The following is a 72,089-nucleotide window of genomic DNA, read 5'->3' as shown; positions in this document are numbered from 1 at the left end:
AGCTGCGGCGCGAGGCTAGCGTGGCTAGCGCTGGAGGTGTTGAGCAGCAGGTCCTCACAGTAAGTTGTGGTGACAGGTGTCACTGGCGCGCACACCCGCCGCTCTGACGACTGTCCCTCTCGCTTACGATCCCACGCACGGCACTTTTCACAAGTCATGGAAACACACACACACACACACAGAAACGCTAATGTACCTGGAGGCTCTGAACTCCTGCTCTGGCGTCCCACACACGCCTGCTGCCAACTCTAGTTACGTGACGAGAACGGCCACGGTTACAACAGTAAATTAGCATGAGCCACTACAACCAGTTTTACATTTCCTAAAGAAATCATGAGTACATTTGCTACTATTATGTAGGTGGTTGCCAGGGTGTTGCTATGCAGTTGCTAGGATGTTCTGAGTGTTTTTAACATGTTGCTATGTGGTTGCCAGGTGGTAACTAAGCAGCTCTGTTGCTATGCTGTGTTGCTGAGTTGATAAAATGTTCAGAGTGGTTTTAAGTGCATTGCTACACTGTTGGTAAGGTGTTCTGAGTGTTTTTAGCATGTTGCCATGTGGTTGCCAGGTTGTTGCTAAGCAGCTTTGTTGCTATGCTTTTCCGAGAGTTTTTAACATTTTACTTTACTAATTGTGTTGCTATGTTGTTAAGGCGTTTTGAGAGTTTTTAGCATTTTACTGTGTGGTTGCTAGGGTGTTCTGGGTTGTTGCTAAGCAGTTTTATTGCTAAGCAGTCACTAAGATGTTCAGAATGTTTTTAGTACATTATTATGCTGTTGCTAAGGTTTTCTGGGTTGGTTGCCAGGTTGTTGCTAAGCTGTTGATAAGATGTTTAGAGTGGTTTTAAGTGTGTTGCTAAGCTGTTGCTAAGGTGTTCTGACAGTGCGGATGCTGGGATGTACTAAGGTGTTCAGAGTGTTTTTAACATGTTGCTATGTGGCTGCTAGTGTGTTCTGGGTGGTTGTCAGGCCGTTGCTAAGCAGTTACTAAGATGTTCAGTGTTGTTTTTGTTGCACTACTATGCTGTTGGTAAGGTGTTGTGAATGTTCTTAACGTGGATATGTGGTGGCTAGGGTGTTCTGAGTGTTTTAGCCTGTTGCTGTGTGGTTGCTACAGTGTTCTGAATGGTTGCCAGGTTGTTGCTGAGCAGGTTTGTTGCCAAGCAGTTGCTATGATGTTCGGAATGATTTTATATGTGTTGCTATGCTGTTGCTAAGCTGTTCCTTGTGTTTTTAGTTTGTTGCTATATGGTGACTAAAACGTTCTGAGATTTTCTAGCATGTTTGGTTTCTAGGATGTTCTGGTTGGTTGCCAGATTGTTGTTTTAGCATACAGCTATGTGGTTGCCAGGTTGTTGCTAGGATATTTAGAGATATTTTAGTGTCTTTCTGTGCAATTGCTAGGGTGTTCTAGGTAATTTAATATATATATATATATATATATATATATATATATATACATATATACATACATATTAAATATACTTTTTAAATATAGTAGTAGCAGTATTAGTAGTAGCTAATGTAGTGACTATTTTTAAGAAGGGTTGTTTGACTAGTTGAACTGCTTTAAATCATGAGTAGATTGACAGTTTCAAAGTAACTTCTTTAACACTGACATTCCCTCAGAAGGCAGCTGTCTATGTCGGCAGCACACAGCTCATTTCTCTCTCTCTGAACTTGACCTCAGCTCTATTCAGTCATTTTGCTGGGGTGTGTATCACAGGCTGGGTGTGAAGAGGGTGTGTGTGTGTGTGTGTGTGTGTATGTGTGTGTAAAGACTCACAGTGGGAGTCCAGGTTTGGCTCCGTCCATGCGGAGCAGCCATTAGATCATGATAATTAGCTAGTGCATCTCAGCAGGCCCTCGGTAGGAGATCAAATGCTTCTCAGGACCCTCAAACACACACACACACACACACACACAGAGCTAATGAACACAACCACCCAATTCTCCTCCTTACCCCATTCACACCCTCCAACAGCCGCTGTAAACGCTCCGTCCTCACTCCACCTTTTCACACGGCTGTCCGCAGCGTTATTGGAGCACCGGTGGCGCAAGGACACAAAAGCACAGTGTTTATTTAACATTCCTTTATGACTGGACTGAAAAAACACCCGCTTCTCTGTTATTCCTCCAATTTAATTCTCCTTCCGTTCTCCTCAGGTCGCAGTGCCTTTGAAAAAGGAACAAATTAAATATTATTCAAAAAGTAATATTCACATTTATTCATTTAATCATCACATTTGTAGAAAATCGTCACATATTAGGAAAACTGTAAATTATAATGTTACTACTTATAAATCACACAAATCTTAAGCAGCAAATCAGCATATTAGATTGATTTCTGAAAGATCATGTGACACTGAAGACTGGAGTAATGATGCTGAAAATTCAGCTTTGATCGCAGGAATAAATTACATTTTATAATATAGTCACATAGAAAACAGTTATTTTTCATTGAAATAATATTTCGCATTTTTACTGTTTTTACAGAATTTTTAATCAAATAAATACAGCCTTGGTGAGTATAAAAAACATCTTACAGACCCTTAAGTTTGTAACAGCAGTGTATTTGAAAACTGTTAAAATACAAAAGTTTCTACTTATAAAACATATACATCTCATAAATTACAAATGTTTGTTGATGCTTATAATCAGTGTGCAACAGAAAAATGTTTTATGAAGTAACTTAACTAGCTACACCAAATAGCGTAACATACCATTTGCATTTTTCTGGTACCTCATTTTGATTAATTTTAATTTATATTTTAATTTATATACTTCATTCACTTCTTTTACAGTGTGGTATATGTGAAACATCAGTCTCTGTTATCATTAACAACAGCATCAATTATAAGATCAAGAACAAAGCTTTCTCTTTATTCCTAATCACAGAAGTAACTGCTACAAACATTTTGTGTGTTTTGTGTATAAATGTGCATAAATAAATAAAAGTTAATGGCATGGCCTGGTTCATATTATTTTAGCGTGCTGCGCATAATCTTGCGTCTTGAGAAGAACCAGATTCACTGCTCTCTTGTGTAACGTGAGAAAATCAGACACAATGCATAAGGTTAATTTGTTTTAATGTATTCATGTTCTGCGTGTTGACGAGGCTGTGGTAGCACTATGCTTTAATTAAGACACTTTGTGTCCCACTAATTAGTGTCAGATTTGAGCAAATATTGCAGCAGGAGACAAAGCGCCAAGTGCTATGATTTTAATATTCGTGAGAATAACAGCAATGCCATTTTGACAAGTTACTTTCTCACCAAACGAGTTCATGCCATAAAAACGAGGAGTCAATGACGTTTGACGTTTTAATGTGCTTCTTCCAAGAGCTGACCAAACCTAATCCCAATGTCATTTGCATTTATGCAGATTAATCTTCTAATCTGCATGTCTCGCTAATGAACAAGACAGAATTTGTGTGTGTGTGTGTGCGAGAGAGAGAGGGAGGGAGAGAGAGAGAGAGAGAAAGCGCTTGGTTAATTAGCAAATCTTTGCTTTGGATTCCTAAAGGTCAAAGTGCCAGAGGCATACATACGCTTCCTTTATAACATGACAAGCTAGAAGTGACAAGTGCGCTGACAGCTTGTTCTTCTTATTTTCTTTCTTCCTTTCTTCCTTTCTTTCGTCCTTACTTTCTTACAAGATTGCAGTCTGGTATTCAAAGCATGTTGCATGCAATAAAAACTATTTTTGCAGTTGACATGTCCCATGACAAGTTATGCTGCATGCAAATGTGAAAGAAAGAAAAACTGTATAATTACTATGCATGCAGTTTCAAAATTTGTTACAATGCTTAGCTAGTTAAGTGAATGGCAAAAAAATAAAATCGGTGAAAATAATAATTAGAAAAATGGTCTAAAATGGTATTGCAATGGAATATATCTAAAAAAAAAAGCTAAAATTTCACCACTGTATAGTCCAAATTTTCCCTTAAAAATTTACATCAATTTTAATGTAAAATATTTGTGCTGACTATGTTGTTTGTCACATGCTTATGTACAGAATTGTATGCATTTTTTGAATAGCATGATTTAATATTAAAACAGGGTTTCTGTGGGTCTTAAAAAGTCTTAAATCCAAAATCAGATTAGATAGTCTTAAATTCATAAAGCCATGGCATTAAATAATGCATGGATTGCTAAAAATGAATATCTTCCTCAATGTTTTGCTTGCATTCCAATACAAATGTCTAAACATCCTTAAATCAAGATAGATTTACTTTAGATGCAAAATAAAGATAAGAAGACTTGTGTTTATGCTTCTATAACAAGAACAAATGTGTGTCAGTGGGGTATGAAAACCTGTTTTCTCTTTAAATTAATTTTTCTAAGCCTATTGGCAGATATTGGTTCTTGTTTTAAACCTAAACTCACTTCATTTTGATCAATTTCACAGAAAACAAGACTTCACATCTTATGTCATTTTGCATCTTGATCCATATTCAAATTAGTTTTTTTTTTTTTCAGATTTTATTAATACAGCACACACTGAGACTGAAGTGCTGCATATTATTGTCTCCAGCGTGCTGGAGGCGCGTTTAGAGCAGCGGCGCACGTGAGGATGCGCTCCATAATCAAATCCAGATGAAACTGACATTTCCAGAGTAATTCCCTGATTATCCCTGGCTCCGAACACACACAGCACTCATTTTCCCTGTCCTCGAACAACCTTCTTCAAAAGACTCGACACGCAAAGTCTAGAGTTTATATCACCTTCAAAGGAGGAAAAGTTAAAGGGACAGTTCACCAAAAAATTACAAATTTGTCATGCATTTACTCTCCCATGACTGTCTGTAGGATTACCATCTTTCTTTCTTTCAAAAGATTTTTTCAAACATTTACTCCACCTAATGACGATCCATATAATATTTGTCTTTTTTTCTTTCTAAATAAGCAAAATTTGGTGTGTTTTATATGAACAAAATAGCTGAATAATGTGCATTTTGTCTTAACATAAAATGCTAAATATGTCATTCAGTCATGACTTTAGTTATTTGAAACCAAGACTTTCTCGCGCTGTCACGGTCAAAGGAATGTTGTGTGCTCTGATGTGATCGACAGCTCTGACAGACGCATGGTGCTGGTGGCATCAGACGGTCAGAAAGAGAGAGACAGTGACCCCCAGGGCCCCTCACAGACGCTCCGGTAGTGTCTGGATGGAGAACTGTCAAAACTGAGCTGCTCCAATTGCTTAATAGACAGCTGACAATAAGAATAACATCTCAATAAATGAACGGAGCAGAATAATTTGCACTAATTTTGTTTGAGGGCTTCACAAAGTGCCACAGTAGCACCATTAATTTATAGATTTCTTTGTTTAATTATTTTACAGAATCCACACAAATTTAAATATCCTAAATGTGTTTAATATGCCCCTGGGTGTATAACACTGAACGTAGGACAACCTGAAATAACCTTGCCATGTGTGTCATTAAATAAACTTACTTTATGACACACAGCCATAAGGGTTTACAAAGAACCTCCTTGTGACATCACTTCCTGTTTCAGAGCGCTGTGTCTTCTTGTCACGTTACAGCCTCCAACCCAGACAGTTTGGAAATAAATAAGTATGAAAAATAACGCGAATTCTAAAAAAAAATCATATTTCATGATGATTAAACTGTTGATTCTTCTAAATCCACATGGCTGTCTTTTCTGTTGAGTGTAACCTCTCATCTCATTTTGACACAAAGAGTTGGCAATTATTTATTTGATGTTTTCTGTGATGAAGAAAACAAGCGATAAGTGCAGAGAGGAGGAGAATATAATTAACTCATGAGTGTAAACAACAAAGAAAACTCAAAGGAAGCGGGAATTCAGAGCCATATCATGGGCTAAACATCTGTCATGCATTTTGTACGTTTCCTGAACTTACACGAGGCTTGGGACATAAAAAATAAGACTGGTTAAGGAAGTATTATTTCAGACAGAATGACGGTTTATACAAACAAACATCAAAACAAAATAAAATAATGTCTTATTTTCTTATTTAGTATTAGTATTTTATTTAGTATTTTTAGCTACCATGTTTTTTTTGGACGTAAAATATAATGGTGTATGAAAATGATAATCATATAGTACTTGTATGTATTCAAGTAATACGGTATTACTCATAACCAGGGCTAATCTTTTTTATCCATTTCCAATAACGGTGAGTCATCCTGAAACATCAGAATACATGGCGCCGCTGTTACAAGCGTGATTATCATTTTATACAAACATGCACGTACATACGTGTCGTATGTTTGCACACGCATATGTTTTTTAATCCTGCTCTCTCACTACGTTAAGGTAAGTTTCTGCGTGCGCTGATGACTGTGAAACAACAACCTCCCCAAAACTGACAGGCAGGATTTCAAGAAGCAACAGATAAGATTCAGCACATGGATTACATGTTCTCTGCACACACTTCTGTCTTCGCCTCGGGATTTCAGAGTTTACCAAGCGACAAAAGCCGCCCTCTGCACACAGCCCTACTGACAACATTTCCCACAATGCACCGAAACCCAGCCGCTGAACCGTGAATCTGGTCTGAAACGGCTCTGAAATGAGCAAAGCACGATGGGCATATTTCCGAACGCAAATTAAAACCGATCTATGAGCAGTATTGCGAGTGACGCACCGTGAGAGGTATGCAAAAGGTGAGCGGTGGAAAGTCTCCTGGAAGCAGCGTTCCTCACCCCTGCGGTAAACAAGACAAGTCGCTGCAGGCTTGAAGATGTTCATGCATGACAGGAGCGAAACACTTCACTACCGCTGGAACTGCACTTGATGGAGTTTAGCTGCACCTACTAACCTGCAGTTTGTGTATTTTGGTTGGAAAACGTGTCAACTTGGCTGTGACAATTTGTTTTAGAAGGTCTTTTTAATGAGTGCGCATTCAGTCGAGGAAAAAACACGCAAGCCATCCCGTCTGTTGAGCTGCGCTCGTAAAACTTTAACGGGTTGATTCATTGGCCCTTGGTTGCTTCATTCTGACGCCCAACAAACAAGTTTCCTGATGCTCACTTTTCTACACACTTTGTGTATAAAACATATATCTATTTAAAATACACTACTAGTTTGTTTAAGCAGTGTTTTTGAAAGAAGTGTCTTATGCTTACCAATGTTGGATTTATTTGATTAAAAATATAGTAAAATTTTGAAATATTTTTTCTGTGTGAAAATACTGTAAATAATTTATTCCTGTGGTAAAATCTGAATCAGTCCAGTCTTCAGTGTCACACGATCCTTCAGAAATCATTCCAATATGCTGATTTGCTGCTCAAGAAACGTTTATTTTTATTATCAATGTTGAAAATAGTTGTGCTGCTTTATATTTTTGTGGAAAGTGATATGCATTGCTTTTTAGGATTCTCTGAAGAATAGAAAGCTGAAAAGAACAGCATTTAGTTGAAATAGAAATCTTTTGTACCATTATAAATGTTACTTTTGATCAATTTAACGCAATTGAAATGAAAAAACAAAATCGCTAAATGATTTTTAAATCAAATCATGACTTTGAATCGAATCGTGAGTTCCAAAAGATTCCCACCCCTATGAAAAACACTCAAAACAACCTGAAAATGCAAAGCAATCTGCTAAAATGTGACCCTGGACCACAAAACCAGTCATAAGTAGCACAGGTATATTTGTAGCAATAGCCAACAATACATTGTACGAGTCTTTTATGCCAAAAACCATTAGGGTAGTACGTAAATATCATGTTCCATGAAGATATTTTGCAAATTTCCTACCATAAATGTATCAAAACTTAGTGTTTGATTAGTAATATGCATTGCTAAGAACTTCATTTGGACAACTTTAAAGGCGAATTTCTCAATATTTTGATTCCAGATTTACAAATAGTTGTATCTCTGCCAGATATTGTCCTGTCTTAACAAACCATACCCTTATGACTGGTTTTGTTGTCCATGGTTACAAATGTCTTTATACATAAAGCATAACTTTGCACTTTGGTTGCTTCATTCGCCCTGCAAACCGTAAGCAAAGCACTTCCCGACACTCACTGCTGCACATACATGTACAGCCAAATTTCTCACACCTGCCTCGAACGCTCCTTCCCATCATGGGACGCTATTATCTCGCAGTCTTGTCAACACAAACCCACACCTTCCCTAAACACCCACTCGCCCCCCTTTGCTTCTCCCCAACACGCTGTCCTTTGATGAGGAAAAACTGGCAGTAAATTCCAGCTCTTTCTGCGAGCTCCTTCTGCGATTAGCGAGGTTAACAAGCTTCCCTGGCTTAAGCTAATGAGAAGCGTCTATACGCAGGGGTCACCGCGGGGCCCCCGCGACTAAGAGCCGAGCCGCCCCTTCCTCGGCTCCTCGGTTTCTCCTCCTTTATTTGTCCTTTCTCTCCGCAGCACCGGCCCTTTCTCCGTCCTGCTGGGGACAGATGGGGGTTCTCATTAAGACAGGATGTACCAATGCGCTGTAAACTACTTTTTTCCCCTTTTTTCTTTTACTCCCTTTTGCTTTCTCTCCCTCACTCTCTGAGAATCTCTGGTCTGGTGGAGATCAGTTGCAGATGTAGAGGGACTCAAAGCAGACACACTGTCGGCCATCACAGAAGGAGCCTCGCGGATCACCGCAGAGAGGAACAAACATCTAAATTTACACAAGGCTGTATGCCACGGGACAGTTGGAGAGTCAATGGTTCTTCTTCTTATCAAGCCATTTGGGGTTTTCAAGTTGGTTCCCTGGAGAAAGTCAGAATCTCATCTATTTAGTAACCATGACAACTTCCGTAAAGTTCTCTTTTTAGAACAATGAACTTCTGAGATCTTTACTTAAATAAACAGTTCACCCAAAAATGTAAATTCACTGAAAATGTACTCACCCTCAGGCCATCCAAGAAGTAGATGAGTTTGTTTCTTTATCAGATTTGAAGAAATGCAGCATTCCATCACTTGCTCATCAATGGATCCTCTGCAGGGAATGGGTGCCGTCAGAATAAGAGTCCCAACAGCTGATAAAAACATCACAATAATCCACAAGCAATCCACACAACTCCAGTCCATCAGTTAACATCTTGTGAAGCCAAAAGCTGTGTGTTTGTAAAAAACAAATCCAACATTAGGATGGATTCTCGCCAAAATACATAATCTATAATAACTTCCTCCAGTAAAAAAAAAACCTCATCTTGTCTGAATTTAGAAGTGAAATCTACAGAGATTAAGTGCCATTTACAAGCCAAAACAGCCCTAAACAAATATGTGGGTGGATTTCGATGTGAGAGACAACAGGTGATGGACTTTTTCACTGGAGGAAATGTTATTATGGATTATGAACAAAGGACCAGAGGCAACGATTTGAAGCTAAATTGTGTTGTAAATTATGGATTTGTTTCTTACATACATGCAGTTTTTTGCTTCACAAGATGTTAATTGATAGACTGGAGTGGTGTGGATTGCTTGTGGATTATTGTGATGTTTTTATCAGCTGTTTAGACTCTCATTCTAACGGCACCCATTCACTGCAGAGGATCCACTGGTGACCGAGTGATGTAATGCTACATTTCTCCAAATCTGATGAAGAAACAAACTCATGTACATCTTGGATGGCCTGAGGGTGAGCTTGACATTTTCAGAAAATGATCATTCTTGGGTTAACTTTGGGTTAACTTAACTTAGAGTTTTAAAACTTAAAGAAACAGTTCAGAAAAATTAAATTCTGAAAACTGCATATAAGCATACAATTTCATATATCACATTCTTCCTTCTGCAGAACAAAAAAACGATATTTTTTTGTTCTGCAGAAGCTAGCCATTAAATAGTATGAAAAAAACATAAATTAGAAGCCAATGGCTACCAGCAACTGTTAGGTTACATCCTTTAGAACATCTTTGCTTTTGGAAACTTCTATAGTTTCATCAGACTGTAAAAATCTTCTGATTCAAACTTCTATTTTTAAAAATTGGAGGGAACCGAACAAACAGTATAGCACAGTTTCATCCATTTTCATGCTACACAGACCACTGCAGTATATCACTTGTCAATCAACAGCACACTGACTCCACACAGGAGCAAGAACATGCCTCAACCTGCATCTGTGTGCATGTCATACATTTACATGTAAGAACTGATAACATGTTCCATGTTGAGCAACAGGAAAACCCACAACAATGCAATTTGCAGACTTACGAACGCATCTGAATGTCAGCTGTCGTGGGCAAATATGTTTAAATGTGTGCATGTGTATGTTTACAATAAATATATGCGGGGACTTCTAATGCACATCAGCTTGCTTTTGATTCTTCTAGATGAACCCATACTAAAGTAATCTGAAAATGCCATTCAAACCCCATTTTACTTCTATAATCTGATGTATCCCTGACTGCAACAAGACATTTGAACAAGAAAGACTTATTTTTATGCATATGGAATTGATTGGATCCTTAAAAGTAGATGTCGCAACCAGAATTAAAGCCACTGATTGGGAAGCTATTGAAATGTAAACGCGATTTTGCAATGTCAGCTGACAGGAAGGCCATTTCCCAGGCATAACTTGCACTGATAAACTGTGCACAATAAGATCAGGAATGTACACTAAAGTAAAGAGAGTCAGCTTTGATACTTGTTGACTTTAAATGAAATAAAACACAAATAAAATGGTAAAAAAAAAAAAAAATATATATATATATATATATATATATATATATATTAAATGCACTTTTCCTTATACTTAAACGATATAGAATATTAATAAACATTAATTAATTTATTTATTTATTTAGTACTAATAAAACATATATTTAATCAAAATACTGGTGCTGAAAGTAGACTTATGTCCATATTATTTAACATTTGTATTACATATAGTACATCCAATGTACATATCATTCACACAGTGCCATACTGTATATATGTGAGGTCAAGCAGCTGAAGAGGGGTTACATGTATGTATGTGTGTTCCCCTCTCCACTCACATTAAACTCATGAGCTGTCGCTAAAGGCAGGGCATCTAACACGATGGAGGACAATGCAAAGAGAATAATCAGGACAGGGCGTAATGATAATTCAATTAAAAGGTCCCCCTCCCCACAGGAACTTGAGAAAGCTTCTGTTTAGATCTAATTGAGTGCAGCTCCTACGGCAGGAGGCGTGGCTAAAGTCCTAAGGGAGGCTCAGTTAATTTACTAATTAATCTTCACAAGACTCATCTGCATGGCCATAGGGGAGACAGAAAGATGGATAGATAGAGAGACAATAAAAATGAACTGTTTTCTGTTTCATTTGAAGCTTTTGACCTTCTCTGTTCTTACAGTACAACTGTGTTTCAAAACCTAGTGAGCGGTTCTGAGCAGTTCAGTGAAAAAAAGTAATAATAATAATAATTCAGATGTCAGACTACGGTGATTAAATAAATATTCATTATGAATGCATTTCAGCAAGTATCAAATTCAAAATATGTTATGCCTTTTAAGTTTATGTTTATGTTTAAAGTATTATGTTGTTAGTTTTGCATCATGCAATTCCAGATACTACTACTAATAATAATCAGACTTATTATAGTTAATAATAATCAAAATAATCAGGCTTATTATTATTATTTATTCCATACTATTATTTCAGACAGCGAACAGAGAGAAAAAAAAAATCAAGTCATTTTTTTAAATGAAGATTAATAATGAAAGTTGAATAAAGAATCTTTTCATTGGTTTGTATGGAAATCTGGAATCTGAGGGAGCAAAAAAAAAAAAAAAAAACAAACAAAAAAAAAAATATTGAGAAAATCACCTTTAAAGTTGTCCAAATGAAGTTCTTAGCAATGCATATTACTAATTAAAAATTAAGTTTGATATGTTTACGGTAGGAAATTTACAACATATCTTCATGGAACATGATCTTTACTTAATATCCTAATGATTTTTGGCATTAAAGAAAAAAACGCTAATTCTGACCCATACAATGTATTTTTGGCTATTGCTACAAATTTACGCATGTTACTTAAGACTTTTGTGGTCCAGGATCATATATTAAAAAACTAAAATCACAATGATACTAAAAACAATGATAAATATATAGACTTGAAAATATTTGACACAATATTTGTGTGTGGCATGTATTTCTTTCTTTCTTTCTCTCTTTATTTACATTTTTTAAATCCCAATTTTAGCCTGAAAAACATTCAAAATCCTAAATCCTAACTTAAGATGTTTTATTAGCTAGAATGCTTAGAAGGTGTATGCAGTAATGTAGGCAGTAAAAATAAGGTAGTGCATTAGGTTTAGGTACAGATTGTTCTGATTTGGCGGATTGCTCTTTTTAAAGCCTCACTGGCAATCAAATAAAGGCTGTGTGACATCCAGACTACTCTGGTGGTAAAGTTCTTCATCATGTTAGTCCTCCAAGAGTGTAACCATGCTGTCTTACTCCATTACACTTTAATAGAAAATTGTGTTTTATGGTGTGCAACTACTGCTCTGAGCTGATAAGTAGTGTGTGTGTGTTCTTCAGGGTTACACTGAGCTCTGGGGAAGGACAGCAGTGTGTGTGACAATGTGACGTTCACTGGAAGAGACAGCAATGTAATTTGCCCTTCCAACACCACAGGCTCTTGCATAATATGCCCCCCTTCCACTCGCGGAGCGTAAAAGAGCTTGTATGTCGGACGTGGTAGCTGTACATTTCAAACAACACAAAGATACATTCTGCTCTGGCAATCATCTAAACCAAAAAGGAAAATGCACTGTACTGTATATACTATACTTTACTGTACATACTAAGAAAATCATGTGTTTGGAATAGATTGAGACAGAGGAAATACCGCAGTTATATTCTGGGTAAAAATACTAATTTAAAGGAATAGTTCACCCAAAAAGATTAACATCTGCTGAAAATGTACACGCCCTCAGGTCATCCAAGATGTAGATGAGTTTGTTTCTTCATCAGATTTGGAGAAATCCACCTATGGATCCTCTGCAGTGAATGGGTGCCGTCAGAATGAGAGTCTTATCAGCTGATAAAAACATTACAAGTAATCCACACCACTCCAGTCCATCAGTTAAGGATCTTCAGAAATAAAAAGTTGCATGTTTGTGAGAAAGAAATCCACCATTAAGTCATTTTTAACTTCAAACCATTGCTTCTAGCTAATATGAGTCCATAATTCATAACACTTCCTCCAGTGAAAAAGTGGTGTGAATCAGGAGAGAAATCTGCACAGATGCTGCACTGTTTACAAGCCAAAACAGTTCTGAACAAATATGTGGGTGGATTTTGATGTGAGAGACAACAGGAGATGGACTTTTTTCACTGGAGGAAGCGTTATTCTGGATTAAGGAGTCAAAAATTTCTTAATGATGGATTTGCTTCTTACAAACATGCAACTTTTTGCTTGATAAGATGTTAATTGATGGTCTGGAGTGGTGTGGATTACTTGTGGATTGTTGTGATGTTTTTATCAGCTGTTTAGACTCTCATTCTAATGGCACCCATTCACATCCATTGCTGAGCAAGTGATGCAATGCTACATTTCTCCAAATCTGATGAGGAAACAAACTCAGCTACATCTTGGATGGCCTGAGGGTTTTTTCTTTTCTGGTGGACTATTCCTTTAAGCCTGTGCTTAAAGTCTCTCTAATATCAATATTAGTATATCAAACAACAAAATCATAATGTAAATACAAGCCATTGCACTTGCCATAGCTGTAACAGTAGTGGATTTGTGTTACTTGTGTTATTTAACACCCAGCTCAAGATCACAAGCATGCAATGAGACTTTGAGTTTCTACTCTATTTCTGTCTGTGAGATTCAGTTCTATGACATTTTCCTCTGTCATAAAAATGAATCAGGGTCGATGTTATGGCATGCACTATTGCGAAAAGCGCCGCCACGCTCCAGATGAGAACGATTAGAAGAGACAAATTGTGATAAATTGGCTGGGTTTGCTTCCTTGAACTAAAATTCACGCCTGGGCAAAAGACGCATATGTTTAGGACCTAAAGATGATATTATGAGAAAGCGAAAATATTAAACTTTGCCGCAGCACTGAGTAAAGAAACCAACACGGACTTGCTGCAATAAACCCTTTAAATAAAACCTGGCCTGCTTACTCATGTAGCGTGTGCGTGTGTGTTAATTTCTTCCATTCTGTCACTTTTCCTCAAGTGAAACTCTGCGTGTTTAAACACGTCTCTCTCCAGCTCAGCATTGTCTCAAAATGGCTTAGAACAGCACAGAGGTTACACTAGATTTCTACATTAACTTTTAAGAAAAGTGCCTAGGGTATTGCTGGTTAAGAGTGATTGATGAAAAATCTTTCCAAAGAGCAAACCGCAAATGATCACGAGAAATGCACTGATATTCAAACAGATTTAGAATGAGAATGAATTACAGCACTATTAAAATAACTCAACAATACTGTAGATTAATTACACTAAGAACTGACTCTAATTGCTTGAATTAACTCACACACGCTAAACGGAGCAATTCTATACAAAATATTTGCGATTTAAAAAAAATAAAAAAAACATAATTAACTTTATGTATGTATTGTTTTTCAAATGAGAAACAATTTATTCCAAGTACATCTAAGTATATAAATCCATCCCATTCAGTCTCTGTTACAATGAAATATATTTTGTATATTTTTCTGATTTTTGTTTCCATAATAATAATAATAATAATAATAATAAGATAAAAAAAAAAATCTTGAAACTTTGCATTAGCAAATTAAAGTATTAAAATTAGTAGAACTAAAACTAAAATAAAAATTTAAATATATTAGCAGATTATAAATATATTTTTAAAAAAATATATAAAATGGATAAAAGCACTAATTATTAAAACCTAACCTAAAATTAAAATGCAAATTGAAAATGCAAAAAAAATAAATAAAATAAAATAAAATAAAATAAATAATATTATAACAAATAATTACTAATTAATAAATCAATACAAAGATTTTAATGGATAATGTACAATATTGAATTTAAATATTTTTTTAAAAAATTACATCTTGTTGACTAATGGTAAAATGTTTTAAAAATAATTATATCTGAATTATATCAGCAACTTATAATACACACAAGCATGAGCATCGTTATCCATGTATAATGTATAATGTGCATTTTTTGGAGTATTTTACTAATATTTTGCATCTTGTCTATTACTAAATTGTTTTTGTTTATTTTTATCTGCATCCTATTAGCCACTTTGCCCTTTAAAAATCAATAAAACATTAACTGAGCACAAGCGTAGACAAATATGAGCACAATATCACCAACACTCTTAAAAATAAAGGTGCTGCATGATGCCACAGAAGAACCTTTTTTGTTTAAATGGTTCCATAAAAAACCTTTAACATCTGAAGAACCTTCTGTTTCACAAAAGATTCTTTGCAGCAAAAGAAGGTTCCTCAGATTATAAAAAGGTGAGAAGGAGATGGCGCCTTTGACTGAATGGTTCTTTGTGGAACCAAAAATGGTTCTTCTATGGCGTCACTGTGAAGAACCTTTTAAAGCACCTTTTTATAATTGTCCATATATTCTGAGATAATCTCATTGGGTTTAATAGGAATGCATTGTGTCATTTCATCAGTGTAAGGAACAGCTATGCCACAGAGCTTGAGCCTACAGACATACATGCATGGGAAATAAATACATGCTCCTCTATGTCACGTTGTATATAATAATGAGGATCTTGTGCAGCTGATACATACACTTGTCCACATGTGTGAAAGCATGTACAGTGTGCGAGAGCTACAAGATGTGATCGTTCCCTTCTGCGTTTGTGTGTATCAGCCTTAAGAAGCCCGCCGAGTGTCAGATGAGATCCTAAAAACCCTCTGCAAAGCTCTTCAGATGAGACCTGCAGGTTGATTTCTCCACCTCCAGAAACCTCAAACACCCAGCACTGCTCGTTGCAGCCCTCGGTCTTCCATGATGCCCGTCATCCCTCGCGCCTGAGCGCCGGCCCTCCAGACACTCGCCCACAACACCAACATCGCCTGTCTACATGCATCTTCCTCTCCTCCTCTTGCCCTCTCGGATTGGTCTACAACTACAGACGTTCGCCAAAGGCGTCACTTTGTTTTAAAAAACTGTGTGGGAGATTGGAGTGTAAATGAATATGCCATATATCATAATTATCAGAAAAAGAATGTTTACCATAGTTGAAATTTTACCTACTATGATAAGAGGCTTCTATTTTATGGCCTTTGCCACAATATCAGACATGCAGCATAATGTGTGCATTATTATTTTACAATATTGTGATGTTATGTTATGAATTGATCCTGAAACAGATCTTTTTTTAAGTGTTTAAATGAACTTAAATGACTGCAAAACATGGTATTATATTATATTATATTATATTATATTATATTATATTATATTATATTATATTATATTATATTATATTATATTATATTATATTATTATAAACATGATTTAAATTCAATATTTTGAACATTTACACAATTTTCTATTTATAGATTTATTTATTTACTTATATTTATTATTTATTAAATTAATGCTTATTATTCATTTTATTCCTCAAAGATGAACAAAAAAGTTAAAGACAAAAGAAATTTTAAAAACTAAAATAAACGCTGTCCTTTTAAACTTTCTATTCATCAAAAGATCCTAAAAAATTTAAGAAAAAAAAAATGTATGATGGTTTCCACATAAAATGTGAAGTACAACTGTTATCAATCTTGATAATAATAAAAAATGTTCATAAACAGCAAATCAGCATATTAGAATGATTTCAGAAGGATCATGTGACACTGAAGACTGGAGTAATTATGCAGAAAATTCAGCTTTGCATCACTGGAATAAATGACATTTTACAATATATTCACAAGAAAATGTCAAAATATTATTGACTTGACTGTATTTCTGATAAAATAAACTTGCTTACAGTTTTGGTAAGCAAAAGGACTTCTTTCAGTAATGCAAAAAAATCTTACTGACTCCAAACTAGGTGAATTTTTAACTTGGCACAAAAAATATGCCAATGTCACAAGACAAATGACTTTATTCCCAAATTTTTTGGTGACCTAAAGCGGGGTGGACAAAAATCATCCACGTTCCCACTGTAAATGATGTCTGTGCTCTTTACCCATCACTGTAGTCTCTCTCTCTCTCTCTGTCCATCTCCTCTCCGCCTTTCGTCCCTCCAGATTTTCTGAGAAAATAGCTGAGGGCCAGATGAAGGCTTTGGCTGCCTCTTTGCGTTACCAGCTAAGACAAATATTTCCCAGGACGAGTCCCGTTGCCCGCAGGATGTTTACACGCAGCTCCCCTCCCACCCTCGGCCTTGCTTTGCCTCTTTCATCCACTTCCTTCGCTTCACCCCCCAGACACACACAGATAAACACAAACAGCGTGTATCGGGCAGATCACCTTCACGCGCTTTTGGTTCAACTGCCTCTGACCTCCTTGTCTTGCCCCAGATTTGCGTGACCTCACCCTGTAGGCCAAGTACACAAAACAGGCTCTGTCAGTTAGCATAGCGTAAGGTCTAGCCTAGCATAGCACACAGAAATCTTTGAGGAGAGCCTTCGTGCCAAACTGAGAAGAAAAGACAAACACCATGATACTGTAGACTGGAGAATGTCTAAAACAAACAGGCTGAATCAACAACGGGACTGAAATGGAAATAAAAGTAGCAGGTATTTGATCATTTTTTAGATCAACATCTGTGAATGAGCGCATCATCTGGAAAGCATCATTTTTTGTGCAAACAAAAAAAAGAAAGGAAAAAAACCTTTAAGGGGGAAAAAACACTTAAAACTCTTTTCTAGTTTATTTAATTTTGGATGCATTCTTTAGTGGAAATGCCTTTATTCCTAATTTCATATTTTATTTATTTATCCTAAATCCACACAACTAAATACTATTTTTACACTTAAATGGCACCATTTGACAAATTACGGCTTGACTGGAAATGATGCACAATACTGCTATTCTTTTCACCAGGGATATTTATTTTTTTGTATTTGTCTTTTGTTTTCCTCCCACATCACATGTCTCATATTTCATCTTAAGCTCTTCACTGGCACTGACGTCTGCTCAGTAAACAACACTAACATAAATCATTACTTGGGGCAAAATTGTTGGCTGGAGACAATGACGCCACAACTGAGGGACAGACGAAATGTGTATAAATACTTATAGAAATCAACAATTTACACAATATAATATTAAAATAGTTTATGTACATTTCACTTCTATTTTTATAAACTAATAATAATAATAATTATTATTATTATTATTATTAAAAATAATATTAAAATAATCATAAATTAAGATTGATTGCAGACATAGGACAATATGTTTATTACTACCATTTATTTATTAATACAATTTATTATTGTTGTTTTAATATTGTCCCAGATCCACACTTTTAATCGTAAAATATATAAAACCACCACAAAAATATGAATTATTATATTGTTATTATTACAATATTAAATTCTGTTTTATTATTTTAATAATACTTTTTAAGTAACATTATTTTCTATATATTTTATTATTAATTATCTAAATATGAGTAAGATAAAAAAAATAATAACATAATAATCATAATTGAAAAAATAATTATTACACTAATAATAAATTAAGATTGATTGCGGATCTGAGACAAATACCCTTTATGTATTTTGGTATTATTATTATTAATGTTTTAATCGTGTTTGAGATCCATACTTTCAATCTTAAAATCTGTAAATCCATCACAAAATTATGAATTATTATCATTATTGTTGTCGTTGTTTGCTTGTTCAAACTTTCAAATCTGAAATTGTATTTATTATTTTTTATAATATTGCTTTTTTAATTTATTATCTAAATAGGAGTGAAACATCTATAAACTATTTAAATATATTATTAATTTATTATGATTTTTTTTTTTTTTTATGATTTCAACAAGTAGCAAAAATACCTTCACAAATAAGAAAAAAATAAAAATAAAAAGTTAAAATCCAAAACATAAAAGTGTGCAAAGTTGCAAAGATGGTTAGTTGGCATCCCACCAAAAACATTAGATTAACCAGCTGTATGAATGCCTACTAGCCACAAAAAAATACAGAGATTTGGCAACTTTCAGCAATTTAATCACCGCCAGTGTGAACGAGACATGAAACTTTGCGAATTCAGCTGCCGAATATTGTTCTAACGTCCGACAGGGATGTCTTGGGATGTACATAATAGCTCCAAAAATGACATTGTCCAGATGAAACAGATCACATGGATGTCTAAGCAGTCTGGGCTGAATCATTACTAAGTGTCTAATTCATTGTCTCTCTTGTCTCGCCCTAATTGAAAGTCAGTGCCTTTCATAGCTCTAGATTACTTCCGGTTTTGCTGCATGTCTTGACAGAAGTCCAACACTGAGAGGTCACTGAGTGCACTTAGATTTACAAAGTGAGCCTTTACTTTACCAACTAACCATGAATAAATACAACAGACCATGACAGAATGAGAAAAAGAGAAGGAAAGAAAAAAAAAAACAAGGGGAAAAACATAGAAATGGCATTTTTCATTTCAGAGGACAGAGAGCCTGTCCTTGATTAACATCTCACTTAATGCCACGTATTTTGGAAGCATCCGGTAAAATCTGTATTCTCTCATTCTGTAAATCCCTTCAGTTGATTTAGAGGAATTAAGGGCTTTGTTTCTCTCATGCTGCCTGTAAAGGGTTACACATCTCTCCTTATTAAACGTACTGTGCCAATTCAGCAAAACATGTCACAGCTTGACACGTTCAGACCTGAACTCTCTCACGGGCCGCATACTTCTGCTATTGAGGACGCTGCGCGACACGCCGACTGGGTTGAAATGCGGAGCATAATAATGTGAGAACTAGATCACTATATTTTCTGATGAAAACGTGAGCAGCGTTTGAAAAACTCATCGCCGCAGCGTTAGGGCGTCGTGGGCGGCTGCCAGGGCGTTGCAGTGCGGTTACCACCTGTTTTATCATCCACCAGGAAAAAAAATCATCTGACGTCTTAGAAAACTGCATAGTGTACATATTCAAAAAGTCATGAGATTTGAGGTCTCATTCATGTTTAAAGCACAAATCATGCACCTACCAGTGTTGTTTTAGCATCACTGAGATATTATTATAGTATCTATTAATATTTTCAAATATTTTTTCTTCATTTAATTTTTTGTTAAAGTTTTAGTAATTTTGTTGTGTTTGTCATTAGTTATACATGCCTATTTAATTTTTATTAATTTTTTTTTTCAGTTTTCATTTGAGTTATTTTAGAACATCAAATTAAACTAAATTAAAATGAAACATGTAAAAGTTTTTTTTTATATATATATATTATATATATATATATATATATATATATAATTATTATATATATTTAATTCGAAAAAAATAAATCAATTATTTAATTTATGGTTTTTTTTCAAATAACAAAAATGTGTATGCTTTCAGTTTTAGTTTTAGTCAACTATAATAACCCTGCAGGAAATGTGCCAGTGTTTTATATAGGGTCATGGCTTTGTTTATTTCACTAACCATAAGTATTCATAATTATAATAGTGAAGCTTGACTTAGCAAATGTAATATTTTGGGTGGATATTTTTATTTAAAACTTTTATATTAAAAATTATATTTTAAAAATAAACAATATTTTAAAAAATGCATAAGCTCATCGCAATGCTTTGTGAAATTAACTTTTCTGTAAACTGGCTTAAAATTTTATTAAAATTAAAATTATTTTTTAAGGAAGAGGAGGAGGAAGGAAAACCTTTAAAAAAAAATACAGCCTATGGTGGGAGCTCACTAGGAACAATTCTGTCCACACTGAATTTTGCTAAATTAAGATCACTTGAGAAACAAAAAGAAAACCAGTTTATTTTTCTTAACCCATTGGCAGATATTTTGCAGTTTAATGTTTAATTTAGCAGAAAACTTAATATCTTGACAGGACTAGGCCATAGATCAATTAAGACATTTAAGCAGTTTTTATAAACATGCTTAGGAAAAAAAACATTACTGGTGTGCACACTAAAACAAAACAAAGGCACTGATATACTTTAAGATCAGTCATTCCAAGTTTCTTTCAGTTAAAAAGCAGCTCAGAATCACATTTTAGTCTAGGACTAGGCTTAAGCCTTGTCTGTGAAACCGGAGGTTGATGTTTTGCTTCACATAAATGTACCTTGATTTAATCGAGTTCCAATATTAGTACTGAAAAATAAATATACTGAGTAAGAAAGTGACTTCTTGCAATGCAACCTGAAAGACAACCACACTTTTGCGCAAATAATAGTGGAATATGGTCTGTGCAACTGTTCACTGGAAATCATAAACAATAATGTCTTTCCTCACAGTGTTTGTCACCACCACCCAGAATGTGATTTCCCAATAGCTGATCTGCTCCTTGTGCTGAAACATCTGCCAAAAACCAGCACACCTTGTTCTTATGTGTGCTTCCCAGCCCATGATGCCTCTGAATGAGTGACTCATTGCATCTGTACAGTTGGATTTGTTTCTCACACCCAAAACAATGACAAACCATCACAACATGAAAGGAGTCGAGTTCTAATTTATCTGCGATAAAGAGAAAACGCGCACACACACACACACACACACACACACAAACATACCTGTGAAAGATGCATTGGGAGGGACTCCACACTTTTGCAAACCGGATTTTCTGGTCTTCTTGCCTCTCTTCACAGCAGTAGCTGTTATATTCATAGTAACTGTCTTAAAGATCAACTGAGCTGCTGTGACAGTGACACACAAAAGGAGAGAATGATTTGTCTGACAACTGATGTGTGCTTACATTGCGCAATGAGGAGAACGAGAAATGTTTTCAACACATTGGCTTTGAAAGATGCGATAATTCGCTGAAAATGAGTTTCGTCTTCATTCACTCACTCTCATGTCGATCCAGTCCAACGTTACTTTCTTTTTTCTGTAAAAGGAGAAAGCAGAATATCTGAGCTTCTGTTTATCATTCAACAAAAGTAAAAAAGTTATTTGTACAGTCAAGCTAAGCGTTCGGGTTAAAGGTGTTTAACCTTGTGTCCGAACAGATGAGTCAGACTTCGCAAACTTCCACAGCGTGACTAAAATGTTCAAAGTAATTCGCAACGATTATTTAAAATCGAGAAACTCAGAAAACTTTCGTCAGACAATCATCGCGACACAGTTTCACGCTGGCAACAGCAACACAATGCGATCCGTTGTGCGATTCGCGAACAAATGGCTCTTACGAACCGATTCGTTTAAATGAGTCAATAAAAAGATTCACAAACTCGTGAACCAGGATCGGTTACTTAAAAGATTAGTTGACTTCAAGAACAAAAAATTACAGATAATGTACTCACCCCCTTGTCATCCAAGATGTTCATGTCTTTATTTCCTCAGTCGTAAAGAAATTATGTTTTTTGAGGAAAACATTGTAGGATTTCTCTCCATATAATGGACTTAAATGGTGCCCCCAAATTTGAACTTTCCAAATGCAGTTTAAATGCAGCTTCAAATGGCTCTAAACGAGTCCAGCCGAGAAATAAGGGTCTTATCTAGCTTAATAATCGGTTATTTTCTAATAAAAAATTACAGTTTATATACTTTTTAACCTCAAACGCTTGTCTTGTCTAGCTCTGTGTAAACGTTTTTTTTCCTGGTCATGACAGTTAGGGTACGTCTGAAAACTCCCGTCTCATTTTCTCCTCCAAATTTAAAATCGTTCTACATCGCTGTTTTTACCCTTTTTTTGTAAAGGGTTTTTGATCTTCTTTGCATGTTCACATTGTAAACTTTGGGTTGGTACTTCTGCAGCAATGTGGGGCGATTTTGAAGTTGAAGGAGAAAGGGAGATGGGAGTTTTTAGACGTACCCTAACACAGAGTTCACACAGAGCTAGACGAGATAAGCGCTTGAGGTTAAAAAAGTATGTAAATCGTAATTTAAAAGAAATAAATTACCATCCATTCGCTAGATAAGACCCTTTTTTCCCTCGGCTGGGATTGTTTTTAGAGCCCTTTGAAGCTGCATTTAAACTGCATTTTGGGGACACCATAGAAGTCCATTACATGGAGAGAAATCCTTAAATGTTTTCCTCAAAAAACATAATTTCTTTACGACTGAAGAAAGAAAGAAATGAACATCTTGGATGACAAGGGGGTGACTACATTATCTGTACATTTTTGTTCTGGAAGTGAACTTATCCTTTAAAGTTACTTTAAAATATGATTAACTGTGATTAAAGCCAAATATTTAGTTATGTTGCAATAAAAGACGCTCAAAGAAAAATCCAAAAACTAAAGAAAACCATTTAAATATTTTAAAAATAATATGTAACTCCTTGCTGCTTTAACTGCTTTATAAATTTTATATGTCTCAGTAAACTGATTGCTTAACATTATTTGGACAATAAATGAAAGAAAAAGAAAACAAAGAAAATATTTCATAAAAGTATTCCAGTCCAGTTTAAAGGAATGAACAGACTTTTTTTTTTGTTATTTGTGTAGTCATTTATTTGGCAGATATATTCTTAAAAAACAGTGGCAATTTATGTGGCAGAAATATGACTAAATGACACCACTAAATTAATAAAATCACTTCTAATGAATCGTTTTTGAGCAATTCTGTAGTTTGCCCTTGATACAGTAATAATGTGGATTGCAGCTCATATCGTTTTTAATCACAGAAGATTTTGATGAGAAATGTTTAAGTTCACACTGTGATTTCTGAGTATTGTATCTTGCCGAATCTGAGAGTGGGTTGGAGACACACTGCTGAACATTTTCAAGAGAACTGTTCTACTTGGTTTAAATTGACTTTACAATCTGCTCATCTCTTTCTCACTCATGTCTGTGTATCTGTTTTTTCCATGTGTTTGTTTTGTTCATCGGACACAGCCGTGTCTATCTGCAGAAGTGTTTGTGTCAGCAGATATTGTGTGCAACAGTCACGCTTGTTTAGTCGTGTGAAGTGAGATTGGACAGGTGCATGCTGGTTGGAGCACACACACTAAATACACGAAGTAAGTGAGAACAAACCTGCGCCCGGCGTGTCAGTCTACTCTACTGTAACATCAACTGTACAGCTGCTTGATTTCGCCTTCTCTTCTTCCCATTGCATTCCAGCATATTTTATAGGGAGTTGAATTTCAAAACATTTTGGTCTGAGAGAATGGCAGTGAACCACAAATATTGGCTTCACAGATGTTTAGTCTATTCACTCACTAATGCATTTGTTTTAAAGGACTAGCTCAGTCATTATTTACTCACCCTCATGTCATTCCTGTATACTTTTCTTTCTTATGTGGAAAAAAGAAGAAATATTTTATGATGCCAATGACTTGGAATATAGTGCACAAACTACATTATTTATTTATTTGCAAATGATTATTATTATTTTGCTGTACAGAAAACAGTATTATAGAGATTCTTCCAAATATCTCCATTTGTGTTTCATGCTACAAAGAAGGTCATGCGGGTTTGGAATGACGTGAGTAAATGATGACAGAATCTTTATCCTGGGTGAAATATTCCTTTAAAAATGAAACACCAGTCTCGCCCTCATCCACACACACACACACACACACACACAGGATGGAGTATCAATCTGATAGATCTGATAAAGGATTTGCTCTTTCCCTTCATTCTCATTGTTATTTAAAGACGGGAACCTTCTGACAAGGTGGCACAGACAGATTTCAACAGCATGCAGCTTCTTCTGCCAGAAATCTTTACCCTGGAATGTGGGCTGATACAACGTCAAACAGCACCTAAACAAAAGACAAACAAAGGCAGAGTAAACACGGTTCATCTATGGTATAGTTCACCTCGAGCAAACACATTTATAGGCATCCTCCTGTCATGCCAAATGCATTTATAGGTTTTTCCACCGCCTATAAATATACTTTGCATTTAGTTATTTTACAGTGTGGTTTGAAAAAGATCGGCTTGGTGCTCCACAAGACCGGCGCTGTCTTCACTACCACTGAGCTATGGGGACGGTTTAGCATGTAATCAAGCTCTGAACGAAAACGTAAATTACGTTTCAGAAAATCATTCTAGCCTACACCAGATGGCGGTGATTCTGAAACCGTACGTTTTTAATACAGTTCGCCCTGAAAAGAAAAGTGTCACTTTGAAATCAAATGAGATGCTTTTGTGTTACATTTTACGATTTTTGAAATCCTACAGCCATTAAAAAAGCAACGTGCACATTCCGCTAAAGAATCCATGATGTTCCAAGATGACGGAATTTTCATTTTTGTATCGGTTTTTGAATTTTCGAAAATTTTCAAATTGAACGTTCTCTTTTTTTTTTTTTTCAAAACAAACATGATACTAGAGCAACAGTCATCCTCCCTCTTTCCATCCAGTTTTGCGCTAAAAACAAGCCCGGACAGCTAACACACCCCCCAGATAAACACATACAGGAAATGAGTGTGGTTGAGCCATGATTCACCCTAGACTGGAAACACTTAATGTCTGTAAGATTCATTCCAGGTTTTAGACAAAGTGTGGCATGTTTACTGCACCAGATGACATTTTTTAGTGGTTATTTGTTGTTTTTGTTTATTGTGAGAGCTTGAAGGAAAGCGCCCTACTTTTAAGTCACTGCTAATTTTGGTATTCACATGAGTGCATTTAAACTGTGCGGTTCCCTGAGGAAACTGCAACGCTTCCCATTAGAAAGTGGAGAATGAATGGATTTTACTTAATGGGCGTTCTGCTATGACGTGGATGAATGAGAATTATTATGGAAAAATTGGAGAAACAAAACATAATGACAAAATAACAACCTCAATTGTGTCTCCTAGACACTGATAATATTAAATGGAGTATTATGGAATATTACAGTTAACTGAGACTTGATAGTGTCTCCCACTTTTCAGTAACCTCACATGCATCTCTAGTTTCAGAAGAGACTGCAATTTCCATTTTTACAAAAATGTAATTATTTTATATCTATATTGATATCTATATCTACACTGAAAAAAAAAATTGTGTAAAAACCATTTTTTTTTGCAAATGAGTTACCAGTAAATCTGACAAACAATTACAAAGAAACGGCAAGTGACATTGAAATAATATGATCTTGTAAAATGTACTCCAATAATCTATATATTTATTTATATTTATGTATTTATTTTTATCTTAAATTTATTTATATTTAGTATTTTTACTTTTACTGTAAGTCCCCTTTTTCCAAGAATGAAAGAAAGAAAGAAAGAATATACAAAAAAAGTTTTTTAAAAATGTGTAGGGAGCTAAGAAACAATAAAATCTATAAGATCTTCATCTGGAAACGTTTATCAGTAAACCTGAATTTGTTTCTATCAAGGCATTCAGATCTATCTGTAAGTGGTTCCTCAAGTGCTAATTTTAGTCCGTTCTGCTTTATATCACTGTCTTTTTTCACCTAACTAGTTCCAAATTTGCGTGTTATCAGTATGAAGCTGGAAGGCCTCGAGACCTTTTTTTAGCCATGTAAGACAGCTGGTTGAAGATGGCAGAACGAATAATGAGCTTTACCTTTCGGTGAACCATAAAGACTGGTCTACGCCTTTAGGCGCAATGCCTCACTCTCTTTGTCTTTCTTAATCTCTCTCTTTCTTTTTCTCATAGTTTCCTATACAGCCTTCCACATGCTGCTTACCGCGGGATCTCGTTCCTTGTACCTGGCTTAGTGAGTTAGCTCAGTAATCTCCAGGTCAACTTGACATATATCTGGATTTTTTCACTGTTTCTAGAAAGCTGAATGTCTCGCTTACACATCTAAAACTCGCAACTCGAGACCTGCTTATCATCAGACATTTCAAAAGCTGCTTTTTAGAGTTTAAACATACATCTCAAAATTATAGATACAATCATCTAGTCTTGAAGGTATCGTTCACCCAGTTTGCTGAAAACTCTGTTTGTTTCTTCATCAGATTTGGAGAAATGTAGCATTTCATCACTTGCTCACCGATGGATGACCTCTGCAGTGAATGGGTGCCGTCAGAATGAGAGTCCAAACAGCTGATAAAAACATCATAATAATCCACAAGTAATCCACACCACTCCAGTCCATCAGTTAACATCTTGAGAAGCCAAAAGCTGCATGTTTATAAGAAACAAATCCATCATCAAGACTAAACTTTAACTTCAAACTATTGCTTGTGGCTAAAATACAAGTCTATAATCCATAGCTTCCTCCAGTGAAAACTGCCTCTTCTGAATCAGGAGAGAAACATGCACGGACCAAGCACCGTTTACAAGCCAAAACAGTTCTAAAAAAATATATATTGATGGATTTTGATGTGAAAGACAACAGGAGATGAACTTTTTCAGTGGAGGAAGCGTTATTATAGATTATGGACATGTTTTTCACCAAAAACAGTGATTTGAAGTTAAAAACACCTAAATGATTGATTTGTTTCAAACACAACTTTTGGCTTAGGGTTAATTGATGGACTGGAGTGGTGTGGATTACTTGTGGATTATTGTAATGTTTTTATCAGCTGTTTGGACTCTCATTCTGACGGCACCCATTCACCGCGGAGGATCCATTGGTGAGCAAGTGATGCAATGCTACATTTCTACAAATCTGTTCCCATGAAGAAACAAATTAATCTACATCTTGAATGGCCTAAGGATTAGTATATCATCAGCAAATTATGATTTTTGAATGATCTAATCCTTTAATGGTTATAGTTGATTGATCTAATTGAACACCTAACAGATCTAACTGAAGATCTGATGCATATTCCACACTGGAATTCAGCGTAAAAATGCATGGCACACAATAAAACTGACTAATTAATTGTAACCATTTTTTTTTACTATTTGATCTTTGCAATAATGTAAATAAAACAAATAATTTGTAAATAAAGCATTATCGAAGCATGTTTTCAGAATTTCAAGTGTTACTTGTCATTTCTTTGTCTTGTGTGTGTGTGTGTAAAAAAATAACTAGGAAATTTTGACTAAAAAAAAAAATAATTCAAAGCAAACTTTTGATTGTATGTCAATATTTTTTAAACTCCTTCCTTGTATGAATTGGATTTTAGAACACATCAAGATGTTCCTGCCTACATTTTGGACCATCTTTCATCTTGGATACATGCCAGTGAGAGTTATTATGTTACAGATAATAATCTTCAAAGTCTAAATAAATGCCAAACTTTGCAGATGTCACCGTTTTGCATGACAACAACTTTGCCAGTTATAATCCAAGCCAAGTAACTCCCTTAAATATGGGAATTTCCATGTTAGGGTACATTTAGCCAGGATTAATCAATAGTGCTTCATTATTCATAACGTTTAAAATAAAGACACTTTTAGCGGTTGCACCTTCACATCTGTTGCTGCTTTTGTAAATAAACCACAAAGCGTTTTTCCAGCGCAGCCCGAACCGAATTACACCTGTATCTTGACTGGGAGCTTTGCCATGTGCTTGCTGCCAAGATGGAGATTTCTGGTAAAATGCAACCTGATAAATGCAAAGCAAAATTTAACTGAACTAGACACATGAAGTTAGGTTCATTTTGCATTTGTAGCAAGAGTTGCAGAGTCAGTGATTCCTAAAATAAAAGAGCAAAATCTCCATATATCCATATATAAGCTTTATCAGTTTGACTTTTAAAAAGTTTGCAATCAAAATCACCCACATATCTCTTTATAATCTCAATCTAAGCTGAGCCTGAGAACGTCTTCTGAGCTTTGAAAGGGCAACCTGAGGAATCAAATCTGAATCTGAATCAATCTGCCTTGAATAAGTGGCACAAAGACTCATCTAACTGCCAAATCTTCTAGCATGTGCAACTCTGATTGATGATGCTGGAAAATAATGTTGATAGTGGTGCAATTAAGGTCTTTAACAACCCGTTTGGTTTGGTTGCTCGAAGCTTCTTCAAAGTCCTGTGGAAAATTAAATTGGTTGTAGAGATGGTGAGATAATGAGAGGTGTCATGTTATCTGAGTCACAGCGGCTCAAATCAAGAAGGAGAATTACTGTGTCCCATGCTGGGATGAGCAGGGTGTGTTCGGGATGGTTTGGGAGGTACTGGACGTCCTATTTAAAGCCTGATTCCCCCCACAGGAGTTGAGACAAGAGGTTAGAGGGAGGAGCTTAAAACATATTAAGCACATATTAGATATTGAACATTGTAACAGCGTTTTCAAACAATATTCCAGTAACCAAAGCAGCCGGAGTAGAAATCAATCAGAGAACGCATTGTTACTCCCCACAAAATAGACAATCATCATGTGGTTGTGTGGGGAAGAAATTAAATTTACAGCTGGAGATCAGTTAAAATATATTTTTAGTATAATTTTTAAATAAATTTGAATGCAATAGGTTAAAAAAATATTTTAAAATAAAAAAGAACGTTAATTCTGGAAGGCATATGTAAATAGGTGCTAACTATAGACCGTGACTGTGAAAATACAGTGAAAAGAGAAATACTGTGAAGTATTTTTACAATTTAAAATAACTGCTTTTTGTTTGAAGATTTAGTAAAATGTAATTTATTTCTGTAATGCAAAGCTGAATTTTCAGCATCATTACTCCAGATCTCAGTGTCACATGATCCTTCAGAAATCATTGTGATATGCTGATTTGCTGCTTAAGAAACATTTTGGATTATTATCAATGTTAAAAAAAATTGTGCAGCTTCATAATTTTGTGAAAAATGTGATACATTTTAATCTTTGCTGAATAGAAAGTTCAAAATAACAGCACATTTGAAACGGAAATCTACCATAACACTGTAAATGTCTTTACTGCCACTTTGATCAACTTAACGCGTCCTTGCTAAATAAAAATATTAATTAAAAAAAATATTAATTAAAAAAAAAAAAAAAACTGTAAAGTAAGTGTACATAACTGAACTCAATGAAGCATTATTCATAAAGGATACATACATTTTCCAAGTGGGAGTCAAAGTGATCATCAATGACAGGTGGTTTACTAACAGTCTTTCACATCATAAGCATCACAGCTTAAATAAGCGTCCCGGGACCATGAGAATCAACCATATGGTGGAGCTGAACATGCAGGATTAACATCAACCGTCCAATCAATAGAATCTGACTGTTTTGCAACAAGACTTGATGTCAGTAGCCCAACTAATGAAAAATAGAAAATACATCTAAAATGTGGAGTGGACATAAAACAGGTTGTAAGATTCTGAGACTGTATAAACTACTAAACAGACTTGCTGTACGAGCACCCTCATGGCCCTGCTTTTGTGCATCAGATTTAAGACAATTAGACACAATTCCTTACAACAAGAGAGTGTTTTGCAGAAAAGAATGAACAAAGTACTCTTAGAAAACAGAAATCCCTTGCATCTGATAATGGCTTCAACATTGGCCAGGGAATTCAGCCAGGTTGTTTTGATTAGCGCTGTTTAGTGCATTATAGGAGAATAAACAGGACTAGCTGCGTATCGTTAGGCGGGACAGATGCTTTTAATTAAGCAGGATAAGTCTTGTGAGCCGTGGAGTAATTTCTTGCACAGGAAAGTAGGTAATGGTCGTTTCTGAGAAAGCAAGAGCCATCTTGCCGTCTCCGTCGGTGTGGCGGAGCGGAAGCTTCCCGCAGAAACGCGGACATCTGCTGTCTGCCGTGGAGGGGCGAGGAGGCCGCGGCTTTCGTTAGCGATAGCGCAGGCTAATTGGTGGTACGTGTTGTGATAGAGGGAGGGGGTGTTTGGGTGACACAGGCAGACCATTGCATTCCCACAGAATGGCTCAAAAAAAAAAAAAAAAAAAGGGAAAAATAGAGTCAGTTTATGATAGCTCACCCGATCCGTCCTACCCCACATGGGTCATTTTCACGAAACACTGCCATAGTGTAGTATTTTTGACCTTTAATATTAACTACCAATATAACTAACAGGAAAAATAAAGCAGTAAAGAAGCCGTGGTTTATAGTGAATTTATAACCCCCTTAGCTGTTATAAATTCACTGTAAACCATGGCTTCACTGGGCTTACTGCCTTTGTAAAATGGTTATTCCATTCACATAGTAAGGTTTCACAAAATAAAACAGAGCAAATAAAGTGTAATGATATTCATAAAAACATTATTTTTCCAGCAAACATTATGCTTGTAGAGTAATTTACAATAGCTTCGAACACGGCTCAACCAATCAGAATCAAGGACCGGAACTATTCGTTTTATTAAAAAAATCTGGATTTTTTTTTTTTTAAGATGCATTTCTCCATTGGATTATATATTTAAAAAAAAAAAATTAAAAATTGCTTTTTTATTTATTATATTATATATATATATATATATATATTTTTTTTTTTTTTTTTTTTTTTTTTCATGCTTCATGCATCTTCTGAGAACATTTAAATTTTTTGTTTTGTTTTGTTTTGTCTCTAAATAAACACACACACACACACACACACACACACACACACACACACACACACACTACACAAGTAATGTTACCAGAATTTACTCCATTATCAGGAAGCAGTAACAGAAACTATTGTGTACTATTTTGGTCTCCTAAATTCGTTATATTTCCCCACTGGATTATATCTTTTAAAAAATAAATACATTTTTTTAATATATATTTAATTAAAAAAAATTTGATTTAAAAAATAAATTGTTTAAAAAATAATGTATTAAATTATTTTAAATGCTTCATGAACTTCATGAAACATAAAACAGGAAACCACTGTGTAGTGTTTGTATCATCTATGATTTACTACAAATTTCAAATAACAGGAGGGAAAAGCATTTTAATATAAAAAAAAAAAAAAAATGAAAAATAAGCCAATTTGTATGTCACCACTGGGTTATTTAAAAAAAAATCATTTAAAAAATAATTTTAAAATATATAAAAAATAAATAAATAAAAATAATATTATTTTGAACGATTCGAAATCCATGCATTTTTTAGAACCTTTTTTTTTCGTTAGATCATTATGTTGTTGTTTTTTTAACAAACAAACCTTAAAAAAAAAAAAAAAAAACACTTAAGGGACACTACCGTAATTTACTAATTACACAAATTCCCAAATTACTCTACCAAAGTTGGTTTGACCTACAGTTAGTAATGACAAAAACTTTGTAGTTCCCATTAGTCTTCCACCAGTCGCCAAACAGAAAGTCCCTTCCAAAACACAAATGCAAAAGTTTAACGACAGTAAAATCTGGTGCGAACGGGACTGTTCTTTGAGAGCGACCCCCATCATTGTCTGAATGTCTTCCATGAAAGCTCCTGCTCCACCCGAACATGCAGAAGAATTCCTCCTCGCCTGTAATTTAAATTCATTCCCGGCATTTCTGCCGGAATTCTTTGTTGCTGCTGCCCCCCGTTAAACGCACACACACATCCCTCCCTCCGACGACTTTTATGTTCCCATAATTTGGCTTCCTCATACCAGCAAGAAACCCCTCAGCTTGGCTCTCGGGAACCATCTGTACAACGACATCCAAGTCAAACATGTGCTGCTAATGTTCTGAACACAAGAGCTTATTCGGAAACATCTTTCTGAATGAGAACGTGAAAACATCCAGGCACTGGAATTACAAACCCCATTTAAAGCGAGTGTCTTAAAGAGCGGTTACAGTGGTTTGGAGTTTCTATTTCCATCAGTGTCACTGCTAATGACTGCTAACACAAACCAGACCGTGACACTTCTTGTGATGCATGCAAAATGGAAATGTGTTACAAAACTAAGTAGGTTACAATTGTGGTTTCATCTAGGAGAGATTCTCAGAAATATATAAATAGCCTCAGGATTCAAGAAATAAAGGCATGACAGCAAGCAGCAGTGCCAATTTAAACACAAAAAATACAATGCTACGAGTTTATTCAAGCACAGACAACAAATGTAGCATTAGCAAGTCAACATCTATGTGCTTGAGCTTTAGTTTGACAACAGATTTGTTTTCTTTAGGTGCATATAAAAAGCTCTGCGGTTTGTAGTCATCCAGAATAGTGTTAGCATAGGTCATCCAATCACGTGTTGCAAGAAACCTAGATTTGGCCTTGATCTAATGAGCTTTGCACATCTTAATAAGGACATTTGCATATATTAACAGTAATTTATGCAAAACCGGAAATCATAGCAATAGCATAGCAACATGGCTTCCTAGAGAGGCCCAATGCCTGCGGCTGCTCGGCTAATTAAATTTCATGCATAAAAGCCGTTTTATTCAGGTATTGATTTGATAAATAAAATGAAAAATTAAGGTTAAAAGACTAACTTATTATCTAACTAAATGTAGACTTATGTGTTTATGTAAATTTAATATTAAAACTAAACCCTGAATTATCTAATTTCTTGTGTGAAACACAAAATAAGATATTCTGAAGAATATTTCAACTGTTTTTGCTCATGCAATGATGTCCAAACAACATTGGACCTCATTGACTTTCAATGTATGGAAACAAATCGGATTCGTTTTTCCCACAGAAGAAATTTAAACAAGTTTGAAACAACACAAAGGTGAGTAAATGATTTAAAAAAAAAAAAAAAAAAAAAAATTTTGGGATGATTAGTGGTTAGAGATTTGAACAAGCTCTTAACCTGAACTAATAAACTTCTCAAAGGGATTTTTGACTCCTCCCAGTAGGCAATGGTATTGCAAGCACCTAGAACACCCTAGGATTGTTGTGGCAAATTTGGCATTGGACAAAATGTCAAAATCAGCTTAAGATTTCACATGAAGCCAAATAGTGTAATTATTAAACAGAGCTGTATCAGAGTCTGGGCCTCATGTTTGTCTCCGTATGTTTTTAATTATGTCAGTTGCCATTTTCAGAGTTGGCCCGCAGCCAGTGTAAACAAGCAGGATGCATCCTCAGAACAAAGCTTCTTAAGGAGATGCAGGGACTTCCGTGTACGCTTATCATCATGGGACGTTCAGGGTGCGTGTTGATGTGGGTGTGTGTCTTTCTGCGTCCGCATTTCACACCGATCAACACCTTTCAGGTACAAGAGGAAGTTCTGCCACCAACACCTACAGCCGACCATCAAAGCAAGTCCATCAAAGTTGCCGAGTCTCAACTTACAGCCTTGTGCAGGAAAAGAATCCGAGTAAGTGCAGGCGGTTACAGCCAACTGTGGGCGCGCGGCAAAGCCACACATCTGGTCCGACAGGTTCTGAGGGAGAAGCTCACACTTGCTCTACTGTCAGTTCAGTTGCATGAGTCAGGCACTCAACGGAGACAAACACGCACACTTGCTCACACACACACACACACCTGCGATTTCACCACGTACGAGAAGTTGGGAGCGTTTGCTGTGAGAACGAGACAAGATAGGGGATAGTTTTGATAAAGAGGCGAGATAGTTGCATCTGCGGACCGGCGTATCAGCCGTTCGAATCTTGAGGTTTAAGCAGAGTGCTAACTTTACAAACAAAAGGCTATGAATAAACGGTTGTGCAACCGACCACATGGTGCATTAATAATAAAGCAGGATAGTAAATAAAAAGGAAAAGCATTGGGTCAATATTCTCTCACAGCTTTGTTTATCTCTTCTCACCAGTCCCGTCGTTTCATCTGAAACCGCACTGCGTGTTTCACAGTAGAGCATTTAAATATGAAAAGAGCCATGCGGAAACTTCACACACATTACTGTTGTGCTGTCACGCCAATTTGCCAGATAAGCGTGGTTATGAAAAGAGGGGAACTGTCTGTTTCGAGCAAATGACTAACACAAACATTCGAAGAGTAATCCAGGTATAAGACAGGTGTTCAGTATGGTGAAACCCCACTCTCCCTCATTTCCTTAGAAGGCCTTCGTTTGACCCGCTTTAGTGCAATGACGACCACTACTCTTTCTGTGAGCATTGCTGACGTTTATTTTAAAAAGGAATCTTTATACACATGAATAGGCCGTGTTCGACATGCCTCACTGGCGGGGCACGCGTGTAGTGAAGTGTACAACTCGACGTCATGAACGGGGAGTCTTGGCCAACGCAAATCAAGAGTGTTGAGTTTTTATTCCTACAGCTTTAAACCAATATTACACAGTTTCTATAAAGAATATCGATCCCGTAGCCTAACCACTATATGATAAAAAACAAAAAAACAAACCCCTTTATAAAAGCTTAACACATCTTTTTAAAAAGTGGAACCAAACACCATAATAGTACCAATATTTACAAATCCCATTAAATTACAACATAAATTAGAAAATATTTACATTTGGGGAAAGACAAATGGAACATTTAACTTCTAGTCTGACGTGAAGGCATCAAAAAGATACGAAAGTGAACATGCACACACACACCCGACCGTCTGATATTTGATTTGATCGTGTTAACTCAATCAAAGGTCTTTTTAATTGTTCTCAGTGGAAATTTAGGCCAATTACATCTGGAGCGTCGCTCGTTTAGAAGCATCCACCGGTCGATCGGTGGATGAAGGGTAGTTTGGTACATCCATGCACACACAACAGTCACTCATGCCAACAACACTCCCACAAAGAGAAGAACAATAACACTGCGTCCAATGAAGTCAAGCGAAGTTATAATGTCCTAAACTTAATCACATCCTTGGTAAGTCCATTAGGAGGTCAGCACCAAGGAGGAGGACAGGGGGAAACCAAACTTCCTCCTCCCAGATCGGTAGCGAAAGAAAACGGTTAAAATCCACATCAGCTCTTGAAATGGTGTCTTTGGGAAACTCGACAACTTCCTCTTTGCAGTTCCCCTCTGAGAGACAACTTCCTGATGACTGCCTGAATCGTCGCCCGATACAGAACTGTCTCGACTAAGGCTAAGTTTTGAAATGTGTTTGTGTCTTTGCGGAGGAGAAAGTGCTGGAAGACCGAGACGTGAACCAAGAGGGCTTGGAGTTTAAGCTTAATCTTGACGTGGAGAAAACGAAGCGGAACGGAAACAGAATCGACAACTATGGCGACGACGGCGACGTAGAGTCAGCTTTGATGGTGAAAACGTAATTCCGCTACAAAAAAACGGTTATTGCGCTCAAAAGGGTCCGGTCGAGTTCGACCTCGGCCTCACTTTCTGTGTTTGTCCATCTTGTCGACTTTGTTGGAGCCGTCGGAAGAGGCCTGCGAGGAGTCTCCGGTCGAACTCACGTACATTTTGTCCACCTGCTTGAGCGCCTCGTTGAGGTAGTTTTGCAGCGAGGTCATGGCCGCGCAGATGGCCGGAGAGCCGAAGCCGTGGGTGATGAGGCTGAAGTGAGTCAGGCAGCTTTGAATCCCTGGCTCGAGAATGGGAGCTGGCCTAGAGTTTCCCAGAGGAGAGCGGTCCTGAGTCAGCAAGTCGGTGAACTCCTTACAGATTTGCCTGAAAGATTAGATGACCAGTTAAAGTATTAAACCATAAAGATTTCAGAAGCCTGTTCTGCTTTCTCACAGGTACTCGGGTTAGGTGGAGACACTCTCAGAAGCAGGGGGACTCGTTTCCAGACTGATGACTGCTTAACGGCTCCATCAAAATGGGCTTGGCCACCCTAACCTTAATGCTTCAAGAGTTGGGATTTATGTGAAATGGGATGGTTACTCACTTGGCTGCCAAGAGCATGGTTTTGCGAGAGTTGATCTCATTGCGTTCCACGTGTGGCCGGCCGAGGTACTCTGCGATGGCCTTAGCGGGAAACTCTGTCTCACAGACATACCCAAAATCTCTCGCCAGGTGTACGGCCTCACCTGCAGACAGGATCAGATGAGAATCAGTTGACTCACGTAGCATATGACTGCACTGCACACATGAGTCACCGTCGGATCCATCGGTTTGGAAGTGACTCAAAACGCCATCACGGAACGAATCGTTTCCTCTCTGAGCTAAGATGAACTCGGATGAATAGACTCTCTCTTTTTTTTTTGTGGACAGCGGTGGTCACACTGCGTGTCTTTAATGAGCCTTTTGTAGCTGAAGGCGTCTAACGGTCCCCTAGACCCAACAGGCTCTTATTGATAGACTAGCACATTATTCACAGTCGTCGTCTTTAAGGTCAGTCTCTCCTCTTGGCAAGCGAACATGTGATAACAAGCCCTAATTCAGCTTTGAAGGTCTGTAAATAACTACGCCTTCTAGTCATGTTCCTGCTTCAGACCCATGCTCCCATTAGTGGTGAGAATGGTGACATTAAAAGAGAAAGCTAAAAGTATTCTGCATCGCTCTTGGTGCTAGTTAACTCGTGATCTTTGCGCTAATGTCTCTCTGACTCATTCGTCAGCTATACGTATGCAAAAAGGTGGACGTGAAATGTAAAAAAAAAAGCTACTGATATATACGACCCAAAGTCTTTTGGCTTTGTATTAAACTATGTTTAGTTCTCGAGAAGCTCCACTGGTAACAAGCTCACTACATTCAAACTCACTATGTTGCTGCGGTTCATTTAAACCAATTTAGTCAGATTTAATGCAACTTAATACTACAAGGCTTTTAAAATCTGAACAGATTTCATCATACAAAATGCTTACACGACTACTTTTCGGCATCTTTTCGGTAGTCTTTAACATCCACTTTTCAGTGTAGAACTTTTTTTGTTGCAATGACTGAAATGTGCTTAGCATTCACGCTAAATAACAATAATGGAAAATCGACTGGCATAAGGTGCTTACCTTCCACCAGAGCAGTTAGTAAGGTGACGTTAGCAGCCTTTCTGCGACCCGCCGGCAAGTTCAGCCCAATTTTATCCAGTTTTTCCCTCAAGGACCGGCCGCCGTTCTTTGACTTTGCCCTTTAGAATAGAATTAACAGTGAGTTTCATTAATGACCTTTTGGTAAATCTGCCATCTGTCACATTATCGGATGAGCTTTTGTACAATTCCTAGCAAACCCAGTTTGACATGCACAGCGTTTTTTCCACTCTTCCAAATCTTTAAGCGTTTAGCATGAGCAAAATTGTACTTTTTAATGAAATCACCAATTAATTCCAACAACATGTTCCGAGCGAGCACCAGTAACCAGGAGAGCAGAGCTTAGCGAAGGCTTAATTATTGCAGGTGAAACACATGGGTTTTATTTGTTTTGTTTGTGTTATACGACTTCGAGGCCAATATGAAAAGAGGTTTTGGGCCCAGATTCACATGGATAAACAGCCTCATGAAATAAAATGATGTCACAGCTCAAGTGTTTAAAATGCATTGCAAAAAAAAAAGCATACACGCGCTGACAAAAACCCCACTTGCTGTTTGGACTTCGGTATTATGCATGACTAGAGTTGTGGCCTGGCATCACCCTTCACATGTGGGGTAAGGGATTGTTAGCAGGAGGCATGAGTAAGTGCCCCCTTTTTCCGTCCGACACCTCCCCCTCCTAATGCTTGTGCTATATGACCTACTTAACGAATATCAGTGCGTTTGCGTCAGACACATGGGAACAGAAATATATTCCCAGTAATAAGGGGCAATGAGATTAGATTGTGTGTTTGATGACATCAACGCCCCCCCCCCAACATTGCACATATATATATATGGGTCAAAGGGTCAAGTGAAATTAAAATTAGCATCAATTCAGCAGTACACACACAAATGGGGAGCTTAATGGTACCAAATCATGAACCTGCATAGACTGATTAACACACACATTTAACTCTTTGTTTCCACTGATTGGCAAATGCATGGGGGGAATCATGAAACAAAACATAGACAGACAAAACATAAGAAATTACATTTTGATTAAAAAAAATCCCTTTTTCTAGACCATTCAGATTTTAGCATCTTAGCATAATTTTCATGACAATTATTTCACTTGCACAAACAATTTTCAGTGTACAGTGTAAAATGGCTAATAAATTGATTATTTTTTATTAAAATCAGCATAAATTAAAATTAAACTCTTAGACTATCATAATATATAAATGATTTATGATTTTATTCATATATGTTTAATTTCACATTAATTTTGTTGGTAATTATGGTAATAAAGATTTTCTTGAAAATGTCACATTAGTGTTTTTCAATGATGTTTAGAATAGGCTTTAGATTTGGGGTGAAATATGACCTGGGCATGTTGTTGACTGGTTTAATCGATATTCATCCATCAACTGTTTATTAGCTCAGATTTTACCTGTAAACATATTAATAGTACACTCTAAAAATGATTTTTTTTTTTTTTTTTTTTTTTATTAGAGTATGTTTTACAAAATTGTAAAAACTGTGAAACTTACTAGCAACTTCTGAGTTAATCTTGTTTGTACTGTACACCAATTTTTCAGTGCATTTATATTACCATATTAACAGATTTTCAAATATGTATGTGCAGTAACTGCTTACCTGCGTAATACTCCTCCGAGCAGGGAAGCATTTAGACACTCTGGTGGGGACAAGCGTCTCTGAACTTCTGCCACAGTTACTTTGTACTTAGAAGTGGAGCTGAGAAGAGAGAGTCGACCAGGTACTGAACAGAAGACCTCAGTGGGATTTGACACCATTCCCAGCAGCGGCTCTTTCTGAAAGGGAATCCCAAACGGACTTCCCTTCGGCAGGGACACCGGACCTGGAGATGAGAAATATATATCGGTCAACCAAACAGCTCCGAATGACATACATTACCACTACAGGGCTATAAAATTATTGTGTATAACAGCTGAGACCATTTGGCATTTGATTTTGGGAGAATTTGATGAGAAATGTTTGGGTTTATGTTGAGAAAGCTCTGATTTCTATTGCACATTATTTTTCTTTAAACAAGGAACAAGCTGAACTTCCTGTAAGTGGAAAACTCAAGGTTTACCTTCACCAGCACATGATATTTTCATCAGTATTCGAATTTTGTTCAGAAAAAGAGTGAATATTATCTGTGTATTTGCAAAGTGGAAGCTGAAATGGTATAGATGAAGACGGAATAAATTCAAGCCAAACATGTGACAGAAATGTTGATATGAACCAGAATGGGACAGAGCAGTCAACCATGCTATAATCACGTCAACTAAAATATTGGCATAGACATTAATTCAGCAAGTCACTTTGGTGACTCGAAAGAAAATCTAAATTACTGACTGACTAAAATACATGCCAGAATCTGTCAGTCAACTCTTGCCCACAACATAATCCAGACGCTGCAAACGAACACATCTAAATATACTGCAGGAAACAGGAAAGACCACCAAACAATCTCAGAAATATAGAGTCTGAAATAGATTTTTTTTTTTTTTTTGCTGTGAAATACATTGCATTCAAATGTGATCTTTAGTGCAACTACAACTCGCATCTTGAAAGTAAAAAGACCAAAACTTCACATGCTTTTGGAACTAATCAGTTGTTCTCAAACGGTGGGTTGTAAACCTGTTCTGATATATGCTTTTTATAAAATGCAGCTAACCATATGGTCATGCATAGTTATCACAGGAAAACAAATAGGAATATTAACTTTTAAAATACTAGAAAAATGCTCTTTTTGTGGATGGAAAGGTCATTAAACCCATGCATTTGTAACTTGGTATAAGTGAATTAAACACATGTCAAACTGCATGCATTCAACCTCACAAAACGTGAACAAAAAGTACAAAGTAAAATAAAGTTACTAAATTGTTTTATACAAACATTGTAGTGATACTAAAGACGTTCTTGTTTACTTTTGCATGCTACATTGCTTAGTACTGAATCGGGTTGATGTAACGTCCCAAAGGGTCCTAAAGCAAACCTGTTGAGAGCCACTGATACCAACCATTCATTTCAGCAGCTAGTGATCACACAAAACAAACAGACGTTCAAAACTATCTTTTGGTTTTGCTTATTTAAGACAATTTCGTGTCACAGCATATGACTGAACAAAATACCCATGCATGTTTAAAAGGAGCCACACCCCAACTACAGTTGATTCTTGTCTTCTTGTGCGTGTTTGTGTGTGTAGTGGGGCAGAATTGCGTTCTGACGGTGCCGTTTCAAAAGACTAAAAAGCAGGCCTAGGCCTCCTCTCTCTGAGCAAACACACCATTTTAAGGATTGCCCAACATCTACAACATTGCCTGGTCTGCCATTTTGAGAGGAATCCTTTCTTTGGCTTTCCATTCATGCTGAAAGAGTGGCAGAATGCTCCGCGGATCAATGCCAGATTAGTTAAATGGACCACATGACCAAAAGGATTAGCGATATATGTATGAACCAGCACCACCTCAACTCCGCCCACCTAAACCGTTGGCTCGGACAAGCCAAAATCTGGAGCCTGACTTTGTTTTTTCCACATAAACAGCAAAGGTGCATGGTTTTAGTCTTTAACACAGCTTAAGCAGATGGATTCCTTCTGAAGATTTGGATCAACATCAGTTTAATAAATGCAAGTGCATTGCATACATTTAATGCAAATGCAAATGCGAACTTAAAGGAATCAGAATCATGGAACACAATCTTATTTGATTAAAAAAAATTATAGAAGGTTAACTAATTATGAAAAGTCCTGAAATGCTAAACTATATCACTTCATAACGCTTCATAATTATAATGCATAATAAGCACATGTTTAAAAGATTACATGGCATTTTTGTACTTTTGTTTGTCACACCACCAAAGGTAATTAAAATGCTACAGTATCTATATTGTACAGTTGGGCTTTCTTTTTAAATAAAACAACTCAAATCATAAAGTGAACAGAATTTTATATATCTATATCTACATATATATCCATACACATCTTTCCATTTAGGTTTTACAGGCCACTTTCCCACTGTTTTTGACCAATCCAATAATACTATAAAATAATATTAATTATTAGGGTTTTATTGTGGTTATTATTAAAAATATCACACAAAATATATATCATTTTGCTATTGCACTGTAAAATTAAAGAAAGTGTAATAAAATATCATTTCCTTCTTTTATTTATTTATTTTTTTATGTACAATTACAATGCTCACATCATTCTCATATAAATTTGAGCCTAAAGGATACATTTATGTTAGAAAATAAAAATGCCACCAACCTTTTTTGATGACTGTATGGTCAGGAATTACAATACTGTGATCACCTTCTTGCTGCAAGAAATAATCAGGAAATGCATTACTATCCACTTAATACCAAATAAATAATTATAAAATGATTAATCATATCAACTCACCTGAACATCATCCAATCCGTGGCCTATATCGTGCAAACCGATGTTATCCCCTATGGAATCCATTCCATGGACGTGTGGAGGCAGCAGTTCTGGTCTTCTAAAACCGTCCCGCCGCATCCCGGATGAGCCCCCTTCCAGGCCCAGAATGGGACTGCCGAGTCCGCCCCGGCCGTGGCTCCCGAGGGCCTCTTGACCTTGTCGTCCAGGCCATGACTGTTGCTGATTAGATGCTGCAGACTGGTGTATCGAGTTGATATTAAACGGGTCGCCCAGATGAGAGTACGGGTCACTAGGTTGGGTGTACGGTAGAGGCTGGTAAGGGGGAGGGAAGTACGGCGGTTGGAAGTCCGAGCTGGCAGTGTGCGAGAGGGACGGTGGCGGGCTGTAGAGGTGCTGGCTCACCGCGGGAATGTGAGGTAAACGGGGGTTTCCATTGCTGCTAACATCATGTCTTTCCTGCTGAAAAAGAGAGTGCATCACATTAAAACCACACAAAAATGAGTTGATTTTTTTGCCCTCTTCTAATCACAAGTGTAAATGTTTTAATTTAGAGAACCACCAATAAATATTATTAGTTATTAAGAAAATATCAAAACATTTAAACATTGTACAGTTCTCACAGATAGTTATCAAATCCTGCAACCATAAGCATTTTTATGCAAATTAAAAACTGAACTTTGCATGCTTTTTAGTTTATCACGCAAAATTAAATGCAAGCTCAAAAACCTCTGAATAAAATTTAAAACATGCAGTTGTTGGCTTAAAGATTTCTATTTCTACCCGACTAAACCCTTGAATGCACTTTTGTTCATTTAACTCTATGTATCCAGTCACATCGAACGCATTTGGTCTGTTCATTTAGATGTTATCATATGCTACGCATATGTAAGGTTACCAGACCAAACATTTTTACAAAGTCATTTGTTCTCTTTCTAATTCAACGTCAACTGCTCGTCTTTTGAGTCGGTGTTCAGCTCTTGAGTGGACTGTATAGTGTGCATTCATGACTCCTATTGTCTGGCAAAGTTGCTTGGATAGTTACTGTCACCAGAGACACATGAATGACAATGAGCGACAGGCCATTTCTAGACAGCTTAATGGAGCCCACATGAATCACACTTGAGAGATTTCACTCATATTCATACTGAAAACCGATATTTTTAACAATCGTGCTTGCGCTAGTAGAGAATACTGCGCCTAAAAAATTGTATTATTAATTAAATTATTTTTTTGGAATCACATTGTAAGAATTCAGTCCGTGTAAAATCAAACATGAAATCTAAAACTAAGAATTGTATTGTATTGTTATTAATAATAATTGTGTTGTCATTATTATTATTATTATTTTTACACTTAGCTACTTTATTATTATTATTGTTATTAACGGGTGAACTAATTAAAAAAAAATATTGTACACATTTTTAGTAAATTTTGATGAAAATTCTATACAAAATACATGCATTAACTAAAATATTTTTCATATCTATTATTTAAACGAACGCGGTTTGGTCGTCAATTATAGTTTTGTTTATTTGCGCAAGTTTAAATTTAAAGTATCTCATTAAAAAAAATAAAGAAAATAGCGTATAGGTATATCTCTTACATTAAGAATGACACATTAAGCAGCATGTGTGGCAAGTTAACTTCGCAGAACTCACTTTGCATATTATTTGGAAATTGAACAATGCGGAATTTCCATATTTTAAATTATAAACAGACAATGCATGTGTTTAATTTTCCATAAAATGTGCTCTTCGGACAGATGTGCGCACAGAAAAAAAAAATCGCGCTTCGGTTCGCTTCTTCGTCTTACCTCGCAGTCATCTTCATACTTCACGTTATCTGCTAATTTCCACAACATTTTGCCTTTGACGCGAGTGGATCTCAGATGCGTTTATCAGTGCTGTTGTTTGTTTGCGTTCTAGAGTAAAATCCAGAAAGTCCGGAGCGCGCCGCGCAGAAGTGAAGCATCAACTCAGTGTTAAAGGAGGAGGATGAATGAAGAGAAACTCATGCAGCTGTAGACACAAACTTATCGCGTGAAACGAATTCGAGGGTTCCGGTCCAAACAGACACGTTGAACAGAAGCACTCGACTCCCTCTGACGGACAACAGAGCGGCTCAGTCTCGACTCACTGATTCTCTTTGGACTCTCACTACTATATTTGCATGAGCCAGCGGAGGGCGGTGACCTACTGCGCGGTGGCTACGTCAGAGCGAAGAACATGCTGCTGATTGGCTACTGTCAGGACGACGGACCAATCGCCGAACTGTCCGTCTGTTCAGAGGGCAAATTAATCCTGGACCAAAAGTTGCAATGTTTTGCCATTTACCGAAACAAACTCTACAAAGCATGCTTGAAGCATATGTACCGTTTTAATTAAAATTAAATGTTATTTACTCAATTAGGATAATTTGACAGAACGATCTATAGACGGAACTATAAAACGATAGACAGAACGACAGAACAGAAAAAAGATAGCTAGATAGAGTTTAGTTGGAGTGCAAAAATTGGACAAACGAAAAGATACTTGTCATATTTTCCACTCAATTTTAAGCTGATTATATATGTCGTAATGAAAACATACGCATTAAATTAAGGGGGAAAATGCAAAGTAAAAACGTTTTCACTAATGATTTAAGACTTTACAGATCAACTGTATATTTGTATATAATTGCATTTTTTTAAACGTTTTTGCTTATAGTTTCTAATACAAAGTAAATTTAAACAATTAAATATAATATAAATATATATTACATATAAAAATAACAATAGGCTAATAATAATAATAATAATGAATGCAAAATATTTTAAAGTGGAAAATGTCTGAATTGGAGTTTTGAAAATCAAAAAGTCAGCAAGGAAAAAATCTAAGACGAAAGAAAGGCTAAATCCTGACTTAGTCTCGCCTGTCTGTTAATGCAGGTGAAATAAATGTATTTGTGGGTCAAAGTGCCTGCGGCTCGAGCTGGACTGTGATAAATGAAGTGCACGAGCGGGTTTGATTCCTCAGTAATCTGAATGAAGTTACTGTCAGATACTTTAACGCATGCAGACTCTACTGTAACCCCGAGGGAGAAACATCTGCTTATGTAACCTGCTGAAATGGCAAGTAAAACATCCACTCAGGGCAACAATAAGATGCATGAATGCCAGTTGTCGTAACACAATAATTATTATTTACCTATGGGTCTAACCTGGAGACTCTGTAAAAAACCTTTAAAAATGTAACCATTTTTAAAGGTTTGTGCAAAACGGAATCAGTACGACTGGTTTAATAAATCATCAGTATGATTTCATATTGCTGATTTATTAAATCAATCGTACTAATATCCATATTAATTGTAAACAGTGATTCACCGTGAGTGTTTTATTTCAGCTCAAAACTCATCGCGTAAAATAAGCGAAATCAGCAAATAAGCATATAGTAGTATGCAGTAATTTAATTTGTCTCAAAAATATATATGTAAATGATTTAGTAAAAAATCGTAATAATAGGACGGATTGTTTTGGTCTCGTTAAAAAAAAAAAAGAATAAATAATTAAAGCGCATTTTACGTGAATCCCTGATCATACAGGCCCATGATGCGCTGAAACAAGGAGGCCTGCAAAGTATGAAAACATACTATAGAATAAAAAATATAATAGAAATGCTGTGTTTAAATTATTTAATTAATAACATAACAAAAGTGTGTGTTATGCGTGTTTTTTTTTTTTTTTTTTTTTTTTTTTTTTTTTTTTGTTTTTTTTTTTTGTTTTTGTTTTTGTTTTTGTTTTATTAGGACAACCGGAGATCGTTGTAACTCTCTCTTATTTAACGTCTGCAGCTCAGTGAATTTTCCCCCTTATACTTTTACATATTTTCTAATATTTATCTGCTATAAATTAAGAAATCTACATTTTAGGCTTAAGCTGTAAATAAATTCCAAAAAGCGTTGCTGTTACAACCTAACAGTAACAAAATGCGGATTGAGAAAAGGGGGTCAAAAGGCGAAATCAAATCAGTTTTGTACATTAACCATTTTATTAAACTGACCTGAGAATTATTGTTAAACAACCCAGGGCCGCATTTCATTTTAGCCAATAGAATTAAGAAAAACGGAAATATTTTAAAACAGCAGCAGTTACATAACACACCAACATGCTAGCTATTAAAATGTGGATTTATAAAATCTAAACAAATGTGTAGCCAACACTAAAACACTAGAACCATCATCGTCTGATCAGACATTAAATTGACAGCTTTTACATTTGGGTTAAAGCTGGATAGATCAAATTAAAGAAGAAAATCTGCTGAATCAGATGCACCGTTTGTCATTAACTATTATTAGCATGACCACAAATCAAATTATAACCAGTGAGTAAAATGTTTTGTTTATTTAACTAGGTATTTATTTATTTATTTTAATCCTGAAAATGCTTTATGATTTTTACAGAGACTTCTGATCTCACGTGGTGCTTACGTATGATTTTAGCTAATGTCTAATTGGTGAAACTGTTGGGTATTAAAATACTCCCAACAGTTCTCTTCTTATACTGTGAAACTGATAAGGCGCGTTTTTTCCCTTCATAAAGGCGTCTGCTAAATTCATAAATTCATAAAGTCCTACTGTTAAACGTTCAGATAGGTGTTACGTTTCACACCCGAAGAAATAAACGCTCTGCAATTATTTATTATTGTTTTATTATTATTGTTATTATTGTTAATAGCTGCTACTGTTGTTATTAACCTGCTTCCTTTAGGCTGTACATTCTGCAAACGCAAGCAAAACTTAGGCACCAATTTATACGAATTTAAACCATTTACTAAACTAACAAATTTAACAAAATGTATACAACACATGCCACATCGGTTACTGGCAAATGATACATATATTGACATAATTATAGCAATAAGCATTGAGTGGAAACGTACCCGCCAGTCCAGCCTCTCCAGCAGCGACATCTGCATTAGCTGTTCAGTCCCACTGTAAAGCAGCAAATGTTCGCATCACACACGCTGCCGCCGCTCATACACCTGGATGCGCAGACCAGGCAGAGCGCATGCGCGGACTCTGAGAACACCTGAACGGGGGCCGCAGCATTCCAATCGATGAGGATGATTAGTCATCGCTTCAGCTCTGTGGAGCAACACACTATTGCACAACGGCGCTTTAATTAAAGAAGCGTCCAGACTAATTAAAATTCAAGACAAGTCAAGACGATCTAAAGAATTCACACACATTTTGACTTTGCTAGTAGTTCGTTTTAATTTAAGAGAGATTGTACTAAGATATATTCAAATCAGTGTGAGTGCATGCCTTGTATTTGAAGTTATATTACAAAATTACCCGATTTGTCCATGCTTTCTAAGAGTTGACGGTGGGAACCTTGAATATATCATTAAGTGATATTCCTGCAGGAAATGAAGTGGGGGGGGGGGGGGGGGGTAAACTTTTTAAGAAAGTCTTGGAAATTTAATTTCATCTGCAAGACTTCCTTACAGTTTTAAAGTAAAATAATCATGCCTAAAAAGGAAACGCTTCCTTGGCGTTTAATGTTTCACAGAACATGATACACTAAATTTTGCTACCGTGAGTAATACAGTTAAATGTTAAGTTTGACATTCCAAGCATGTATTTCTCAAGCTTTCTCACGCACACAGGAATTAAGACACATACCTGAAAATGCGGAGACTGGACTTTATTTATGCACCTGTCAGATGAACATAAACGATTACATTTAGGGAAACTGCACAAAGTCCAGACTACATTAGATCTAATGCTGTTTGACAGGGGCAGCGCTTATTCGTAGACATCTACTGCCACCCTGTGGACAAAAAGCAGTACTGATGGTCATTACTAACAAATACGCAGCAACAGCGCATGATTTCTCCTAGATCGGACTTTTATTGTGTGCACAAATAATGCATGTTTAGAAGTACAACACATAACTACTGCAGCTAGTTGGTTATTTCTGTGATATAGTGACAAGAAACTCTTAATAATAACAACAGTGCTTCAGGAACACGCATTTATGCTTCTGAGGAGGAAAACAAACTTTTCTGCCTTTAAATTGGTTTTTACCGCAATACAGTTACAGTTCATGTTTAAACCTGAATAAAGTGGTTTAAAACAAGATCCAGTCGAAAATGCTAATGGAAAAGACATGTAACACTCAAGCAAATATGGGTTTACTTAAAATAAACACTTAAGCATGCAACTAATTTAAGATATATAAAGGTAAACAAAAATGCAATGGTGAAAAATAAATTGGCTAAAAACAATGCATCAATCCACCAGCCAGAATTTTGCTCCTCCAAAGCCTGATCACTAGAGGGCGAGCTTTACTAGGAAGAACGCACTCAAAAGTGGTAAGGCGTGTGTGTGACCCAGTTGGACATCTGGTCTTTGGAACGTTTGGCAGAGCTGTGGGAGGTGAAGAGCGACTTGTAGGCCTCTGATTTGTCCTTCATGGCCTGGATCGATCTCTTACTGCCAGCAATGGTTCCCGCAGGGGCCTTTAATGTTTTAGAGCACTCGCCGGATGTGGACGGTCCTGGAGCTGAGCGGGAAAAAGACAAGACGCCACAGCTTGAGTGACTGAACCCTCAGACACATGACTTCTCCTGGGGTGGACTGAACTTTGAAAATTGAGTTTGTTTATCAATCAGATTTGGAGAAATGTAGCATTTCATCACCAATGGATCCTCTGCATTGAATGGGTGCCATCACAATGAGAGTCCAAACAGCTGCTAAAAGCATCACAATAATTCACAAGTAATCCACAGCACTCCAGTCCATCAGTTAGTCTTGTGAAGCACAAAGCTGCATGTTTGTAAGAAACAAATCCAACATTAAGTCATTTTTAATTTCGAACTACTGCTTCCAGCTGTAATACTCTATCCACAGTATTGCTTTCTCCACTGAAAAAAGTGACTGAATCAGCACTGTTTACCAACCAAAACAGTCTAAAAAAAGTTCTAAAAAAGTATTTTGATCAGAAGCCACAGTTTGAAGTTAAAATGTCTTCATGACAAATTTGTTTCTTATAAACATGCATCTTATGGCTTCACAAGACATGAACTGATGGACTGGAGTGGTGTGGATTACCTGTGGATTATTGGGATGCTTTTAGCAGCTGTTTGGACTCTCATTCTGACGGCACCCATTCACTACAGAGGATCCATTGGTGAGCAAGTGATGAAATGCTACATTTCTCCAAATCTGATGAATTCTACATCTTAGTTGGCCTGAGGGCAAGTACATTGAGCAAATTTTTATTTTTTATAGTCTAAACTATTCCTTTAACTATTAAGGATTATATGAATAAATTCTTATTTCAAAGTCTTTCAAGATTATATTCTCTAAACCTATTGCACATACAGGCTGTCAGATATATGAGCTGTCTCTTTTTGAGGACAAGACAACAGAGAAGCCTGACATGCCCCTAAATGACATGACCACTTCATTTGTATAGTGGGGGTAATTCATTTGCTTGTTAATATCCTGTGTGGTGTGCTCAGACTCATGTGATGACACCACACTTTGAAAAATGATGGCTAGTAAGATGTTTTATGTTATTACATCAGGCTGATATTAGTACTGAAATTGAAAGGGTCATTGAGAACTTAAACATTCATACTTGTATGATGTGTACTTAAATGCATATTATTATATTTGAATGCACTACCATTCAAAAGTTTGGGGTGATTTTTTTAAAATTAATACTACAGTTTAGGATGCATTTAACTGATTAAAAGTAACAGTAAAGACATTTATAGTGTTACAAAAGATTTATATTTCAAATAAATGCAGTTTTTTTTAATCAAACAATCCTGAAAAAAAAGGTATCACAGCTTCCACAAAAACACAAAGCTGCAAAACTGTTTTCAACATTTGTAATAATAAGAAATGTTTTTTAAGTAGCAAATCAGCATATTAGAATGATTTCTGAAGACTGAAGTAATGATGCTGAAAATTCAGCTTTGAATCACAAGAATAAATTACATTTTACAATATACTCACATAGAAAACACTTATTTGAAATTGTAATAATATTTCAAAATATTACTGTTTTTACTGTATTTATAATCAAATAAATATATCCTTGGTGGGCATATGAGACCTCTTCAAAAAAACCAAAAACAAATCCTAATGACCCCAAAATTGAACGGCAGTGTACATAATAATTTTAATACACATCATATACTTTGTCAATTAAATTAATAACTTTTTTTTTTTTAAAAATCATCAACTGCAAGTCATACAGCACATGAGTTCACTTCCTCTGCTGCCCCCTACTATCTAGATGAATATAAGGGATGTGTACTACCATAAACTGCTTACAGTATACTGCAAAGTATGTATACTGCCTACTACTAAAATACTATGTGAATCAATATGCAATGACAAGGAGTTTTTCCTTTGCTTTTCTGTAAAAATGATGATGAAATGTATTGCATCTACAGACTCAACATTTGTAAAACCAACAATTATATGATTGTGCTTTCAAAAACATTCACATATAATTTCATTTAACATTACCGGAACAAATCTAGCCCTTCTGTACTCTAACATGCTGGGATACCTGAATCACTGCTGCTTCCACTGCTGCCCTCTCCATTCAATGACGTAGATTTAGTCTCGGAGGCGTCACAGCTTCCTGCCATCACGAGAGAAAAGGAAAAAAACATCATTACCTATTTAATAGTTTACTAGTTAAACCAGTGTTATTTTAGTATTACTGAAATACAGTAGTTTAGTTATTAGTTTTAGTTATTGTAGTACATCAAGTTCAAATAAATGAAAGCAAATGTTGCTAAATTAAAAGGAAGGGGTTTTTTTTAATAATTTCAGTTTTAGTACAGTAAAACAACCCTGGTGTGAACATGTTTTCTAAGAATATGAGCTCATGCTTTTAAATAGCTGATCTTAAATATTGCATAAATAATATTTAAAATATTATTAAATAAATATTTGTGACGTCTCACTGTGACAAGTTATACTTTAAAACAAAATTTAAACTATTACACACAGCACTTTATTTTTACATGCAGCTCATATGTATTTGCCATACTGCATGACCATTTCAAACAAAAATATATACGTTCATGTTTACTCAAGCATCTTGATAAAAATGCTTAAAAAAAAAAAAAAAAAAAAAAAAAAAGATAAAAAAGCTCACAGAAATGTGATGCATCATCTACCCTCATAAAGTTGCACATCCTGACACAGAAAACAACAATATAATATAATTGAAACCACTGTATAATAAAAATCTCAAAAGTTACTGACAACCCGGGTCGTATCACGTAATCTTCAACAGCTCATTAGTTAATGTACAATCAAAAAGCAATCATAAAACATGCCATACAACTTTTATGAACCGCAGTAAATGCAACAAATGCAGTCAGTGTGGTTTCCCCATTTCTATGGGGAGAACAAAGAGGTTGTTTCATCTGATTGTTTTTAGAGGAACGTCTAATGCTGCGTGCACACCAAACGCAAAGTGAATATTCTCATCGCATTATCGCTCTAGATTACTCGCAGGACGTTTTTCGTGTCACTAGCACAAATAAAATCAATCATCGCATAATGCTTTCTTACATTTTCTGATACAACCGGACATGTCAAACTGAATGTCTCAGTAAGTTCTTCGCCGATTTGCTTGCGCGACAATGCGTTTTGCCAATTTTCCAGCTCAAGTTGAAATTTTTTCACATCACGCGTTCGACGTCATCACTTCACCTGGTTATTTGCGTCTTTGCATTGACTTTGTATGTAATCTACTTGTGCAAATAATTTAATTTGCTTTTGATGTACACACACACCATAAAGGCTATGAGGATTTAAATCCAGAAACTAATTTTTCTTTACATGTTTTATAGCTGACAACTGAAAAAGGAAGGACTGCAATAAAAAAAAAAAATCTATTTAAACATGATAAACAGACAGTCCTCTCCTTTCTGAACGCATCTTCAAAAGATTGTGGATAATTACAGTTTCGTTCCGGTTTTAACTGAATTTGTATTTGTGTCAGTGTGTTTTGTCATAGTTTTGTGTCATCAAAGCATTAAACTATGTCACATCAGATGATTTGTGATTATCTCATGGATAATCACATGTAAACATTATTTTGGCCTGATTCATACTGAAGTAAAACTAAAAGGGAGGATAAAACTTTAGTGAACACTGACATTTGTCCTACACTGACTGACAACTCCTGTCAGTCATTTCTATGTTTAACCTTAATTCCTGACATACTTGGTAATTAAAGTTAAAGGAATGTTACGGGTTCAATAAACGTTCCCATTTATCCATAGCACTGTGATGTACTGACAACTACCACAGACTTTATTGAACTCATCTTTCAGTTTATTAAAAAAAGGAACTTACAGTGGGGGCCTCGTCTGTTTAAAGCAATCTTTCAACAAAGTTGTCTTGATGATGCAATGCCGGGAAAGCCAGTAAAACCGGTACAAATATCACACAGTATGCGCATGGGACAGGGGCTGTTTACATACAGAAAGATCCACCCACAAGAATTATGTGTGGAATTATCTACCTAGAAAAGTCTCCTAATCTCACTTTAGATGACTCAACAGCTCAAACGATAAACTGAGATTTAAAGCAGAAATGAAATGGATGGTGAGACGCTGTTTTACGGTTTAAAAAACGGAAAAACCAGCATCACAAAAGTAGCTCATATGCATTTCCAAGTTTTAAAAATCCAAATAAATCATGTTTTTTTCTCGTTCTCTAAAAATAAAAGCTTATCACAACATGATCGCAATTTATAACACTGTATATAAAATAATACCAAAATAACACTGGTCTGTCAGAGCTCTAAAATCAAGTTTGGAATAAGAGAGTACATACAACTCTGCTCAGTATCGCATTGCTCAATATTTTACATCACAGACAGTGGCACTGAATCATCATCACATGACACCACATGATTGCGACATGTTGCACGGTGAAGCACTGCTGATTATTAGTGAAACGTATTACGTATTCACATTTTTCATGTTCCACATGAACAGAAAGAAATTAATAAGAGCTTGAAATGATAAGGGTAAGTAAATGATACCAAATTTTTATTTCTGCATGAACTATTGCTTTAGTATTATTCTAAGGATGTAGCATATCTCTGAAATACTCACTGCGGAGTGATCAGAAACTTTAATGTGATTTATAACGCAAATGGTGTATGTTACTGTACCTGCTGAATCCTGTGACTTGGAGACTTTAGCGTCTTTGCTCTTCTTTGATTTCTGCATAGAAAAAAAATAGCAATGCTTAACATGAAATTATTTTTAAAACAGTTGAAATCATAAGAAATAAAAGAACATGGAAGTGAAAAGGAAGGAAGTGAATGCGGCCTTTGCTCATTCAGTATGTTCACATAGTATGTGTGCATTTTCAGTTCCTCATCTCTTTTACAAATTGCATTAGAGTAATGCATTTGAATTTACTGGCAATTTTTAACCATAGCTTTCAAAAAGCACATCCCAGAGACCACTGCAATTCTATACCAGCAAGGAATCAATTTACTTTTGCAGTTTTAGCCTTTAATCGGCGCTCTTCCATGGCCTTCTGAAGCTTCTCCACCTCCTCTTTAGTCCCATTCAGCGTCACAAGGTCGTCTTCTTGGAAAGGATCTCCACACTATAAACAAGAACATGAAAATTAAAATGAATGAAAAATTAAAATACTGTTAAATGACTATATATATATATATATATATATATATTTTTTTTTTTTTTTTTTTTTTTTAAACACACAAAAGCATATATACACTAAAAATAACCAAATAAAAAAAATTAAATACAAAAAAAATTACATTAAAATAAATCAAATTAAAATCAAATTAAATTAAATCAAATTAAATTAAATTTTAAAGACAGGAATATTGTACAAATCATGACATACTTATTGACTTATGAGGCATGAGCCTTTACCCTGGGTTCAAACTTTCCTAAAATGTTCCTGGAGACTAAATGAGGTGTAGGACTTATTCAATATATTCAGGAAATATATTCATTACAAAGTCTCAGGGAGATGGTTTTAGGGCTTTGCCTTTGTTATTATACAACAAGGGCTTACAACTACAGTGCATTTCAAAACAGTACAAATTATAGAGAGTTCAAACCTGGCTTAGGAACTAGGCTAGAACTAGATATTACAGCTTAATTTGACGTAGATTTAACCTATATGTCTTTACACATGTCGAAAGTCTGAAAAATACAGTAGAACAAAATCCTCTCCTGTCGAAGGTAAAAAAAAAAAAAAAAAAAAAAAAAAAAAAAATTTCACTCAGAAATTGCTAGTATAGTTCACAAACTATTACAAAAAAAAAAAAAAAGGCAAGTAACGCATTAAACGTAAAATTAAGCAGAAAAACTGAAAAAGTATTTTCTTGTAAAACACACTCCAATAATCTTGGGTTTATTTACAGCTTTTAAAAACATTTTGTACAAAGTAGTAAAGTCATCTTAATGGCAATTTTGTTGACCTTTTTATATGTATTACAGACTCTGGTGGTTAAAAATTCACAGCGGTTGATTTTAGTTGTTTTGGTAGTTGCAGAAACACCCTAATACGCACAAAACAGGCATGACAGCTTTGCCTGAAAAGCAGAAAAAAATGTTGCACTGATGACTAAGTTAAGTGAAAGCCAAACACACACACAGTGACACAGGCATTCAGCAGCAGCTATTGTCCTGCACACAAGCAGCACTGGCACACATAGGAGCACTAATCTCCCTCGCTCATCAGCAAACGCACGGGCCGCCAGCCTTCCGGCATACTACAGATCAGTTGCTTTCTGTCCCCGCTCAGGTCGGTACAAAACGAGGAGCTAATGCAAAGAAGGCATCTGACAAAAAGAACAGGAAGTGGAGAGAGGAAACAGAGATGAAAATTATGAAGGTAAAGATAGAAAGAGAAACTAAACCTTATACTAAAACTATACTAAATCTGGTTGAAGCTTTAAAGTCAAATTGAAATCAAAACAGACAAAATGTACTTTCTCAATATAAATCCTTGATCATATTGTGCACATTACTGCAAATTAATGTAAAATTTTGGTCTGTTGTTTACAAGAAGGAACTTTACATGTACTGCTAAAAGAGCTTTTACTGAGATTTTGTGTTATTTTTGAAGCTTAAAAGTTCTTGTTCACATTTAAAATGCAAATTAAAATAAATGACGAGTTAGTAACTCATTCGCACATTCCTGATCTTATTGTGCGCAATTTCCTCCATGAACATTACTCCAAATGTAAAGAGCACTTTTGCAATAAAAGTACAATTTTGGCCAGTTGTTTACACAAAGCTACTACACTGTCAGAAAAAAGGTACAGTTCTGTCACTGGGGCAGTACCCTAAGGTAAAAAAGTGAAAAGGTACATCTATGTACCTTTACATACCCCTAAACTGTACATATTAGTACCTTAAAGCTACATTTTACTACTTTGAAAGTACATATTGGTACTATATTTGTGCCTTTTTTTACTTTTGTACCTTAGGGAACTGTACCTTTTTTTCCTGACAGTGTATAAACTGACTACTGAAGTAGCCATTTTTAGCTTTTCCTTATTTCTGAAGCTTGACAGTCCCTATTCACACTCAAAATGCAAATAATCAAATCTAGGGACTAAATGATGACCGAATATTCATTTTTATGCATGACAACAACTATTTGTTGTATACTACAGCTATAAGTCTCACATTCCTGATCTTATTGTGCATTTTTTCCTCTATGCACATTATTGCAATTTTTGCAATGTTACTTACACAAAGCTACTACATATGGACTGCAAAAGTAGCTGTTTTTAGGCTTCTTGCTATTTTTGAAGCTTGACCTTATTCACATTCAAAATGCAAACGGCAAAAGAAACGACTAAATTATGTCAGAATTAGCAAGATTCTGCCTCTGTGTATGGTCATTCAGGACCAATAAGATGGCTTTCGTCAACGGTAAACCTGATGTAAAACACCTAACCAGTTCTGCTGAATACAGCAGGTTACAGAACCGGTTAGACATTGTACTACAGATGAAATGTCACGCTTCACAACAATATAAACCTCTTGAGATAAGAGTGTTAAAAAGCAAAAGAGGTGCACATTACACCATGGACTGAACCAACCATTTTTCACCTCCTTATGCTCCTCCTCCTCTTCTCTCATGGGAGCGTTACCGAGCAGCCAAGCCCCAGAGTTGCAGGAGAGCCGCGCGTTCACAGCGACCTCATAACAGCGATAGCCGGCTCACAGCCAGAGCAGACTCTTTATCTCTTTCTCTCAGTAAGGCAGAGGCACCGATAGTAAATGCTCGGCGGGAGACTTCTGCTCACGAAGGAGCCTTTTAGACAGAGGTCACGTGGAAGTCAATGCGTTTGTGAATGTTTAATCTAATTTCCTATTTACAAGAGTGGAAACGGCTTGAGCTGAAAGGTAGGCACACTTCGATTCATTGGACTGTCTAATGCACTTGATGTTTATGTTTCTAAAGACCAAAACGTGTATGGGGGAGCCTTGTAAGGAGGTTTCATTTTGCTATTTAACTACAATATGTATAATGTATAAAGGATTGTTATACACTATTAGTAGAAATACACACAGCAACAATCTGCTGCTCTTGAAGCTTGAGGTTTGACTGTACATATGATGTCTTATCAGGCGCTTTATAAGTTCATTTGCTATTTACCAACTACTGAGAAACGTGGAAAACGAATCATCTTCTCAGTGCCATTACGTTGTTTTGATGATTCATTTTCTACGTGTCTCAGTAGTTGTTAGATTAGCAATGTATTATCAATAAAAGCATATGCGCCAAAGTTCAGGAGGCTTTCTATTCAAAGTGATTAATTGTGATCACTACAGATTTGAAATGAGTTTAAAGTTCAAGTGCTGTTTAAACACTTCCCTAATCAATCAATAATCAAGACTTGAGACAAACTCATTAATAAACCCTTCCTAGATTACAAAAACCCTATAGATTTGCTTTAGATGTTACATTTGCTTTCAATTTACTCCACAACAATTATAGAATAAGAACTAATGAATTATTCGTGCAAATGTTTCAATCCTGTTGTCAGGATCTAATAGATTACCAGCTTCTTTCTTACTAACTGTATTTTACATTATTGCTTTATTAAAAAACGTTTGTTTTTTTTTATCCCATTACGGTGGAAATATAACTGCCTTTTCCATGCAAAACAAATTACTTTAACACAAATCATCACATATGAACTCATATCAAAAACCTGTCATGCAAAAATGTGAAAATACATTGTATATTTAAATATTGGTTGTAGACAAGCGCTTGATGTAAAATTTTCCACTGAAGAGGAAGCCGCACAAGCTCTTTAGTGAATGGTTTGTTTGCCATCGCCTTAAACCATTTATGATAATGCACTTCCTAATAAAGTAAAAGAAACAACAACAAAAAAAAAAAAAAAAAAAAAAAACCACAGCAGTCAATACAGTATAAAACAGCCTTCAGTCCTAATTATCATAAATTATTACATCCCTATCTATGCTAAAATTTGGTCAAGAAGAGAAATCTAGTGGACTTTAATAATGCTAAATGTTGGCAACAATTTAACGCGTGCGCGTTCTGCGTTCTTGTGTGTGTTGCTTGACCCCTCCTTAGAATAATTGTTTATAAGCCACATTATCCTGCCCGAAAAGACCATAAACGTTACAGTTGGCATCTGCAATAGGTAATTAAAAACGAATCATGTCCGAGCAAATCGTGACTTTTCACTTTACGCCTACCTTTGACTAGGCGTAAGATTTAGTCTCAGACGTAGCACTACGCCGAGATGGTGCAACGGGTATGAATTCAACGCAGGACTTTAAGCGCATTTCACGTCCAGCTTAGTCTTACAACCGGCCCCTGTACTGTATTTATTTATCAAACATTTTTTTTTATAATTTGAAATGTTGTGCAGCTTATAGTGTTAAGCAGGAGAAACAACCTGTACTGTATTTTATTTATCAACGATTTTGTGCAGCTGTTTATTTGTAAACAGGGAGGGAAACCCCTGTGTTTGAATTATATTTGGCTCAAAAACTGTTTAATAAAGGCTTTGACTCTCAAGTAACCATTTATGGAAAAATACCGGATATATATCGTATACCGTCATTCCTCCTAAAAATACCGAGATATGAATTTTTGCCCATATCCCCTAGCCCTAATATAAAGCACTTTCTATTTAAAAGTATTTTCTATCTCTCAATACCACAGTATCATGCCACATAGTATAGATATGTTTGCTGCACACATGAACATCTACAAAGCTTGCAACACTTGCATCACATGTAACCAAGGAACTGATGCAAAGTACGACTCGCTCCCTACTGTCTACACAGGGAGCATCCTATATAAAAAGGGGACCTTATTAGTAACTTATTTAAAACTCTCTGCATAGGGGTGACAGGGTACTTATAGATAACTAAAATTAAAACCTTAAAAAATATGTAAAATATAAAATGTACTTTTACCTCTTTAACAAAAACAAAAATAAAAAAATAAACTATATAGACAACTTAAAAAAAATAAAAGTGAACAATATCCATCAAAACTACAGCATTATCTTAATGATGATAAAATAACACACAGCAAAATAATTAGTTCAATCACTTAAACTGTACATTTCAGTTATCTTTGATTCATTTTTTTTAAATCACAAAACTCCTTTCACTGAGAAATACTGAATCTTTAGTAAAACTCAGTCACACCTTCTTAAGAGACATTATGTCATACAGTGCTGTTATCCAAAAATAGCTCTTAAAATCCATTGCACCATTTTTACAGTCCTCTTCATTGCTTTTAAACTAGAATTGATTTGATAGCAATATCTTAAACTCAAGCTAAAGTGTAACTAACAGGTCACACACTGTACACACTATGAACGGTGTGTGCTTTTCATTCTTTAAGGTGACAATGGACAATGTCAGCGTGTTTTCTAAACCCCTGAGAGTTCATTAAACGACTTAAAACTGATCTCCAAAGCTCATTTGTGTCCAGCAACTGGGATCTCCTGCAGCGAACGAAGCTCTCTAGGGTGCTATTAAATGTAAACCTGAGGGTTGCTGGGCTCAGAAAAGAGTGCCACAACAGAGTTGGATCCAGGTGGGAAAAAAACGTTTGCACGTTTCTAAAGATGCAAGGACAATCAGCGTTACTGTCAAAGGCGGCCACACCATTATGTGTCATTAGAGATAGGAAAAAATGCTCGAGTAATGGAGACGCCCGCTGAAGAATGTTTATCCAGTCCATGTATGTAATGATATGATTACTTCTGCCCATGACTTCACAACACAGCTGAGATGGAGCCACCCAAAACAAGTGCTCTAATACTGCTCTGGAGTTCAATGTAGTGACATGATTCACCTTCAGAGGCTAAATGAGACTATTTTTTTTTTTTTTTTTTTTTAAACATTAGGTAATTATAATTTCGAAAATCAAGATGTTTACATGTGTATTTGCTTAAAATGAGTTCAGCTAACATAAAATCAACAACACTTTAGCAGCACTTATTAATACTGGTTAATGTTTATTTCTATGTACATTAGTAACATTTCAAGTTGTTTAAATTAACAAAAATACTGTAATTATGTATTTTGTGAATTTTGTGAAAAAAAAAAAAAAAAACAAGAAAAAAAAAAAAAAGATCCATGATATTAAAGTACTGTTAACATTTATACTGAAGTGCCCAACTAATGGTTCTATGATACTTTACCACAACAAATAATTATGACTTGGGTAAATGTGGCCAAAATTTGTTTACAGCACCATTTTTTAAATAAAATGTTATTAAATGTGTATTTTTAAGCTGAAAAGTCAAAAAAAAAAAAAAAAAAAAAAAAAAAAAAAAAAAAAAGAAATGAAAACGTTTATTCAAGGATGCAATTAATCAAAAGTGCCAGTAAAAACATTTATAACTTGTATAATTTCTATTTTAAATGCTGTTCTTTTGATCTTTCTATTCAAAGAATCCTGAAAAATAAAATATATCATGGTTTCCTCATAAATATGAAGCAGCAAAACTACTTTTAACATTGATAATAATAATGCAATATTTCTTAAGCAGCAAATCAGCATATTAGAATGATTTCTGAAGATCATGTGAGACTGAAGACTGGAGTAATGATACTAAAATTCTGCTTTGATTACAGCAATAAATTACATTTAACAATGCATCCACATAGGACACAGTTCTTTGAAATTGTAAAAATATTTCACAATATTACTGTTTTTACTGTATTTTTAATCAAATAAATGCAGCCTTGGTGAACAGAAGAGACTTATTTCACAATATGATTTATGAACTGTTATGCCAAATGCATCAAAAATGTTTCTGTGGTTCTGTCCTTAATGATTCTGTTCATTGCTCTGTTTCAGGAGGTCTATAGCTGCTTTTCTGATGCTGGACTATTATGGTCCAGCTTGAGAACACCAAGTGCAGTTTTCTCTTCTGCCTTGGAATCTGCATCCTAATATGTTCCGCCATCTACTTCAAAGCCAACTTATCTAACACCCCTCTTCCACCAACTGTCTTGAGCACCCAAACCACACCAGCCCCCAAAACCTGTGACATTCTTCCACCTGCAGCTCCCGGGTTTAAATGGCAGCGAACAGACTGTAAGAAAATCAGCTATGAGACCAAACCGGGCGCAAACTGCACTCTATTGCAGTCAGATCTGCACTTTATTATGGCCCCGCTAAGCAGAGAAGAGAAAGACTTTCCTTTGGCTTTCATAATCACCATACACAAAGAACTAGAAACATTTGTGCGGCTACTGAGAGCCATATACGCGCCACAGAACGTCTACTGCATTCACATAGATGCTAAAGCGCCGGAAGAATACAAGACGAGCGTCCGAAACCTAGCTGGGTGCTTCTCGAACGTCTTTGTGGCGACCGTCAACGAAAAAGTGACCTACGCTGGATTTTCTCGCCTGCAGGCTGACATCAACTGCATGAAGGACCTGGTGAAGTCTCCTACAAAATGGAAGAGAGTTATAAATCTGTGCGGCCAGGACTTCCCAATCCAGACCAACCTGGAACTGGTCCGGTACATGCAAGGAACCGAATGGAAAGACAGGAACATGACGCCGGGAATTAAGCAGCCACCCACTATGAAGCACAGGACTGAGTTTCAGTACGAGGAGGTAAAAGGCACCCATGTGGCACCAAAAGGCAAGGGTCAAAAGAAGGGACCACCTCCTCACAACATAACAATTTACTTCGGGACTGCTTATTACTCCTTGACGAGACCATTTGTGGAGTTTGTCCTCAAAGACAAAGTGGCCAAAGACTTGCTGGAGTGGTCTAGAGACACTTTCAGCCCTGATGAGCATTACTGGGTGACGCTAAATCACATGAAGGGTAAGTCAGAACGCAACAAGCATGAGTATTGTAGGCTTTTAACTGCAATGTTAGTTCCAGTCAGTGATTAAGCAAGATAACAGCAATATTGATGACAGAAAACCGCTCAGAAGCATGTAATCTCCAATAATAAAATTGGTGTTGCATGTTTACTCAGAAGCACCTGGCAGTTATGTAGAAGGCGGATGGGAAGGTAATGTTCGTGCAATCAAATGGAGGGACCAAGAAGGAAAAGTACACCAGGGCTGTAAAGGTACGAGATCGCCTAACGAACACTCTTTACGTTGACATTAATGCACTTGGCAGAGTGCATTATCTCTGCTTCCAAGCACTATAGGAACTATTACTGCTTCTTCAGATCACACTGAAAAACACATCAAATGACATCAAATCTTGTTTTATGAGAAAATGATAAAAATGAACAAACAAGAACAATGTCTGCTGATGACAAAAATCAACTTAATTCAACAACAAAAAGTTTTCATGCACCACTGACAGATATTTTTTTCTTGCTTCAAGTATAAACTCACGATTTCTCAGAAAACAAGACTGAATGTGTTCACTTTGCATCTCAAGTGAATAGATCTTGATTTAAGGTTGTTTAGGTGTTTATATTGGAAACAAATACAGCGCATGCAATGTTTAATGCAATGACTTCATGAATTTAAGACTTTCTGCTGTGATTAATTACCTTTTTAGGCCTTCATTTGTGGAAGGGTGAATTAAGACTTTTTAAGACCCACAAACACCCGGAAAGCTAGATAATATAGCTCTTGATAAAAATACTGCATTTATTTAGGACAGAGCCATTCAAGGCTTTTGCGCCGTCATCATAACATTAGATCTTCCCAACAACAGTCTGTATTTTCATGCATTCTTGTGTCTATGGATATCAATCCTGCTGTGTTTGTTTCTACAGGACAATACATCAGGGATATCTGCGTTTACGGGCTTGACGACTTACCGTGGCTTCTCAAAACAAAGAGCATGTTTGCGAATAAATTTGAGACCGCAAGCTTCCCGGAAGCCCTGGATTGTTTGGAACTGTGGCACCGACATAAAGTTCTCCGGCACGCCACGGTTCCCATTCAACCATCATGGCGTCTCACCACAGAGGTCGAAGTCATGAACAGCACGGTCATTTTTTCAAAAACAGGGGAGTGTTTCTGAGTAAACACCCCAGGAAAGTCACAAAGAAAGGGAAATACACACCGTTTACAAGCTTGTCAATTTCTGCATGCACTCAAAACTCTATATCATGTGTATCACTAAATGATCTGCAATATCAGCAAACAATAGCTCGTCTTGACGTCAGAGTACCGTCTCTCATGGACACAGAAAACATGTAGGAAGGATTAACACAAACCTCACTGGAACATTTTCTGCTTTACGGTGCAAATTTGTTGCATCAACATTCATGTCGCATGAGAGGGCAGCTTGTGATGTGTAAATGTTGAAAACATGTGAACTATGATTCTTATGTCAGTGATGAGTAATATGACTGTTGTATTGTTAATAGTAACTCATTTCTATTTATTTTTATTTATTAACTGCTGCATAATGTACTGTTTAAAGTGGATAAGAATTAAAGACATAAAAATCTTAAAGGCTGCTGCTACAATTTATAGAATTATTTAAAAAACTGAAATTATTTATACAAGTACTTACAGACATAAAACAATAAAAAGTATAAGTAGAAAAGCAAATAATAAAAACAATTAAGTATTTTTTGTGTTACTAAAAAAAAAAGGCTTTTGCATCTTAACTATATATATATATATATATATATATATATATATATATATATATATATATATATATATATATGGTTCCGTTTTTTAGAATTGAGGTTTTTAGATCATTTGAAAGCTGAAAAAATAAGCTTTTCATTGATGTATGGTTTGTTAGGACAATATCTGGCTGAGATTCAACTATATATATATATATATATATATATATATATATATATGAACAATTAAAGGACACTCTACTGTGATATACACAGTAATTGACCAAAAATTTTGAAAATATTGTGATTTTATTTTTTATTTACATAGCTAATCCTTACTCACAAGTTTACTAAGCATCATTATGGCATGTTAGAATCAGAATGAGAATGAGCTTTATTGCCAGGTGTGTTTACACATATGAGAATTTTTGTTTTTGTGACAGAAGCTTCCACAGTGCAACAGAATGACACTGACAGGTGCAATTTTCATGCAAATTATGTACACATGAACATTTGCTCAAGTCAGTTTTGTTTTCAACACTGTTCATAGTGTTTATTCTTCACATATCATTTTTAGACATTTAGTCAAACATATCACCACAAAGTGGTATGGCATAACTGCCATCAATGTTTCAATTTTATTTATTATTATTATTTTTTATGTTAAAAATTTTATAAATATATTTGTATATTTATTTTGGCTCACAGTCCTTGATCAAGTCTGATTTTTGGCCCTTCGTATTAGATCATTTAGGCACCTCTGCTCTAAGCAATCTGATCAGCCTTCCCTGGCGTTAACGAAAGAGAGAAAAATGCCTATTCAAAACCTAGACGCGTGTAACACAATACATAACCACAGGTTATGATTAACAGCACCGAGAATAGTTAAAAATTTGCTTGAAAATGGATAACCATTAGGGGTTTATATACTATATTCAAATTTTGCTGAATGTTTGTCCAGGCACAGCATGCGATAGTGCGGTTTAACTTGTTTATGCCAGCCTGGAGAAGAGACCTTAGGATGCAGTTTCCCTATTTCCGCCTTAATGCTCAGATTAATTGAGACAAATGCCACAGAGAAAAGCCAGCTAGCTGAGGCTAAAACCAATTAGTCCGAGGCAGGGGACTGGGAGGTTAATGATTCACTACTGAGAGTGAAAGACAAGTCACACTCATTATCCACGGTCCAACTCCATCCAATCGCAAACACAGTAGAGAAGGTGACAAATCACATGGGCAAAGAAAAACACAACCAGAGCTACTGAGTGCTTATCTTCACCTGTGATAATAACTCATTTTCCACATCCGCATTTGAAACTGACAAACTAGATATTCGTGAGTGAGTGACTAGTGTGTGAAAGTTAAAAGACAAACGCATTACTGCGATAAAGAAGCTGAAAGTACCGTAAATACAGTCAAAGTGGCCAAGACTTTCAAACAGCTTTCATATAGTAATCTGATTGTTTGTTAAACTTTTGCTCAATTAACATCAAAAGTTTGGAACAATTAGTTGGAACAATTGTTAATTTTTTTTGTTATGAAGTCTCTTCTGCTCACCAAGGCCACATTTAGCCTATCTGATCAACAATGCAGCAAAAAATATAATATTGTGAGATGTTTTTACAATTTAAAATGGCTGTTTTCTATTATAAAATAGTTAAAATCTAATTTATTTCTGTAATGCACCACTACTCCAGTCTTCAGTGTCACATGATGCTTCAGAATTCTAATATGCTGATTTAATGCTTGATTATTATCAATTGTTATTGATGCTCAAATACTGCTTAATATTTTTGGAAACCTTAATTCACTCTTTGTTAAATAGAATGGTGAGAAAGAAACAAATAATTAGAAGAAGCTTAAAAAAAATCATAATTTACATGTATTTGAAACAGAATGATTTCTGAAGGATCATGTGACTGAGGAGTGAAGCAAATGCTTCAGAAAATTCAGCTTTGCATCAGGAATAAATTATAATTTACAGCATATTCACATAGAAAACAGTCATTTTAAATTTCAATAATATTTTACAATATTACCGTATTTTCGATTAAATAAACGCAGCCTCGGTGAGCAGAAAAGACTTCTTCCGAAAACACGTATAGATCCTAATTATTCCAAACTTTTGACCCGGAGTGTAGTGTTCAGGCAGGTGAATGTGCATTAGCATAAACATATAGACAAAAGCTCTATGAAAGACTCATGCCGCAAAGCAGGACTACAGACAAAGGAAACAGCCTTCATAAAAAAAATGAACGCTGAATGAAAACACATTAAGATCTGCTGCAAACCATTATCTCTGACCTTTGATCAACATTTAACTAAGATAATTTATGTGGACAATTTTAATAAAGTAAACAAAAAATGCCACTGGTCATTTGTGGTCTAAGGTTTCAGAAACATTATTAACATACAGGTGTTTTAATAAAGCACCTAGGCAAAGACAAAAGGAAGAGGTAAGAGCAACAGAAATTCAAGCGAATCGAGAACACTGCTGTTCACTTACCTTGTGGCAGATTTCAGTCTTCACCTCTTTGAGTGCTCGTTCTGAGAAAACACACCCACAGGTCTGCAGGTACAAAAACCTCAAGAAAGACAGAAAGAATTCTTTATCGGAATGGAAAATCCATTTACATCAAAATACAGCAACCACTTCATTGACTATACAATGTCTGAATGTTATTAGATAACAAAATATCATAAAAATGCGTTTGTACATGCTGAAATTAAAATCAATTGATGTAGTTAACTAATATTAACAAACTAAACCTTATTTCAAAATGTCACCAAGTAAAGTTAGATTAGAGAAAAGCTCAGGCAGCACTAATTTTAGATTACATTCTTTGGTGTTTGATATTTTTAATATAATCAAAATGTATCATGAGATAATCAATATTTTTACTGAATTTATTAATGTATTTTTATGTTAATTTCTACATATACTGATATATTTACCTTTTCAAGTACCTAATGCATTAACTAATAAACAATTTAACCATACTTTAAACAAAAGAATATTTTTTATCTATGCAATAACATTTAGTGTCCACAAACTCACTGGAAGTCTGCTAAGCAAACTGGCATGATGACTTGGAAACAGAAATATGAAGCGTGTTTGTTCAAGTAAAAGTAAAAATGTGTGTTATTTGGGATGTTAACTGTAATACTTTTACATTACAGAAACTGTGATTCAGTTGCGCTCAAAAGCAGTGCATGAGCTGAACGGATGTGGTCTTACTTGTGCTTTCCGTTCATCTCCAAACCAACCACAGGACAGATGAACATTGCACAGTGCATGTCTTCATAACAGTCTCCTTTAATGTTGCGCCTCTCCCCCTCCCATGCAGGGTTATCTGTCAGATTCAGTTCCTTCACGTCCTGTCAAACATAAAAAAAAGCTACTTGTAATAAAACAAACAAAAATTAATTTAGTTTAACTTGATGTACTAAAACTACGGTGACGCACACACATTATTTTTTTTCCACTCAGTTATGTCGTAATAACTAGATCTTATGTCATTTTAACAACATCTTTTCTCATAATAACAATATTATGTTATTAAAATGACATAATTATCTCATTAAAACGACATCTTTTCTCATAATAACGAGACGTTTTCTCGTTAAAACACCTTTTCTCAAAAAACGAGATGTTATGTCGTTAAAACGACATCTTTTCTGGTAAAAATGACAATTATTTCATAAAAACAACATCTTTTTTTCTCTTTTTAACAACATATTACGTTTTAAAAAAGATATGTTTTTCCCATTATAGAAGATATGATGAACGAAGCGATTGTCTGCACTGCTTTACCAACAGTCCTGACATAAATGAGGATCTGCAGGAGGGATAATAGAAATACACTGCTTTAAATGTATTTTCATGTAATGGTTTTTATTGTTGCAGCATGTTTACTAGGATTAATCTCCAATATGTTAATAAAATGCTATCCAATAACTGCATTTAGACCCAGAGGATATGAATGATATTAGGATATTATTATTATTAATAATAATATTATTAATAATAATAAAAATAATATCCTTTATTGTTGTTGTTGTTGTTGTTGTTATTTCATTTTCTTTAAAAAAACAGATAAACAGACTTTTTTTTTTTTTTTCACGGGTAAAAACAAATGAGCTGATGCTTTAATATTCGATATATTTGGTTCACATGGGTGGACGGCCTTGATACTTCTGATTATGCATTAATAATATTTTATTGATTATATATTATTAAATGATATCTTTAGATGAATCAAGCCGCGAGTCGCATCACTTCCTTTTTCTGGGCTAAATTCCAGGCTATACTGCAGGTAGGAATAGGCTGCGCTTCGCTTTGTTGGATTTATACAAATTAAATAAATACAAATTTGTTTTTCGATTGTTTTATAGACCTTTAAAGCTGTCTATAGACATAAAAATAGACAGCGCACCCTGTTATTTTACAAAAGCGTTTCATAGCGTTTTGTTGTTATTATGGAAGTACACAAAATAAAGCAGACATTTATATTCTTTCCTCTATTATCAAAATGCAAGAGATCGGGCAGGCGCCGCCCACCCGAGAAGTGCAGTGTTGCGCTTTATTTGAGATGTATATTCGCAAGAAGTGTAGCCTATGCAACAGCTAAACAGCATGAAGAAACGTTATTGTGACTAATTTGTAGAGCGGTACATCAGATGAACTTTTATTCTGCGTGATGGGACAGTAAAGACAGGCAGAGATGAAAAGTGGAGTCGAAAAATGTAGCTTAATTTTCGTTTGTCCGCTTTTCAAACAGAACAAAATCAAACCGTTTGTCATTTCCCTTTATTTCTTTTTGTTTGTATTTCGATTGTTTTGTTAAATCAAACTTAAGTCATTCAAATAAAGAAACATTCCAAGCCCTAATGCGTGCAGTTATTAGGTAGCATTATATTGTAGACAGATTAGAGATCAATCCTAGTAAACATGTTGCTACAATGAAAACCATTACATGAAAATACATTTAAAACAGTGTATTTCTGTTATCCCTCCTGCAGATCCTCCTTTATGTCAGGATTGCAGCTACAGCAGTGCGGACAATCGCTTGGCTCGCTCACATAATGTAATCATATCTTCTATAACAGGAAAAACATATCGTTTTTCTGACATCATATGTTGTTATTACGAGAAAAATGTTGTTTTAACGAAATAATTATGCATCAAAATAAATTAAGAATAGTGATTTGACATATATAGAAGGCATATTAAATGCAAGCAAACTGTCTACTTTAATTTTTCAATCTTTCTCATAATTTACAACTCAAAATGTTTAATAAAATAATGTTTCATCATCATTCAGTATAACATACTTATAAAAACAAAACCAACATACAAATAAACATTGTAAAAACATATGTTATACATGATATAATGTTTACATTGCAAAAGTAAACATTATATCATGTATAACACATGCAAAATTCTTCATTCCCATTTACATGCAGTTATTTCCTTCAGCCCTTTTTACACACAATTAAAAACAACATACGCCACATATTTTAATATGAAATATGGTTACTTCACCTATGAGCTTCACTGCATCAATTTAAACAAGTGTGTTGTTTCCATGAGGTACAGTTTAATTGCAATATTACCAAAATTGCATTATGAGGGAGCATGTAAACATAGTCAATGATAAAATTAAAAACATACAGTTCAGGCATCATGAGGAGGCGTATCACCTGATGAAACGCTTTTATTCACACACTGTCATTTATAGCACGATTATCATTTGCCAGAGTTTACTGACCTTGATGCTACGGATGTGTGCCACAACTTCAGCATTTGGCCTCTCCGCTGATTTATCCAACAAGTACTCAATGATTGCATCTTTATTATACAGTCTGGTTGAAGAGAAATTAGTTTTAAGCATTGCTGCAAAATTCATCATGGTTTTACTTTCTATTAACACTCTAGTAACATTATTCTGGAAGAAGTATTGCAGACACATACTAAGTAATACATGAGCTACAGGTATAACATTTCCTAACACAGATAATTTTAACAGTTTACAGTTTCCATAATTTTAACACTATAATTTCTCACATTCATTCATGCATCACGAGAGAAATTGCGCAGAACGGATTTAAATATGGGAAAAAATGGCAACCAGAGCTGAGAACTCAGCATTCTTACTGGTCACTAAAAGACAATTATTTATATAAAAAAAAAAAAAAAAAAAACACACACACACACACACACACACACACACACACACATTTCAAATTCTATTGAAAACCGTGGAAGCTCTTTTGCAAGGATCCATTCATGGTCTGATCTTATTTCAGATACCACAGTTAAGCAATAGCTGGTTGTTATGTTAAAATGATCGATCTTTAGAACAGAAATTATGTAAGGTAGAAAGTCATTATTGTTCAAAATAAACTGAGCAATAAACTATCTTGTATCAGCCTGAAGTGTTTGGTTTTGTGATAATGACCATTTGATGATCATTAAGTTGCACTAACGCTGCTTATCATATGTTCACTTACTAAATAAATAAAGGCAAAAATGTTTAACAGATGCTTCAGGTAGCCATATATCATCTTTACAAGTAAAAACATGACCATAATACAACACCGTACCTGCCCAGCTCACAGGCGACTATGGGTCGCTTCAGCTTCTCCTGACTTAACGCACAGTATTTCCATCTGGCAGCAAGCTCTGCATTTTTATCGACCTGTAAAAAAAAGTTCTGATTTATTAACCATAATAATATTAAATATAAACATTATTCTAAATATATACACAAAATATATTTTATTTGTGTGCACTTTTTTGTGTAAACGCTTAACATTTATTTGTCAATCGCATTGTATTTATTTGCATACTCATAAAAACTCATTCTGTATGATTTATAAGCTTTTGTACCCATGGGGACCTCAGTTTAGGTCCCCACGGTGACACTAGTCCCCATGAGTCTGTGTGTATTCAGGTCCCCACAAGGATATAAAAACAAGTCCACACACACACACACACACACACACACACACACACACACACACACACACACAAATGTGTATAATGACATGGGTACTACAACGTAAACATGGTTTATGAGGACACTTCCTGTGTCCCTGTAAAACAAAAGGCTAAAAAACATACTAAACAGTGTTTTATGAAATTCAAAAAGTGTGCACAGTCTCCTGTGAGGGCTAGGTTTAGGTATAGGGTAGGTGTAGGGCGATAGAAAATACGGTTTGTACAGTAAAAACCATTACGCCTATGGAGAGTCCTCATAAACCATATATACCAGAACACACACACACACACACACACACACACACACACACACACAATAAAGATGGCAATTCTGTGAGACTTTGAAATTTTCCATGGTACTGAAATGCATGTACCATGATATAAACCCCATTTACATTACAAAGGTACTAGCCTATGTCAACACCATGGTTCGTGAATTTCAGTAACGTTACCAGGAAGAATTTCCAAGTACTATAGTATGTTTATCTACAGAAAATAAAAGCGTATTGAAGAAACATTCAGTCATGCATAGTTTACTGAAATTCTGGCAGCTGAAAAATATAGACGAGCTATTGACATGCTAACACGCTACATGCTAATTTCATAAGGTTTATGACAATAATTGAGCGTTTAGCGCAAGGTCTTTACCTTTTCAACCTTTTTCGGGCCTTTAACCAGTTCGTGTCTTTTAGGAATGGTTCCACCGTCGCATCCCATGATGAAAATACGATTAAAACAGTTTTACTGACAGAATTTGAGCTGAAGCTAAATGGTAAAACTGTAAACAACCGAGGAGCTTCAGTGAAGAGCGTCAGCGGTACGTTTGCATTTATTTTTTTAGACACCGCCACCTAGAGAGCGGCCTAAACATTACATCCCAGTTAGATGCTGTTTTGAACACAAACCACCAGATGACGATCGATACTGAGTTTTGACGAGGAGAAAACATCGAATAGCGGGGAAGGGAATGACTGAAGTGATCGTCGAGTTTTCAGAAAGTTTATACACATTGCTATAAACCCAAAGTCTAAGCCATGTAAAAAGATACTTAGTTTTACCTTCAAAAAACAAACCAGTGACCCTAAATCTCACAGTCTAAAAATACCCAGGTAGAGCTGTCTAAATCTTACATTTAAAGGAATAGTTCACTCAAACATGAAAATTTGCTGAAAATGTACTCACCCTAAGGCCATCCAAGATGTAGATGAGTTTGTTTGGCGAAATTTAGCATTACATCACCAATAGATCCTCTGCAGTAAATGGGTGCCGTCAGAACGAGAGTCCAAACAGCTGATAAAAACATCACAATAATCCACAAGTAATCCACACCGCTCAAGTCCACCAATTTACATCTTGTGAACCTAAGGTACGTAAAACTAATAATTATCAATAATATTTACCTAATATTAATCATATTTTCAGAAGTATTGTTATTTAGTTATTCATCTTGAAACAAACACCAAGAAAAATATTAAAAGAATTGCACAGTAGCATGATTTTACAAGGTAATTCCTAAAATAGCATGGTACTGCCAGTTCAGCTAACAGGAAACGTTTCTGAATGTTAATTTAAGTTGCGAACTAACTTCCTGTAGCATAAACAGAGCATTCATTCAAAGTTATCTGGTTTTTAGTAACATTCTCAAAATGATGCTAAAAACAAACAAACTAAAAACTATATTTATACATTTGTTTATGGAACCGCTTATTGAATCTACTTTGTTCCTTAGCTGTCCTGTTAAAAAAAAAAAAAAAAAAAACGGCATATGCTGGTTAGGTATGTTTTGAAGCATGCTGCTGGTTTGAGCTGATTTAAGGTGGTCTTTAGCTGGTCTAGTTGGTCATGTGCTGGTTGCTTAGCCTTAGGACCATCTTAGGACCAGTTCAAACCAGCAGCCGTGTTTCAAAACATACCTAACAGCAAATGCTGTTTCTTACAAAAAGCATTGTGGTGGTGTTTATTGTACACAGACATGAACAAAAGAGTAGCGAGGTATTACTTTTTCTGTATTTTGTACCTCTGT

General features: G+C 35.7%; 3 protein-coding genes across 8 annotated transcripts; 1 reads left to right on the top strand and 2 right to left on the bottom strand.

Annotated features, from left to right (window-relative positions):
* Positions 1 to 32,755: 32,755 nt before the first annotated feature.
* tfap2c (transcription factor AP-2 gamma (activating enhancer binding protein 2 gamma)) lies at positions 32,756 to 46,918 on the bottom strand. Of its 4 annotated transcripts, none has more exons than XM_051111437.1 (7): positions 46,865 to 46,918; positions 41,949 to 42,407; positions 41,814 to 41,865; positions 39,170 to 39,392; positions 37,514 to 37,632; positions 36,454 to 36,595; positions 32,756 to 36,233 (listed from the first exon to the last, which is right to left on the bottom strand). In XM_051111437.1, the coding sequence occupies exons 1-7, from the start codon at positions 46,898 to 46,900 to the stop codon at positions 35,939 to 35,941; spliced, it is 1,326 nt and encodes a 441-aa protein (XP_050967394.1). In that variant the 5' UTR covers positions 46,901 to 46,918; the 3' UTR covers positions 32,756 to 35,938. The 4 variants fall into 4 exon arrangements, with proteins under 4 accessions (XP_050967394.1, XP_050967395.1, XP_050967393.1 ...); XM_051111438.1 differs by having other exon boundaries at positions 41,949 to 42,404; positions 46,865 to 46,899; XM_051111436.1 differs by lacking the exon at positions 46,865 to 46,918 and adding an exon at positions 43,762 to 44,074 and having other exon boundaries at positions 41,949 to 42,404.
* A 692-nt stretch (positions 46,919 to 47,610) lies between these two features.
* rtf2 (replication termination factor 2) lies at positions 47,611 to 70,888 on the bottom strand. Its single transcript, XM_051112422.1, has 9 exons — positions 70,715 to 70,888; positions 69,670 to 69,764; positions 68,835 to 68,928; positions 66,299 to 66,438; positions 65,567 to 65,645; positions 53,484 to 53,597; positions 53,152 to 53,203; positions 50,518 to 50,592; positions 47,611 to 48,492 (listed from the first exon to the last, which is right to left on the bottom strand). The coding sequence occupies exons 1-9, from the start codon at positions 70,781 to 70,783 to the stop codon at positions 48,293 to 48,295; spliced, it is 918 nt and encodes a 305-aa protein (XP_050968379.1). The 5' UTR covers positions 70,784 to 70,888; the 3' UTR covers positions 47,611 to 48,292.
* gcnt7 (glucosaminyl (N-acetyl) transferase family member 7) lies at positions 52,866 to 62,561 on the top strand. 3 transcript variants are annotated; one of them, XM_051112421.1, is made up of 4 exons: positions 52,866 to 53,004; positions 60,345 to 61,331; positions 61,489 to 61,584; positions 62,251 to 62,561. In XM_051112421.1, exons 2-4 carry the CDS (start codon positions 60,380 to 60,382, stop codon positions 62,499 to 62,501), a joined length of 1,299 nt encoding a protein of 432 aa, XP_050968378.1. In that variant the 5' UTR covers positions 52,866 to 53,004; positions 60,345 to 60,379; the 3' UTR covers positions 62,502 to 62,561. The 3 variants fall into 3 exon arrangements, with proteins under 3 accessions (XP_050968378.1, XP_050968377.1, XP_050968376.1); XM_051112420.1 differs by lacking the exon at positions 52,866 to 53,004 and adding an exon at positions 54,656 to 54,860; XM_051112419.1 differs by lacking the exon at positions 52,866 to 53,004 and adding an exon at positions 55,897 to 56,386.
* Positions 70,889 to 72,089: the final 1,201 nt, after the last annotated feature.

Source organism: Labeo rohita, chromosome 6 (genome assembly GCF_022985175.1).
Source record: "Labeo rohita strain BAU-BD-2019 chromosome 6, IGBB_LRoh.1.0, whole genome shotgun sequence".
NCBI lineage: Eukaryota > Metazoa > Chordata > Actinopteri > Cypriniformes > Cyprinidae > Labeo > Labeo rohita.
The sequence above is the reverse complement of the archived record's forward strand: the minus strand, read 5'-3'. Positions and strand labels throughout refer to the sequence as shown.

Bases quoted from the DNA above. Each gene is read 5' to 3' on its own strand.
- tfap2c (XM_051111435.1), bottom strand. From the start codon at position 43,809: ATGTTGTGGAAATTAGCAGATAACGTGAAGTATGAAGATGACTGCGAG. The intron at 41,866-41,948 runs GTGAGTTGATAT...TATTTCTTGCAG, and splicing joins ACGGATTGGATGATGTTCAG to CAAGAAGGTGATCACAGTAT. The intron at 37,633-39,169 runs GTAAGCAGTTAC...TCTATTCTAAAG, and splicing joins CTCGGAGGAGTATTACGCAG to GGCAAAGTCAAAGAACGGCG.
- gcnt7 (XM_051112421.1), top strand. From the start codon at position 60,380: ATGGTCCAGCTTGAGAACACCAAGTGCAGTTTTCTCTTCTGCCTTGGA. The intron at 61,332-61,488 runs GTAAGTCAGAAC...ATGTTTACTCAG, and splicing joins GACGCTAAATCACATGAAGG to AAGCACCTGGCAGTTATGTA. The intron at 61,585-62,250 runs GTACGAGATCGC...TTGTTTCTACAG, and splicing joins AGTACACCAGGGCTGTAAAG to GACAATACATCAGGGATATC.
- rtf2 (XM_051112422.1), bottom strand. From the start codon at position 70,783: ATGGGATGCGACGGTGGAACCATTCCTAAAAGACACGAACTGGTTAAA. The intron at 68,929-69,669 runs GTACGGTGTTGT...CTCTTCAACCAG, and splicing joins GTCGCCTGTGAGCTGGGCAG to ACTGTATAATAAAGATGCAA. The intron at 53,204-53,483 runs GTAAATTGATTC...TTTTCTATGCAG, and splicing joins TAAAGGCTAAAACTGCAAAA to AAATCAAAGAAGAGCAAAGA.